A 72,089-nucleotide genomic window follows, 5' to 3' on the forward strand; every position below is an offset into this window, starting at 1 on the left:
TTTTTTCAAACTATGAAAACTGCATTAAATTCAAGGGCGAGATCATTAAGCATTTAGAGGAGGGTCTTAGAAGTGGGGCTCTTGAATATGTTGGCAGAGTGGGGGAGGTCAAGCCACCACATTTGGTTATGCCTCTCCTCATGATCGAGGGATCAAGGAAAAATCGTCTGTGCCATGATGAGCGCTTTCTAAATTTGTTCATGAAACACATGCCATTCACCCTGGAGGGTCTGTCGCTTTTACCAACCTTGTTGGAGGAGGGCGATTACATGGCCTCCTCGGACGAGAAGTCTGCTTATCAGGGGGTGCGTTTATCAGAGAACTCGAAGAAGTATTTTGGGGTCCAGTTTGGCGGTTTTTACTTCCAATACACGGTGTTACCATTCGGCTGGAGTATCAGCCCTTTCGTGTACCAAACCGTAGGGATGCAGGTTACCACTTTGCTAAGAAGCAAGGGAATGATAACCACTCAGTATTTGGACGACCGGTTTCTAGGCCCTTTAGTGGGGGTGGAGAGGCCAGCAGGGGTGAGCACGGGGTGGTCGATTTACTATAACGCTGTAGTCCTGTCGTGCCTGGGTTTTACAATAGAGTTTTTAAAGTCGGTGTGGTTTCCAGTATTGAAGATGATACACTTGGGTTTGATCGTCCATTCGGACTTGAGGGTGTTTGAGATTCCGCAAGAAAAAAAGGACTCTTTCAGGGTGTTGAGGGAATCTATTTTGGCAGACGACTTCGTCCATGTGAAGTCCCTTCAGAAGCTAATGGGCAAATGTAACTCGTTTTGTCTCTGCATCCCAGTAGCTAGGTTGTACATTCGGCAAATGGCGAGAAGCGTCAGTTGGGCGGAAAAGCACGGAGGGGTAATCCAGTTGTCTGGGGGACTCCGAGAGGAGATCCTTTTCTGGCGATTTCTAGACTCTCACGAGAGTTGGTCAAAATGGAGAGGGAATAGACACACAGACTTGACTCTAGCTACAGACGCTAGTGGTTTCGGTTGGGGGGCGCACATCTCGAACGTGTTGATAATTCGAGACCTTTGGGACAAGGGTGACACCAGGCCAATTCACCTCAAGGAAGCAGATGCTTTATGTAAGACCTTGCAGTCAATCCCGGACATGATCTCAGATAAGAGGCTTGACGTCCTTGTGGACAATCAGGCCTTGGTCAAGGTTTGGGAGAACCAGAGTGGAAAAGATCTAGCTCTGGTGAATATGCTTAAGGCTTTGGTAGTTTTCCTGTCCAACTTGAATTGTGACTTGAGGCTTCTGTACGTTCGATCTGCAGATAATCTAGCGGATGGGCCGTCACGTAAAATCTCAGAGGCCGATGCTAGACTGACCATGTCTTCTTGGGCAAAAGTAGAGGGTTGGTTTGGTCCTCACACCTTCGACCTAATGGCTTTAGACTCAAACAGCATGAAAGGCCCAGATGGCCGGCGGTTACCACATTTCACTCCTTGGCCCCTCCCAGACTCTTCGGGAGTTAACATATTCTCTCAACAGTTGTCGAAGGAGCAGAACTATTATGTGTTCCCTCCTTTCAATATGGTCGGAGCGGTTATGTCTTTCGTACTTCATGACTGCCCAACCCCATTATCGGTTTCCATGGTAATCCCCAAGCCGACCCCTATCCCGGCTTGGTGGCCTTTGCTTGTGCACAGGTCGGTACATTGCCACAAACTGGGCGAGCAGGGCAGACTGGGAATTGTAGAATGTCCGTCTCCCTCCGGTTTCGGGGCGTCGGAACTCAAATGGGATTTGTGGGTGGCAAGGCTGGTGCTGTAAGATTGCCTTATGTACAACCCGTTGGTTTTTTCAGAGGGACACAACGCCGTTCGGCCAGTTGCCTTTTTGGAGTTCAACGCATCCATGTAACGGTTGGACGGACCGCACCTGGGAATCCGACGGGGTTGTCATTCAGTGGGCATGTGACTTTTAAACTAACAGTCATTCTAACTCATTGGTAGGCGATTTATTTGTTTACCGGGGAGTCAGCAGTTGTGAGATCGTGTTTTTTGTTTTCACGACTACTCATTTGGTTTTTCAGAGAGACACAATACCTCTGGATTTATTCGGTCTTCGGACCAGGGTCGACGCTATGATGTATAACCATTCGTGCAAGGCATATGAGGCGGCCAAATCGAAATTGGGATACCAGTTGGAGAATTTTCTATTTGAAATGGGCAGCAGCATGATTTCGTGTTCGCCCTATGAAATATGCCTTTTTCTGGCGTGGTGTGACCAAAGCGGAAAAACTGCAGTGCATGTCCGGAGTTGTGCTCAAATTGGGGCAAGGAAACCGGTTTGCAATTGCCCGAAACGATTGGCGTTTGGTACGGTAAAGACGAAAGTAGCTCAGTTAAAGGTTTTGTTCGACAAGATTGGGCGTAGTGGGCAATGGGCGCGGGGCGAGGGTAATCCTGTCTGTTCGAGAGAGGTTGGTATTTATCGGGGGCAGGTGAGGGAGGAACAGAGCGTGGGTCATGTAGCACCAGTTCAGGCAGTGCCACTGTTCTTACCCAAGGTCAGATTGATTGCTCTTTACATTAACAGGAAGTTGGAGGAAGATCAGCAGAATTTAACTATGAAGTATATTTGGGCAAGAGACCAGGCTTGGTTAAAACTTATGGCCTTTGGAGGCGACCGAGCTCATGATGTAGGTTTGATGCTTTCTCAGGAGGTGAAGAGTTTGACGGATAACTCCGGTTTCGTTATTCGCCATACATGGGGGAAAAATCTCAGGGTGGATCGCCCTAATATTTTTACTATTTTGAGATGCCAAGATGAGATTATCTGCCCAGTGAAAGGCCTAGAAGATTACGTGAAAGTGGCAGGGTCTATGAGGGTCAGTTTGAAAGTAGGCTATTTCTTCAGGCCCACCTCCCATGGAAAGGTGGTGGACGCGCCTTTGAGCTATGACGCCATCTATGAAAGATTTGATTTCTATCTGACTTCGTTGGGTATTAAAGATGGGGAGACCCCCCATAGCCTGAGGAGTGGTTGTGCCATCGGTCTACAGGCAGCGGGGGTAGACAGGTTGGCCTCAATGCAACATGTCGGCTGGTCCACCGATGACTCAGCCACACATTACGCCAGGAGCTCTAGGGTCTGTCAGGCAAACATCATGCGGGGGGGTGGTAGCAGGCTCCTCAGCAGGGTACGACTCCGTCGACCATATTGACCACACCTGCCTCAGTAAATCATTCGGCTGAGTTCTTTGTTGTACAAATGTAAAAAAAAAAAAAAAAAAAAGGAAAAAAGAAGAAGTAATTTGACCGGTTTGTCCCGAGGAAACTACCTCCCTGAATGAAAAGGTATAATTTGTACGGTAACGTCGAGACATAAATAGTTGGTCATTTCATGTATAAGAGCTGTTCAAAAGAAAGCTTGTAGTTGGTATTGCGTGTACTTGTATAATCATTGGCATGGGATACATGCCATTAATTTGATATTAAAAACGAAAGTGCATTCTACGTACATATCATCGTTTCAGAGTTATTTCTTTGAAATTAACATGATTGGAGTAATTCAGACTACAGTGGAGCCTCGCTGTGACAGACACATGGGGGTCACTTTATTGGCAGGGTTTTTAGTCTGTCTCAGACGGAGAGCGTCCTCGTGTCTGCCTCAGTGAGGTCCTACTGTATCTGAAAAAAGACAGTTTTTGTTTTATCTATAAGTTTTGGGAGATTTGGAGAACATAACTGATAGATAAAACAATGGATATCGCACATGGAGAGGATAGACTGGAGGGTTTTCTTCCCCATATCTATCTCCGGCGCAGAACATCCTGTGACGACACTCCACCCGGGATACTTAGTTATTCCGAGTGGTGTGACGTCACCAAGCGTGTTCGAAGCGAGACCAACTTATTCATATGTTCTTTGGAATCGGCCGGACTGCAGTACTGAGGTTGCCGCACTCGGCAAAGACTGGAAGGGTCTTTAGGAACGTATTTATACTAGTAGGACCCCCTACGATGATAAGGAAACGGGGCCACTCGGACAGCTTTCGTCCCCTCCCACCCCTCCCCCGAAACTGTCGGTGGATGCCGTCCACGGGATCTTTCCTGTGCTGGAAGGTTTTCTTCCCCATATCTATCTCCGGCGCAGAACATCCTGTGACGACACTCCACCCGGGATACTTAGTAGTTTCGGGTAGTCTGTTTTCCCGACAGTTATCCTAAATGAACAGTATGCTGAATCTTGGTGTGATAAACGTTTAACAGCACGCACATTTATGTCCTGTTCTTTGACATATTCCTCGAGATCAGACTCAACTGTGCCTTTTCTCAATCGGTACACAAACACATCCCTGGCAGGCTCCGGACCTGCTATAAGTTTATCACTGCACTTAGCTTTCCCAACGATTGCGCGACGCCTATTCATTTCACGTTTCTTTTCTCGCTGCACTTCATATCTGCCCTTTTCGAAGACATCACTGTCACCGTCAGAGCTCCTGTACTGATTTTCTGATTTACTGCATCCCCTAAGACGCAGCACATTTTTGTGAATAGGTGCGGATACGCCGCCGGACCGGGAGTCCTGCGATAGACCTTGATTGTCGTCTTTCCCACGGAAAGACTCGGACGGCAAGGTTGATGCGGCCTTGGCGTACGACCTTCCTACAGGCAGCTCTTTTGTCTCCATCCTCGTTCCGGACGGATACATGATGTGAGGCCAGCCACGACTGCCTCCCCGACGACCACGGTGACCCCTGCTACCGATACTAGCTCGCGCATTAACCAATGACATACTGCACTGCGGTGGCATATAAGAACTGTATGCGCCATTTGCTTTGGGATTCTCAGTACACGTCTCCGTCTCGCTCGATTGTATTTCACTTTCGACACACACTGCCTCCCTATCGAAGTTTGCTTCCCGTTTCTGTTCTCTCGCTGTGATATCAAAGATTTCAATAGAGTTTTTGGTAGCGACTTTCTGCACCTCCGCGAGCCTGCATTCTAGTTTCGACAGGCGATCAACTAATGAAATGTTATTTAGCTCTTCGGGATGAGCACGTGGAATCTTCCCAAGATCCTCTGCGTCAATCACAAACTTCGGCAACATATCTGCAGAATCTAGCTTTTTAATAGCCTGAATAATGTCTACTGCGTTTGCTGCCTCCTCTGACCGATTTACAGAGGTCTTTCTCGTTTCTTTCTTACCCAATACACTGTTGTCACCTTTCTCCCATAACAGGTTTTTCGCACTAAGAATGTCATTCGGCGAGAAGAAACCAACCACAGCCTTTTTAATGGCATCAAATGGCCCCGAGTGGACACCATATACGATATATGCCAGAACCGGGTCACATATGGTCACTGGAGTCTGACAATCCCCAGTATGACCGTCATCTTGTTTACTAGTATTCACATCTGTCACATCATCCTTCTCGCGCTCATCATCAGCATCGCCCTCATTGCTGCCGTCACCAACCTTTGACATTTTGTGCTCGGGACTCACTTTCTTGCCATCTGGTGTCAACTTATTGAACGACCGCTTGTTGGTCGGCGTCCCAGACAACGACCAGACCGAATCGCAATCCTCTAAAGTCTTTTGAGTCGATGACGCAGCCATGCGTGACGAATGAACACATATACAGATTGTCCTTAAACGTATGTATGTTCATGTATGTGCACTGTAATGCACTATGGAATTTTTAGAACGACTTGGGACATTTACAGCTCCAAAAACTCACAATCCAGGAATGAAACCTGGCAAAAGTCTATCAGATATCAGTCAGTCTCACCTACACGCTTATATCAGTCCCTACGATCACGATAGGACTTCTTGATTACTGCGATAAATTCCGATTTTGTCAGAGAACAAATCAAATACTACCGCCATTTGGCAGCCATCTTAATATAAGCACCAGCGGTAGCTTTCCCGTATCTCCGTTCTGATTCAGAAAGCTTTTGTTTGGACAAGGGGGTAATGGGGAAAATCATGACAAAGGACGATTGTAGGCATGCTATCTTTAGCAGACAGTAGACAGGCTGTGTCGGCACAGATACCGACCTGATTTGCGCCGGTGGGAAAATCAACAAGGCAGGAACGGTGGGGAGAGGGACATTTAGAACTGAGTCACGTGAAATTATATTAGGTGCATCTGCTAGCTAGCTCCAGTCTTCAGACTTTAGTTTAAAAAGGATTAGGATAGAATAATTTTAGATTCCCTATGGAGCGCCTATTGTAGTGAAGTTATCATTGTTTGCATACGGAATTTGTCAAAATACCGTGTTTTAAATGAAAGCATAACCGATACAGTGCGAAGGTTAGTCTAAGAATAGAGTTCAGACTTCTCGTCCGAATACTTTATAATGCCGATCTCTTGACGCTCTTCCTCGTGGGCACCCTAAGGTGTCTGCAGAGAATGGCTCCTTTTTGAATTGCGCACTGGGGGTACTGGTATATTCTGTAAATGATCCAAGTGCACGTCACGAACATTCGCGAGTGCTCGACTTCGCCTTACTCGGGAATGTATACTTGATCGTCAGCTTTAAAACATTGTTGTATGACAGTATGTTCTGTTGAAGGCTAGTGTTTTTCAGATGACCAAAGGTACTTGCATTCTTGTCACCAACCTGTAACAGTGTTATCACAAATAGTAATTGTAATATATTTGATATGAACGGTTTAAATGTCGCGCCCTTCTTACTTGTGTAGCGCGCATGCGTATTGATGTTTTATGTAAATAAACCACGCTGTCGTATCTTATGAGCTAAACGATATCTTCACGTTCTTTCTTATCCGTAATACACTTCGAGATTTAACAGTGGCGACGAGTTTTGGCAGAAATCGGACCTCACGACGTGGTAGTATACAATCCGTAGCGTATTTTGGACAGCTCTACGGCCCGCAGTTAATTATTGAACTCTTGTAATCCTTGACTGATGATGGAAACTTTGATGAATTCAATTCGAGTCGGCCCCAACATGGCGGCCCGCATGGTGTGAGGGAAGACCGCATGGTATGTGCGCTATTTTCGGACAGCCGGTTTGTGTGTCTCAACCTGTTCCCAGTGGATTTCAAGTTGGACTAGATCCTGCAACTGCGTTACGAATCAATCGGTTGCATGTTGAGCAACTTTTGAGTGAAAAGAACAACGAAATAGAGACTTGAATTTCAACTGAATACATCTGTTCTTTGTGCGTCCGGTAATTCGGTAGTATGGCGACTGCATACATTGGTGGCGTTGGTCATTTTGACCACACAAAGGAGACTTTTAGCTCCTATACGGAGCGTTTGGACATGTTCTTTTTAGCAAACAACATTGTTGATGTGGTTGGTGCGGAACCAGCAGATCTCCTCCGTCAAGCGGGGGTGGTGGCGAGAAAAAAAGCGATTTTCCTTCGCGAAATTGGGGCGGAGGTTTACACCGTCCTGGTAAATCTCACGTCCCCAGATAAGCCCAGGGACAAAACCTTGGATGAACTCTTCACAGTACTAAAGGCGCATTTCAATCCAGCCCCATTGGAAATTTCTGAAAGCTTTCACTTTGGCAAACGTGACCAAAGGTCGGGGGAGAATGTGAGCGATTACATTCTGGCCCTCAAGAAACTGACCTTGCATTGTAATTTTGAGAACTATCTGAACCGAGCATTACGGGATAAGTTTGTTGGTGGCCTACTGGATTCGAAAATCCAAAATAAGCTGCTGAACATTGCTGACTTGACTTTCGAACATGCCTGCCGGATAGCGTCGGCAATGGAGATGGCCTCCAAGCAGGCCAAAGAAATGAGACCATCTGGAAATTCAAACGGAGTGGTTAACAAAGTAGGAGAGTCAGACTACTACAAGAAACAGACACCATCAGGTGGTCGAAAAAACCGAGGTACTGTCTCATGTTATCGCTGTGGTGCCAATCACTTGGCTCCAAATTGTCCTCATAAGGACGTGGTTTGCAGAAAGTGTGAGAAAACGGGACACTCTGCAAATCGATGCAAATCTAACATGACTGCATCAGGAAAGCCAACCGGAGACAGCCGCCACAAATCCTACAAATCAAAGAGTGGTGGTGTGAATCTAGTAGCGGAAACCGACGAGTTTGGAGCAGATGACGATGAACTTGGAATTTACAACGTGTACGCTGTGTCGTCTGAAAAGACTGGGTACTTTGTGACGCTAGACTGTAACAATACCCCTTGCGAGCTGCAAGTGGACACAGCAGCAGACTTTTCCATAATGTGCAAAACAGACTTCGATACTAAGTTTGCCTGTACCCAACTAGAGAGGTCGAACATTCGTCTGAAAACATATACAGGTGACCACATCAAAGTATGTGGCACCTTTGATTGTAATGTATTGTACAACAAGCAACAGGTCACCTTGCCGATGGTAGTTGTAGATCACGTAGATCGCCCCGCACTTCTGGGTCGAAACTGGTTGGCAAAGTTGAAACTTGACTGGGGTCAAATACTCAGTGTAAACACGGTTAAACGAACGGGGAATGCCAAGGCAAGGCTAGACCTTTTGCTTCGTAAACATAGTAGACTGTTTGAGGACAGTTATGATGGTATGAAGGGTCATGAAGCTCACATTAGGGTAAAACCCGATGCTGCACCTGTCTTCCATAAGCCGCGAAACTGTCCATACGCCATTCGCGATAGGGTTGAGTTGGAGCTGGATAAACTGGAAAAAAATGGCGTAATGAAGAAGATCGATAGATCTGATTGGGCAAGCCCAATCGTTGTAGTCCCAAAAGCGGACGGGTCCGTCCGAATCTGTGGGGATTACAAGGTCAGTGTAAATGGCGCAGTGGAAGACGAGCAAACCACCCTTCCTACCACCCAAGATTTGTACCAACAGTTGTCAGGCTCAAAGGTATTTTCAAAGCTGGAACTTTCGCATGCTTATGCGCAGCTTAATGTTGACCAACAGAGTAGGAAATATCTTACCATAAACACACACAAGGGTTTGTATGAATATCTGAAATTGCCATTATGGTATTAAGTCAGCTCCTAAGATTTTTCAGGCAAAGATGGACCAGATTCTACAGGGAATACCCAAAACTGTGTGTAAACAAGATGACATCTTGATGGGTGGCGATGATGACAATGAGAACCTGGATATCTTAGAACGGGTGTTAGACCGACTAAGTGAAAACAATGTTCATTTGAAATTACCCAAGTGTAAATTTCTTGAAACAAAAACTGTATATCTTGGTTTGGAATACAGTGGTGAGGGTCTCAGACCTGTAGAGTCATCGGTTGAAAGGCTCCTCTCCCTTAGAATGTTTCGCAGCTGAGGTCGTTTCTAGGTATGGTTCAATATTACCACCAGTTCTTACCTGATCTAGCCACAGTTTTGAGCCCGCTTCATGAACTATATTGAAGAAAGGAGTTCAGTGGCATTGGTCAGACAAGTGTCAGAAAGCATTTGACAAGTGCAAAAGCGCGTTGACAAGCGACACATTGCTGGTGCATCATGATGCAAAGAAAAAGTTGCGATTGGCTTGCGATGCTTCGTCCTATGGTCTGGGAGCGGTGCTCTCTCACGAATTTGACAAGAAAACAGACAAGCCCATTGGATATGCATCCAGGACCATGAGTCCGAGCGAAAGAAATTATGCTCAAATTGAGCGAGAGGCTTTGTCCATAATCTTTGGTGTGAAGAAATTTCACAATTTTCTGTATGGAAGGAAATTCACTTTGATTACGGATCACAAGCCTCTCTTAGCAATTTTGGGGCCAAAGTCTGGTATACCCACCATAGCTGCAGCACGTATGCAGCGGTGGGCCTTGATTCTTTCCGCGTATGACTACGATATTGAATATCGTGACTCCGCATCACATGCCAATTGCGACGCACTGTCCAGATTACCCTGTCCTGAGTCAAGTGACGAGGGCATGGAGAGTAAACTGTTTGCTGTCAGTATGATGAACGACAATTTCCCAGTGTTGGCTGAGGAAATAGCGAGGGCAACAAAGGTACATCCAGTCCTAAGCAAGGTTCACCAGTTCGTTCTGGCAGGTTGGCCAGCAAAATGTAATGGCCTGTCCGAGGCATTTAAGCCTCATTTCAATCGACGAGACCAACTTTCGGTCGAGCAAGGTTGTGTCCTGTGGGGCACTAGGGTGATCATTCCTCCGAAATTTCGCGAGAAAATTCTTGAGGAACTGCACTGGGAACACCCAGGCATTTGTAGCATGAAGGCACTTGCCCGTAGTTTTGTTTGGTGGCCCAAGTTAGATGAGGAAGTTGAGGCAAAGGTCAAAGCCTGTTCTACTTGCCAAAAGGTCAGACAAACTCCAGCCAAAGTGCCCTTGCATCCCTGGATATGGTGTAGCCGGCCCTTCCAAAGGGTCCATATTGATTTTTGTGAAGACAAGAAACAATTTTTCCTGATTTTGGTAGACAGTCATTCAAAATGGGTTGATGTGAAGGCAATGAATGTCACTACCGCAGACAGAACGATAGACGAGCTAAGGCTCATTTTTGCAGAGCATGGTTTGCCTGAACAACTGGTATCCGATAATGGTCCTCAATTTACCTCCATAGAATTTGCAACTTTCATGAAAAAGAACGGTATACGTCACACGCTTGTGGCACCATATCACCCTGCCTCCAATGGGGCGGCGGAAAGGGCGGTTAGGTTGGTAAAAGAGGCATTTACCAAGCAGGTAATCGACGGTAACAAAGGTTTAACCCTCAAGCACAGAATTGCCAATTTCTTGCTAAAGTACAGGACCACACCCCTAACACCACTGGTGTCAGTCCTGCTGAGCTAATGACAAAAAGGCAACTGCGAACCAGACTGACTCTGATCAAGCCCAATGCTGCCAGGATGGTTGAGAAAAGACAGGAAGCGCAGAAAGTGCAATTTGATCGGCACAGGAAACAAAATAGGGATTTTGAGGTTGGCGAGGTAGTGCGTGTGAAAAACACCAGGGCAACATCAAGGCTTGATAGATGGCTCCTTGGTTCAGTGGTTGAGGTCAAGGGACCTAGAAATTATGTTGATCATCAAGTAAGTTGGTTCATGCTGATCACATGATCACAGTGACCGATCAGGCCGCGGATCAGCAACAAACTGCTGATGAGTCCGCGGTACCAGATTTTCTAGATGACCCAATTCAGCTTGCACCAATTCCTGTAAGTGTTCATGTTGGGAACAACACAGTTCCTCCAGTCACGCCAGTGGGGCTGAGAGCTGATGTCACTTACACCCCTGTAAGACATGCTCAAGTATCTGCTGAAAAGTCCGCGCAGTTGCCTGCACCAAATAACCCTGGGCCTGAACTTAGAAGATCTACAAGGGACAGGAGACCAGTCCAGAAATTGAACCTGTAATGTTATGTCCTGTCACATAGCAATGATAACTAGGATAGGTTAGTTAGAATTTATTCTGTAGTTTATAAAATGCTCAGAGCATCCTTTTTCATCAGGGGGAAAGCAGTGTAATATATTTGATATGAAAGGTTTAAATGTCGCGCCCTTCTTACTTGTGTAGCGCGCATGCGTATTGATGTTTTATGTAAATAAACCACGCTGTCGTATCTTATGAGCTAAACGATATCTTCACGTTCTTTCTTATCCGTAATACACTTCGAGATTTAACAGTAATGTTACACAGCCCAAGGCACCCAGTATCACAGTTCACCGGCTTTATTTTACGACGTAAAGAGCACTTGGTTTATAGGTCTTCCCTAAGTTGCCAGAATGCTACACGCGGCAAGAAACGGAGCTACTAAACAGTACCGTACCTCACAGAACGCATGATCAAAGCTTCAAATCTCTGTTGCATGAAGAAAACCTTATTTGCATTAAGATATCCAACGCCAAGACAAAATTAAATGGTCAACATTTCTGCATGTGCGAGCATCAGAACTAGTTCAGCCTGTGGAGGTGATATTGTGCCGATATTTTACGGATTAAATCAACAACTCACGGGCGTTTTGTAAGGAATCATATACACATTGTGTCAACATTTTGGATACTTTATATTGTGTTCATATCGAGTATTACGTAAAGCAGAAAACAAACTGCGGAAAACCACTGTACATCACGTGGTGCGTTTCTGCCAATCAATTTCTTTGGCAAATACCAATCCGTCAGCATCATGTCGGCAATTTTCGTACAGCCAAGATGGCGTCCCGACCATTTCAGAGCATTAAATAAATTAGGACACGCGAAGGTTGCCGAATATACTTTACTCACCTCTGTTGGGATTGGGGAATGTTTTTGAAGAAATCAACCATATCCCGTGAGCTAACAGTCAGCATTGTGCCAGCGAGGTCTTTGCATTTCGTCTTGTAACTGGCAAAGGCAATCTTGTCGCTATCAGGCCCGATTTGGAAACACCGCTGGGTACTGCCCGTGCTGAAGGTCTTTGTATTTGTTGGGCAGCTACCCCCTTCTGCGACTTAAGAGAACGATATCAACATGCATAAAAGGCAGAGAGAACTGTGGTGACAGCGAAGATAGAGATAATAGTGCGATTCATAAGATTATTACAACAGTAACTAAAGAGAGAGAGACGTACGAATAAGTAACGCCCACGCTTTAATCCCCTACTAGAACAATCACTGACCCACAAAATCCTCGAAGGGATTCATGAGAACTACATACATGTAGATGAATTGCCTACGAGAACGCCCGCAAAGGATTCCGCCGCTGTGTGGGCACGGAATGAGGAATATAATGAGTGATAATCTGACAGTTTACAAGGAATTAAGTTGTGTTGAGACACTGTTTATTTTTCTGTGTGGATCAGTGAAAGTGCAATAAATGTGTGTGGTGCGTTGTTCATCAAAACAAGGAAGGGCTACCACACAAATCTGATAAGAGTTGGACATGGAAAAGGAGATATTGCCATTTTGTGTTTTCAATAAAAATGTCATATACATGTTCTTAGGCTATACTGTTAGTCAAAGCGTGCCCAAAAACATTCCAATCGCAGGTGTTGTTTCATAAGAGATCAAACAGGTGAAAGAGAAAGGCACTGTACTCCCTACTAGTATGGATAATGCGAGGGAATGGAAGCAACTTGTGAACTCTTTGCTGAGAAATTTAAACGGTTGTACAATTTTGTATCGTTTGATATAAATGAGATGAATGATGTGAAAAGAGACATCGATATGGGTATTACCGGGCATTGTACTGACAATGATTGCCAAAGTAATCATGTATTAAATGTGCAAGAGGTTGTAAAGGGAATACAGTGTCTGAAGCGGGGTAAGAAGGACAGTAATCTCAAAGTCATGTCAGATCATTTTATAAATGGGGATCATTTATTACATGTTTACATTTCTTTCTTAGTTAACTCAATGATGAGCCACGGATACTGTCCAACGGGGTTTGTTCGATCTAGAGTTGTTCCCATTCCTAAAAACAACAAGAACTCGCCGAATGCGTCTGATAGTTATAGAGGGATCTCACTGAGTAGTGTTATGGGAAAAATATTGGATATTATATTCCTAAAAAAGTATGAGAATGAGTTACGGACATCCGATGCCCAGTTCGGCTTCAAGTCTGGTCTGTCCACAGCGACGTGCAGTACGGCTATAAATGAAGTGATCAATTAATACAACAGTTGTAAAACTGCGGTTTATTGCGTAATGCTTGACGCAAGCAAAGCATTTGATTGTATTCATTTCGTCAAGTTATTTCGTGTCCTTCTTAGGAAAGGGCTGTGTCCATTAGCAGCTAGGCTCTTAGCCAATATTTATACCCAACAACGTGTACAGGTTCAGTGGGGGAAGAACATTTCTGGTGAGTTTACTCTTTCCAATGGCGTCAAGCAGGGCGGGGTGCTTTCTCCCATTCTTTTTGGAATTTATCTTGATGAGCTTATCAACAGTCTAAAACCTGACGGAATCGGCTGCCATGTTGGCAACATATTTTGTGGTGTATTTGCTTATGCCGATGATGTGATTCTGTTAGCACCATGGGTTAAAGAGGATGCTAAATATAGCTCATAATTTTTCTATTGAATTCAGGTCTTATAACGCATCAAAGAGCAGATATCTAGTTTTCGGGTCAGATGACCCACCAGGAGAGATTGTATTTGAGGGTCCAAGGGGTAAAATTTCTACTGAAGAAATTCATTTGGGCATTCTTATTGGCCATGATCTTCGTCGAAGAAGGGTTCATGGTTTAGTAAATGATCTTTACAAACGGACTAACATGTTAATTGCTCAGTTTAAGTTCGCCGACTTTGAAATAAGATATAGGTTGTTCAAAAGTTTTTGTATGTCTTTGTACGGTTATCAGCTATTAGATCTCTCGAAGCCTTACATGCAAGAGTTATATATTGCGTGGCGCAAATGTATTCGTCAGGTTTTGTGTTTGTCTTATCGCACTCATAACGATTCATTACCGGACATTATTAAAGACTGCAGTATTCAAACTCAGTTGGAGACGAGGTTAGTAAAATTCATCAATGGTTTGAGGAAGTCAGGAAATTCATTAGTGAAGGTTACTGTTGGGTTACTCTTTGCCGGGAGCACATCATCGGCAGGGAAAAGTATTACTGAGTTAGTACAAAGGTATAGCTGGAAGAGGGATGAACTACCAGGTGAATATGTCATGCTAAGGGAAATAAATCGGGGAGTTAGGGGATTTGAGCAAAATCTGGTTGCCACCCAAGTAAGGGAGTTGATTGAAATGAGGGAGACAGGGGTTCAGATTTTGACAATAGAGGAGATTAACATATTGGTAACGTTTTTGTGTACCGGGTGATCTTAGAGTACCGGTTGATATAACAGTACGGTATATGTTTAGTATGTTGGTGTTTACAGTCCGGGTTAACATTTATACTTTATATATACAAATTGTTGATGTATTTCTGCACTTGCACCCAACTCTGTATTCTCTTTAGCACAATCATTTGTAATTGTATAAACTGTACGTTTCAATTTGAAAGTACGAATAAACATATATATATATATTTAGCGTACGGGTTAAGCTGAACCTATACGCCGACCCATAACCGTCGCGTGCGACGCGCGATCAAACATTTGACGCCGATCTAAAGAACTAAGCTTGCGTTGGCGTCTGACACCCAATCATAAGCATTGGATGCCGAAATCCATTCAATAATAGCACGAAAACTGCCGGGCCCAATCAATCAGAAAGCGCGAATTTTGGTATATTGTAGCGCGTTATGGCGCGTTCCCAAATGCGTCATATATATTCTATCTGATTTTTTGGCTCAGCAATTTGGCACACACCCAATTGCACACACCCAAGTGCGCACACCCTCGAAACGTGCTCCAAAATCTTCAAGGGCTCCCCTGTCAAAACAAAGCAAGGGATAAACAACCTCAGTTACAATGGCAACCCATAACATCAAGGACAAAAGGGTCACTTACCTAACAATGGGCAGACACTCCACGAAAACAGCAGCGCAGAAAGGATAAAGTCGGCTGCCATTTTCATTCCGGCGAATTTGAAACAAGGGGAAAAGTTCTCAAAGATATCCTTGTGACACAACTCGTTTGGTAGAAAACATAAACACGCATAAAATATGCTAATTTTCCTAATTAAATCCTTCTTGTATATCTAGAACCGATTTTCTCTCTGCTTGTTATCCGATCGCCGTTCTACGCCCTATTTTCCACAGTGATTATATCCCTCCAATACTGGTATGATTAAGAGGGTCTCGTCTCTATTGTTTTGTAAAGATAAACCAATACCTAACATAGGGAGTATAATGTTCAACAAGAAAGCCGTCTGTGAATGGTTTGTTTGTCAGGTGACATCCAAATTTTCACAGCAGCAAAAAATAAATAGCAAAAGTCCACGTAACAGCCTTTAGTAACGATACAGCAAGAGACAATGGACCAAGTCACCAACCGGCTGGTATTGTCTCAATGAAAATCAAAAACACTTGAGGTAACCTTTTTGGAACACGAACGTGTTGAAAGTCAATTTAACCTTTTATTAGCGAGTTTTCGTCCACCGATATGCAATAATATGCATTAGTTTTGTCAATCACAGCCAAGAGTTGTATCATCGATTCGACTGAAAGGTTCTGAAATGTTCCCGTTTTCTGTTGACTGGTAAATTGGGACCGGGAAAAATGGCACGGAATTGAATTATCTACATTTTTTAAGCAACAGTTTTCAAACCAGTAATTCTGGTAATAGCGAGAACATGGTTCCTCAACACTAAAGCACACAAAAGAAATCACGTTTTCTTCCCGCTTTTTCTCGCGTTTATGACTCAACCTTATAAACTTTCACTTTCACTTACTAGTATAAGAAATATTTGCGAGTCATCAAATTGTGATTTGATGCAAATTTTTAACTGCACCATGACGAAAATCCAGCGAAGGTAGTGGTAAGATTCTGGGTTAAGATCTTACTTTTTTATTCACTTCCTTCAATATTCCTGTAACTTTCGTCTTAAAAAGATATCACAAGTTTTTCACAAAACTAGTAAATAGTTTATTAAACAGAATTGTTGGGAAGTCCTCCGAAAAGGAATTTGGGTGATATATATTGTCATAAAAACCTTGATTTTCTTCAAGCAGTGTTGACTAAAGCATGAGTTTGACTCCGAACGCATCTAGGAATATCCCAGGGACCACGAAGGTTTAGACGGGCAGGAGAGGTATCAAATGTAGCTTTTAACCCAATGAACGCGTTGCTCCATGTGTCCCAAATGCTGCCTACTATCCATTTTGGTGTACGCATACTCATATATACATTTTATATGCATTTGACTTTGTACAAACTTCGTATTTCTGAATCGAACCAACAGGATGAACGTATTGACTTTTAGAACCGGTGTAATGTTTTTGAGTGTTTCTGTTTTTGAGTGTTTCCCTTCATTGTTTGGGAACGCTCAAAAATAGATTGACAAGTTTTTCTGTGTATCCCCCTATTGAAAAGTCGTGGTCTCTCTAGCTGCCTATTGTTTGGAAACACTGACACATGGGGAACAACCACAGATGTTACACCGGCGCAGTATTATTGACTTCAATATTGCTAGGTGTCTTTTTGGGGCGTCCTCCGGAGACAAAAGAGAGGGTGGCATAATGGACTTCGCCATCGACCGTGACTGATGGAAAAAAAAGGAAGAGCCGTTTGTTGTGATGTTGACAGTCACTCACAAAATTGTATTTGATTTCGCCTCAAAGGGACAACTTGTTGGGCGTTTGATTTTGGACGCCAGGAGTAAAATACCCCTGCTTGTCCCCCCCCCCCCCCCCGTGCATCGCCGTGTGTAGTACCACACTATACAATACGTAAAACCATAGAAATAATATGGATGGCATACAACATTCATCAAAGGAACAAGTTTTAGTAAGAATTGTAAGTTTTATCAAAAGTTTTCAAGTGCATGTACCATCGGGCACGACGGAAGTAGATGCATGTGTGGTCATTCGTTATACCATTGGATTGGGACTTTAATTACTTCTCTGCGCCGGGGTCTTAATGTGTGCTCTCAGCTGCATGATTTTGCCAACCAGGACTCCGATATGATCGCTCGAGCCGTCAGTATTTGCTATGTCTATTTGCATGCGCCTTACGATTTCCACACGTTGAATGCATATTCCATTACTGGGGTTGCTGATGTGTCGAGTAGTCACAACACCTGATCAAAATTGGGCTTGGATGACATATTTCATGCGGCCTGATAACATGTTTTGAGGTGTGTACACTGGGGTGTGAGCCAATTCACTGAGCCCTGAAATAAGGTGGAACATTTCTGACGCGTTTGGGAACTATTAGCAGCTAAACACATCTGCCTAAATTCTTAGACCGTTTTCATCAAGATAATTTATATTGTATGTATTTGTAACCCGATAAATCAATGTGTACCTCATGTGCAGAGTAAATATTTTTCATTGAATTTCGGTCGTTCCATCATTGTTTTGCACCTCAGCTCACTTTGTGGCTGAATTAAAAAGGGCTTCATCATATGGCTTCCACTTTTGCCGAGAGAGCTGTGGGATCAAAGGAAACTTGCCGTGACCTGACTCTTTATTTCAAAGACTCTGGTTCGACCAAGGAAGTTTTATGGAATTTCCTTGGTTTGACCTCGGCACACTTTCGTTACTCAATCGTAGATGACTACGTTACTGGCGAAGTACTCTGTATTGTCGACGAATTACTTAGCTAGCTTAATGTAGCGTTCATAAAAATGTTTAATAAATATATGTATCATTGTAATTAAAAAGTATGTTTATATATGGAAGTATTACATATAGTATCATGGTCTATGGAAGTATTAGTATTTTGAAATCGCTGCACTACCAAGTCGCTCGGCATACAAAAAGCCCATGACACAAAACAGATTATAAAACATAACGCAATTTCATACCTCAAGTAAGATTCCGTGAATGTGATTGGCTGATCCACGTAACGTGACCGTGTGGTATTCGCAATGTTGCCCACTCCAGCCGGTCGACATTTTGCCATGTCTCCCGGCGTGACGACATTCGGCATGTTACACTCCGTGGCGGGAAATATTTATATAATATGCCAAGAGTGTGTCGTTTCTCGTGGCAAAATTGACAATCATACGATACTGCCAAATACACACTATTGTTGATGGGGATCTCCTATTTGAAGCGTATCATGGTCAATAGACGACATATCAATAAAACTACGCCCGACTTGGTGGTCTGATATTTATCTCTGGCGTACAGTTTAGTTCTAGGTGATTATATAAAAGGTATTAGTGTTTGTCTGGTATTATTAACTTAGGTTCATCCTTTAATTTGCTAATGGACACTCAGCCACAACGCTGTTTGTGACAGATGATTTGACCGAATATCGCGCCAAACGAGATAAGGATCACGTAAATTATTGCATTTGATCGACTGTTTATCTGTTTTTATGTTGACACAATAGAACAACACGATCATATGCAACATGTCACATTGTGTGTAAATCAACACACTTGGTCGTTTGCATTTAACTTGAAAACTGGAAATAATTCCGCTAGGGTGAATCAGTTGTCATAGACAAGCCATAGGTATTAAACGTGCAATTCGCCATGTTCAAAACCTAAAAAACTTTGACTAGCCGCTTTGGAAATCCGTATTTTACGAAGGATTACTATAAACTGAGTGAGGCAACCATCACACTTTAACATCGTGATTTACGAGAATACAAGCAAGAGAATGATCGAATTCAAAATGGAAATCCAACGTTCATTTAATACCATTGCCACTGCATGGTCGGCACAGAATGAGAAAGTAGCCGAATGGCGCAAACGGCTTATGAGTGCGATCAAAGCTAGACATACCGAAGATGTAACACTCCTTATTATAGACTACCCACCGGGCGAGCTGTGTGTTCTATTAAACCAGCCGCTTGCTAGGAAACAGACAGTACCAGTGACACGTTATAGTGGAAATGATCGAAGTTTTGGATCGCAATGTTACAGATTCTCCTTGCCGTTTATTTTAGCCGCACTCCAAGGTGATGAAGAGCTGATTCACCTTCTTCATGACAGAGGAGCCAATGAGATAGCTACTGACGTTGAAGGAGATAACGTGGTCCATGCTTTAATTTGGTCAGCAGCGGTGAATCCCAAAAAGGAGGAAAATCTCTGTAAAATGTATGATGTCATTCTGGCCATGACGCCAATCGATAAGAGAAAGACGCTTCTGTCGTTTGAAGATATCGACGGACTTCGACCACTGGAGTTGGCTGCAAGACTGGGAACGTTCAGTCTGTTCGGGAAAATCATTGAGACAGAAGGTGCCTATAAATTCATCATCGAAGAGTCTCCAATCGCAAGGCGTGTGTATTATGACCTGACGGAATATGAATGTTCAGGTTCGAATAATCGACGCAAGGTGACACCACTAATTTGTCTTCGCAGCATACTCTTCAGTGACCTTGAGAAGAAGGAGCTAAAAGATCTTGTGCAGACACCTGTGATGCAAAAATGGGTGGCATATAAGATGAAGGGAGTCCACAGGCATTTGATAGTGCCATTCGTGAACACCGTTCTCCTGATCATTGGTTTCACGGTAGCAAGTGACAAAGGTATCGGCGAGATGTGCAACTCCTATCCGAATGTTACATTTGTCGACGATTATAACCGAAGACCTGCCAATGCAAGATGGTTATATTTCTACTCGGCCACGGGAGTCGATCTCCTTTACACAATCGGCATGGCTATCGCCTTGGCCAAGAATCATTGGGAAGCCCATCGGTCACATCGCGCAGGCGTCAACCGGCGAAAGCGACCAGTGTTCTTGAACCATGGCAAACAAGTTATTAACAACGGGATCTGCTACGCGTTCCAAGCATTTAGGAACATATCCCTCTACGTTTATGTAATCGTTCCTCTTCTGGTTCCAACATGGAATCGGGGGTTACTTGGGGAAGCCCTACTCTGGATGCGAATCACCTCCCACATATTCTACTGGTGGGATCTGCTGTTACATGTCCAGGTTTTCCCAGGCATGACAGACGTCGGGCACATCGTTGCAGGAGTATTCCGCTGCATTGGCATCTTCAGCGCATTTCTCTCCATCTTCTCACTGTTCTTCATATCGCTCTCGGAGGGTCTCCGCTCCGTTGCAAATTATTACTGCCTTTCACAACTTGGCTACTCTACAGACAGCCTCTATTCCACATTCTTGATTATGCTAAACATGCTAAACCCGAAGGACGTGGTGCAAAGTTGTTCAACTGTCCCAAGAATGCTGATATTTATGCATTTGTTTGTCGTGTCCTTTCTTGTGATTTTGCTGTTAAATTACCTCATCGCCCTGCTATCGGACACAGTCGGGAAAATAGAGAATCAAAAGGAGATCTTATCGGCAATTACCAAGATGCACGTTAGCATTGATTTCGTTGAGACACAAGCAACACTTTTGGGCTTTTTGCCGAATTTCAGGAAGAAAAAAATGGAAGGCTGTTTCACTATTGAATGTGAAGAGTATACTATAATATAAGTTTTTGAGACTTGGGGAATAAAAATCTCCATTGGTAATCGAATTGTGTGGGGAAAGCATTGGCGTTGAGGGATGAGTTCAATACATTATTAGGCCTTTTTCGGAGATGATATTAAGACGATTTATACTTAGAAGGAAACTGGTGACTCCAGATGAAACATGCCGTCACAAACGTTTATTTGAAAATGACAAGGATACTGATTCAGGATACTTCAAGGATACTTTCAGTCACGCAATAAACCCAGCAGACATAGTTCAATCAACGCCATTTTATGCTGTTTTTCCATCTATTGTTTATGCCTTGTGTTCCTACGAGGGAGGATCAATACGCCTTGTCACGTTTTGCTGCTGAGGCAAAACCGGAAGTTGCATTATGCTGAACGTTTAGCAAATTGTTGATAAAACTCTTTTGCAGCTTTCAAAAGAACGTCGGGGTTTTGTCATTATTCGTTGACCCTTTGGGTGGCAATTGAACTATGACCAACAACATGTTGCGAATTTCTGTCAGCATTTGTTATATTCGACAATATACTCGTTATACAAATTTCCATAATTCTGTGTTAATTGATATCCCGGAGCACACTTCTTCTGAAAATTATAAACATATTGTAATATTCTAAAGTGGTTTGATTATTGTTTAAACAAGGTTAAGCTGGTTTGGCAAGCCTCCCGTTTGTGGCCAAATACTTTTTAGCAGAAGTTCATCAAATATACCACTAGAATGAAAGAGAAGGGTTTAAATAGCCATTTTGTAAAACAACATTTAAGTTACAGGCGCATATCCGGGTACGTGGGGGGGGGGGGGGGGGGGGGCTCGGTGCAGATAATGTATCGATAGGCAATTTAAAAAAAAACCTCAATTAAAATGGTTGATTATTTACTAGAGAATAACCAGCAGTTGTTAAAGAACAATTGATGACAACACAGTAGAAAAAAGTATGTCATTCGAATACAGTGTCATGTACGGCATCATTGCCAAGATCTTGGCATCTACAGTCTTGTCTGGCACGATCGATGCCATCAATTAGTAGGATATTCTGTACCTTTCCGGCCATTTCAGTTCGAAACAAAAAACATGGACCATCCCCTTTGCACCATTGTTGCATGAAGCGGTTGTTGTTGCGAAAAGTGGCTGACTCAGAAGTGTGACGTCATTTGCCGCCCTATAGGGAAGTGATTGAGTGGCCAGATCGCCCCATCTACAGTCTATGGTATTTTACCATCACCAGATTAAAAGAAAATTACATTGGGAAAGAGAAAACGGCGGAATGATCAGGTTTTTCAATTGTTCATTCCGAGTGAGGCCTTCGGATGTGACAATAATACGCAAACTCCATTGAGAACGATTAATTAGTAAACAATGGGATAACATCATAGGTTGCAGGACTGGCATTTATCAATACATGTTCATGCATGTGAAATTATGATGATGTTGCAAATTATTTGAACGTTTCAAGTCTCTTTCTGAATTACTTTACAATCGAAATGATTGTAGTTTTGGCGGGCAATCATCACTTCATACATCAAACATCGGTTTTGCACAAATATTCCGATCAGTTCTTGTAGTTCTCCACTCACCAAAGCTACAGCATCTAGTGAGAGACAAGCGGGAGGGGTTTACTGAAGGTGGCCTCTTGGTCCAACACGGGATGTTTTCAAGTTGTCATTGGTTCAATATGCGTGGGCAATTCTTATTAGTACCTTTCACACACTAAGGCACGAATGTAGGTAAAAAAGGTACGGTAAAAAAGGTACCAGTTAAAAAGGTATCGGTAAAAAAGGTATCGGTAAAAAGGTATCGGCAAAAAAGGTACAGGTAAAAAGGTACTAGGTAAAAAAGGCATAAGTATAGTGTCTTTATTGTCAATGCTATAAATTAGCGACGGGTTAGCAGTTTTGTCGGGGGTTACTTTCGTCGAGGCACCGGCACATACGCCAGGCTGTTCCAACTTCCAACCCCCTCAGCAAATCGCGTCAAAATTGACTTGGTACACTATCATGGACCATCATAAACTCTATGATGGAAGATACGGGTAAACTTGGCCAATTTATTTTTATTTTCCATAAGTTTGAATAATGCCACTCTAACGTGTTTATGCTTTTGATACATCGTTTCTTGCCTATTTTGAGGGTCTCACTTTCAGTTAGCAAAATCGAGTGGGTATTATAGCAAAACCTTATATACAATCAGTAAGTAACCATTTTTCTGCAATTTATTATGAGAGATGAGAGTTAAGTCACCGAAATTCTACTAGAAATGGAAGATTTTCCTCCAAACCAAGCCAGTACATTGTATTCAACTCTTGTGTAGCAAGAAATGGGGATTCCCAAAACATCAGTGTGTCACTGGTAGGGATGAAACACCCTTCTCTGGGCCAATGGTCACGATCGTTTTCTTTTTTCACTGGTAGTGGAAACAACCTTCCGTGGGATCCTAGCCTCAATTGTCTTTCTCCCTGGTATGATAGTGGAAACAACCTCCCGTGGCCCTGGTGTCTTTTTCTCTACCAGTATTATAAGTGGTAGAACACTCGAAGTACAACGCGTAATATTCACAACACTTTGTCAAAATATGAAAAAAAAATAATTTTGAACCTAACTTACCACTCTGGAACGAATTCCGAGAGTTTGCCATTGCTTATTCATCTTTTATGAAACTCTTTTGCTATAAATCTTCGCGACTAAAGGTATATGCTGGCCCCTATTCCCCCTTGGTCAGCTGACGAATTCACCAGCTTTGGTTGGAAGGATAGCATATGACGTGTCATGTTTGGCGGTGAAGGACATCAGCAACCTCATTTGGCCACTCCCGCTACTAATTAATTTTTTCTTAGTTTTAACGTGATCATTGTCTACGTGAACGATTTCGTACACACTTAGAAACTTTCCATGCAAATCCTGTCTTTTATCAAATATTTGGATGCTATTGTCAGCTTTAACTATAAGGTATTTGTTCCCAAATAGATAGGCTTCGTTATAGTTATACATGAGCCATAAGTCATTGAAGACCTCCATCTTTGTTTTGTCATCAATGAGAGTTTTGCATCGAATTGTAAAAGGTCTGAAGGTAAACGAATAAATACATTCTCTATCACACTGGATATTTTTGAGTTGAACACTCCTTTCGTACAACTCTGCCTTTTGACGCTGTCCTGCTGAACCCAAGTTCTTTACATGTTTAAGCTTGAAGAAAAGTCCACAGTCTTTTATCTTGAACCAGTGTAGAAATGACAGTGAGACAGCGATGGGTCCGTTCGTCTTGCTGTTGCCATATCTTCGTTTCGTCGCATAAGTTAGCTCTAAGAAAACATTTTCTCCGCATGTCGCCACTCTAAACCACCGAAAACGTTTACGCCCACTCACAAGACGCGTCTTAAATTCATTATAAGGGATTTTTAGTTTCCGTGTGTTATCTTTTAGGTCAAATATGGTGATTTTGACAGTCGTCCGTTCCGACACAAACCAGTCAGCTTTTGTATTACTTGTTCCTACAAAACTATTCCCATACTCACCAGATATGAGGATTAGCTCTTTTACAGTGAAATGCCTAATCAGTATATAAGAAGACATTGTCTTGTTCAGGCGATAGACATACACATTTCGAGGCGTTGAGAAGATCATATCGACAGGAACGGCCATCGCGACTACCTGGAGTCCCTGGTGGTAATAAACTCTAGCACTATGCGTTGGAAACTCTCCTTTAATTGTGATATCTTGCTTCAAGTGATATAGATGCTGAATCACAGAGAACAAAATCTTTAGTGAGAGCTGCAACCGATATGTTTAGCCGAGTCGTTCGTTTGCTGCCCAAACATTATTTGCCTGCCGGTGCCACTCGGATATTGACGCAAACCTCAATTTATCTTGGTATTGCCTCAACCATCAAAGACAGAGAAAAATCAGTGACCCATTGTTCGGAACAAACCCAACTCCCGAGCCATTGCTCGTTAAGATTCGGAAAATAAGTCATTGATTCTCCGGGGAAGTCAGCTTAGCATCACAAATTCTGAGAGAGCATCCTCGGTAGCCTATGTTTAAATGGTATTCTGTACGGTCTTCCGAAAGGTACTACCCCAGCGCATTCGAAATTGGGCTGCCAGGACAGTTTGCCGCCGGCGGAAATTTGAGCACATAAAACCTGTGCTGCTGCCGGTAAAATGCAGGATCTAACACAAGGCGTTTCTCTTGGCATACAAGATTTTAAACGGACCTCCACCAAAGTATTTCGATGGGATACTTCGACCAGAGAACAATCCACAGCATACACGATCTTCAAACATTGTCCAACTTTCTGCTGCCGCGCAACGGTCTCCCCAACATGTGAAACTCTCTCCAAACAATTTCAGGACGACTTTGGTAGGGTAGCGGCTTTATCAGGTTTTGGAAAGGCGAAAAATAAATATTACTTTATTATTACTATCATCGAAGAAGGGCGAAATAGGGGAAAAGGGGGAGGAAAAATGATTTTATGACTTTCCTGAGTCATTTCAACTATGTCTAGATGTGTTTCGAGGCCACTAAAGCCAAGTTGCTCTTTCAAGTGCTTATCCATAAATAACCTATTTTCGGACAAGGTTGTCTCATCTTTTTATTTAAGAGGGTGATATATTCTGATGTTCGTATCTCAGCCGATCATCAAGAGATCCCCATGTATCAGACATCATTTTAAAGAATAAGCCTGTACCAATAGCTCAATTTCAGGAGTTTCTCCCTACAGCCTCAATTTGGCAGAGTGTGTCACATATCTCAATATCATAGTGACACAGAGACAAAATAAGGACCTTCGATCCATCAATTTAACCATCACCCGCGTATGAGGCATAAATTTAGGCGGTAAGAACTGGTCTACTAAATGACTTTCAATTTAAAAAAAGGGTTGATTCTGGGTCCTCAATATCTGAATTTTTAATGGAAAAAATTTGGAGTGGTTCCATCTAAACTACATAATGACCCCCCTTAGCGGACACCTCTCTATTAAGGACACTAGTTTTGGTCCCAAAGTGGTTGTTTCCATTCAATTTAACCTCTATAATCAGGACACCTCTCTATTAAAGACAGCACTTGCCAGTCCCGAGGGTGTCCTTAATAGAGAGGTTCTACTGTACTTCAATGTGTCAAAATTAGAATTCAGTGTAAGAGGTTGCCACATGCACTTAACTCATTTTTGACCAAATTTTCGCTTCGGCGACTCATGGTTCTCACCGCCTCAATTGCTGATGCTTTCGTGTTGTTCCTTAAGTAAAGTTCAATCGGGTTTGATCGACTTCCCAGGATTGTAGCTGACACGAAGTCGAGTTACAGTTTGTAACCGCCGCCGTATACGTACAGACGCACACAGCTACGACCAGCAACAGCACAATATGGCTTCGGATCTAGTAGACTGCAAGCCATACATGCCATAATCACATTGAAACCTTAGACAGAAGCTCAGTACGAGTATTTGCTATGGAAATGTGCTAACTCTATGTGTTAGTGTTAAAGCAATGTCATGCAAGTTAATTCGGAGTGAACACTAGAATAAAAAAACTGTTAATTTTGAATTAACCTTTGGTTGTCCCAGAACTTTGCAAAGTGATCTAATCTCATGGTTAACAGCGGGCTTATTCTTGTTAATAGTGTTAACCCAGAGTTTACCGAAAGATTTAACGTGGTCATTGATAGGACACAAACTAACAGTTAATCTTTAACCTTTTTGCCCGGAGTAAGCGTTTGAATGTTGTCACGATTCGATGTTGCGCCCAGATTGACGCTGCGACCAGTGATGACACAACCGACGGGTTACTGCACTTCATGTTTGATATAGGAACGAAAATAGAATGAACAGGAAACATACTAAGTAACTGGTAGAAATTTAACAACTATGAACAAGTAAACACACCCAGCGGCAAGCATGCAATTAGCTTAACTAAATTACTAATTAATTAATTACCCGGATGGAGCTCCATACACCACACAGTACTTTGACCCGCCCATACATTTACAATACCAGACGGTCATACCGGACAACACCCTGTCCTCCCACATGTAAATTACCACTGTACACTTCCACAGGCCTATTACACAAAGATCTATACAAAGCTTGCTATCTACAACCAAACTAATACAAACTGGCTATCACACCAAACTAATACAAACTGGCTTATCACACCAAACTAATACAAACTGGCTATCACACCAAACTAACTAAACAACCCAACTGAATACGTGTAACTACTTTGAAACTGGTTTCACTGAACCTAGCGATATCCACCAAGTGTACATTGTATATTAAAAAAAGGTTTGGCACACTTACCCCAAGCAAATTCACACCTCACTCCTTCTCCTCATTCACACCAGACAGGAAGTGCTCAGAAACCCACTGGGCAACTTCCTACAACACACCCATTCAAACCAAACATTAACCCCTTCACACCAACACTCATACTGACACACTGACAACCATAGTTAGAAATGACGCGTTTTGTGACAAATGTTTAGAAGTAGAAAGTGCCCACCTTGAAAAGGTTTCCGGCCCTGTTGTATCCTGACGAATTGTGTAATATGTTATGGTGGCCTCAACCGTCAACAGCTGAGAGAATAAAGCGTATAATCAAATCATTATTCCCCGAACATTCTATCCAAGGACATTTCAACTTTCTACACCCTATTCAAACAAACGTATCCCACACAGCAACCAAATTATATGCACGGGTGAAGCCTAATTCTGTTAGAAGCTACACAGAGCAATGTTTTGAAGTCTCATTTAGCGAACTATGTTGTGAGTCAAAGCGCAGAACTAATGTAATTCCGAAAGTGGTGATTCTCTTGACCTGGGAAATATCTTTTTTTGGTGTACAAAACGATTTCGTTTGATTTCTGCCGGTGTGGTATACCACAAGCAAACCGCTCGACCCACAGCCTAAAGGTTTTCCAAGCCAATGACCACTACTCGGGTGTGGTCTGATATATATCTCTTGAAATTGATCCCGTGCGGTTTTGTGTATGAAACCTCCGAAAATCAGAAATCAAACCATGTAAACCATGATAACCGAGTGAGCCCATAAAAAATCATACAGATTCAAGACCAAATTTCCAGCTATTTTTAAAAAAGGACCGACTGAATCTGGATAGTGAGTTCTTGCCTGATACCGTAATAAGATCCAGCCCCACCAATCATCAGTCTGGAAAGTGCAGATATATCTCTGGGCTACTACTCGAGAACCTCCTTGGACATGGAGGACCAGAAAAACAGAATACCTCTCGATCAATAATCTACCACGTATACCATTGGGAGAAACCAATGGTGTTTTACACTGTCACTTGGTTGCACAAAAAGCTACACGTACCTTCTTCTGGTATACCCGTGAACCCATTTGACGACACGCCACCACCCTCTCCATACACGTGGCCTTCTTTTCACTCAGATGACAGTGAAACCGTGCATCAACGTGTAGCGCGGCTACTGTTAAACAGTCCGGATTGATACACAATAGAGCACACGCTAAAAGAGAAATAGCATCGTATGTGCCTCCATCTGGCTGGCCGATGCCGATGTTAAAGACAACTATAGTGAACTCTGCACTGTGTGCAAGCGCCGCCATGTCTACCAAAGCCACCGAACATTAAAAAACTCATAAATCCAGCGATCACCTAGGACTGTATAAAGGTAACGCTGTTAAACGTCCTAATTGATCTGTTTGTCCGCAGCAAGATGTCTTAACATGCCGTATTCAATATTTTGCGACAACTGCGCTGATGATTCAGGGTTATCTAAGGCACATCGGATCGGATCTTCGCAGTCCAGGTGTGATGAATCCCATGTTTTGTTTTATTTCTTCCCTATATTAATTGGCGAGTTTATTGTGAGTCAATTGAGCTATTTAATCTAAGATCAGAATCATGTAACCATAACCATGGTCATAATGTTATCCAAGATCATAGTGATGTAATATGGAATCAGTTAGAATCAGGAATGAACATTCATGTAGGACTGGACAATAGTGCAGATCAATGACTTTACAATGACTTAACAATGACTTGACAATGGCGAGTGGTTGGGTGATCTATGGTTGTTGGTGTGTGCTTTTGGCGAGGACTCAGAAAGACTCCAAGGAAAGCAGTTGGTTATGCTTGCCTTGTGATTTGAATTGATTGGAGCTCCAGAATCCCTTTTCGGGGAAGCTGTTTATCGAATCCGGACTTTTCGGTTCGGGAATTATGATCGCCTGGCGTTGGTGCCGAATGTGTCGAATTGGAGCTCCAGAATCCCTTTTCGGGGAAGCTGTTTATCGAATCTGGACTTTTCGGTTCGGGAATTATGATCGCCTGGCGTTGGTGCCGAATGTGTCGAATTGGAGCTCCAGAATCCCTTTTCGGGGAAGCTGTTTATCGAATCTGGACTTTTCGGTTCGGGAATTATGATCGCCTGGCGTTGGTGCCGAATGTGTCGAATTGGAGCTCCAGAATCCCTTTTCGGGGAAGCTGTTTATCGAATCTGGACTTTTCAGTTCGGGAATTATGATCGCCTGGCGTTGGTGCCGAATGTGTCGAATTGGAGCTCCAGAATCCCTTTTCGGGGAAGCTGTTTATCGAATCTGGACTTTTCGGTTCGGGAATTATGATCGCCTGGCGTTGGTGCCGAATGTGTCGAATTGGAGCTCCAGAATCCCTTTTCGGGGAAGCTGTTTATCGAATCTGGACTTTTCGGTTCGGGAATTATGATCGTCTGGCGTTGGTGCCGAATGTGTCGAATTGGAGCTCCAGAATCCCTTTTCGGGGAAGCTGTTTATCGAATCCGGACTTTTCGGTTCGGGAATTATGATCGCCTGGCGTTGGTGCCGAATGGAGTCTTCGCTGCAGCTGTGAAACGCACACATATACGTATTCGAATCGGAACGCCTAAATTCCGTATTCTTATTGGGAACGGATAGCCTAAGTCCGTATTCTCATAATTGCCTCTTAACCCTTTATACCTCTGTGTCGCCATATCTGGGCCCTTAAACGGAACTGGACATTTTCTCAGTTATACTTGGAATTCATCTTTGGAACTGGACCTTTTTCTCAGTTACCCTGTGAACTTTGCCCTTGTGAACTGAAGGGACTGAACTGAACATTGCTACACTTTGTACACGAACTCTCATGACTAATATTTATATGCTTTATTTCAGCAGATGGCTATAAAAAATTTTTACATAATTTTCTCTTATAATAAACTCTTTGTTATTTTGATATAGGTGTTCAGCTGTTTTAACAGAGAGGTACCAGTGCCTTAAAAGCCGCTACGTCACACCAGGCTATTGTTCATATTATCAATATAGATTAATCTACACTGGATATTATATGTATGCACCACAATCATGGAGAGTCTGGCTGAAATTAAAAAAAGAGCGTTCCGCCTGACAAAAATATGTGTTAACTGTAACAAAACGATATCTCAAGTCATTTATCATCCTCACACATCAAACGAATTCAGTGATTTTGATATAATGGTACGTTTGACATCAGGACAGTTGTGTCTTACATTTCAAATGACAACTTCACAAAACTGCATCGAATATAGACATCAAGACCCCTACCTGGCTGACGGTGGTTGCAAAGCAGAAGCAGTGTAAGGTTAGTCACAAGAGGTACTAAGAGCTGGACAACATCATCCTGCAGGACCGTGCTGAAAGCAACTGACAAAGAAGCTCTCTTCGGAGAATTTGCTGGAATGATCAAGTTCCAAATGACAGAGCACACAGGACCTATCGCCAATACTTCACCGTCATCGCTCGCTCACGGGGTAGAATGATAATGATGAGGAACCGACGATGATATTTACTTTTTTAGCTCTCACTCCCATGAAATACAGAATTGGTTTCGAACTGAAACAGTAGCACAATACAATCTAAGGAACAATAACAGTTGTCAAACGGCGTGATCCTGACCGTTATGGATAGCATGGGTAAGATCGATTCTTATGACTGATGATAGCTGCTGGCTTAATGATTTTATTTATTGTTCTCCGTTACAAAACCAAACCTTAAAGGAACTCTATAGGCAGTAGCTAGGTCGGCAAGATAAAATCACAAGAAATCGCCAATAGGAGTCTCTCACATCTCACAGTACGTCAAAACTATTCGTGCTTGTGGGAGGCATATATTTAGTGGTGAATCTAACATGACCCAGAGCCCTTACCTGCTTACCGTGTATATAGTCATCTGAAGAGAGTCAATTTGACCCGCCTGCTCCTGCCTATAGTCCCCCTTTAAGCAAAACGTATATAAGTGACAACACAAACACATTAGATGAATAGTTCATCGTATGGTTGGTTTGAGACGAAAAAAACATGATATGTAATATTAAGTAAGTGTGCTGAGGGGGGCAAATTTGTTAGTTATCAACTAGTAGTATTAATACAGAGAACAGTATCCCAGTAAACTCGGAAAATTAGTTATGCCGAGAACGACAGAGGGTTCCAAAAATTTGAAAGGTGTCCAAAATATGTAATATGTCAGTGGTGGTGTTGGTGGAACCACTCTCCCTCGAGCCATTAAAGAGGTTGAATAGCGCCTCCAGAAGCAAGCAACAGCGCCACCCGTAGCAGAAATAAGAACTGTTTAGTGACGTCATGGTTTCCATATACGGCATCTCATTTGCATATTTTTACAACCTTATTTACTACGAGTTATAAATATGCCAGTAGCACGTGGATCATGCCGGGCGGCGCTGTCAGGTGTTTCCACTATGGGTTACATAATCGGCTACAAAGAGGCCAGTGTTCTAGTAAATGAAGTTAGCAATGATAGCGAAAGAATGTTAGTGTATGTTACGCAGTCAATAGCGATAGTAGTGAGTTGGAGAGAGGAGAAAATGGAAAATGGAGAGAATTGCTAGCAGAAAGTCAAGTTTTGAATTACAGTAGTTAGTAACCATAAACTGATGATCCCACGCCATGCAAACATTTCAAATCATGCTAGGTGTTCAGTGGTAGGCCTCATTATCAAGGACAACAATCACAACCAATCAGAATAACAACTCGTTTAACACTCTTTGTAAAACATGGCAATGATAAGGCCATGATGATCTTTCTGTTACCACCACAGCCACGGTGACCGAAGGCCTGATCCAAGACTATCTATTGACTGAAGTCATTCTAAATACTAATTGACGGAACATGTGTACTGCATAGTCACTAGTGTTTTAAATATGATTCACCTTTCACCATGTACTTTCTCTTTCAAGGATAAAATAACATCGCTGCTGAATACGCACGGCTTAGATTCTACAGATCCGCACATTATCCAGGCGTGCTACAGTCACAAGAAACATAGGTTTACTCAGTACGGGAGTGACCTGAAGAGAAAGGTAATTCCTCTAATTTGTATGCATCTGACTGGGTTCATCCAGAATACAGTTACCTTGTCTTTCGGCCAAGCTATAGCAATCGAAATCAATAAACGAAATTCACACAGTATGGAACATACACATGATTAACATTGAATGTTCACCCCGGGGTATTCACTAAACGATCTTAAGTTATTAATTAACGGCCCCAAAACTTATGAGAATCAATTATTAGAGTCCCAGGGTAACTTACATATAGGTCGCTATTAGCCTATTAGCAGCAGTGTATTAAGTGCTTAAGTCGTTTGACCAGTCTTATGTAACCTGGTACAATCACATGCACCTCAACATCAACATTTCCACTCAACTGACAATATACTGCTCATCGTGATTATGTTGAATAGGATTGTCTGATGAGTGCTATATGCGTTGTTGGGCTGGAGTTTTGATATTATTCACCCTGCTCATTAACATAAATCTAAACTTATCCGATATAAACATATCTGATCTAGATTGATCTGACCTGTTCTGCTTGATAGATTTACTGTAAGTGTATATTTCTATTCAACAGCTAAATGGAAACCCCAAGGGAGTACATCCCATGGCCATGCCGGTCGGTACATGATACATGGTTCATCCAACAGTGTGATATGTGCTTGTCATGGACCTGCCATAGAGTTACGATATATGTTTCATTACATGTATTCAGTTAGCAGCAAACATGTATCTGCAGATTGCAAGTGCACCCCTCATGTACATGGAGATGGCCAAAATTAGACTATTCATCACTACTTTATTTTGACCAGACAAACAGCCATACCCTGTGATATTGCATTCTTATTAATCGTTCGCCATTTGCATTGCAGCGCTCATTTGCCTACAGCGTCAAGCTGTTCCGTCGAGATGAGGGCCCAGCAGAGCCAGAGGAGAAAGACTTTTGGCGTGGCTATACAAATTACAGGTGCCTAGCTGTGGATAGCCCCGACAGCTGGGCCAAGCTGTTGGAGATAGACGACAAGCGGGTGGGTAAAGCCATTGATTGTAACATGTAATTATGGGGGTTAATTGAACAGAAGGGATTAATTGTAAATAATTGTAAAGCGGGTGTGGAAGTCGTTGATTGTAACATGTTAATATGGGGGTTAATTGTATAGAAGGGATTAATTGTAAGTAATTGTGAAGTAAAATGATTGTAAATAAGGGGCAAATAAGATTTTAATTCAAATGTAAATAAAGTGATTGTAATTAAAGGGGTAAATTTAATTGTAATTGTAATTAACGCGTGTAAATGAAATGATTGTAAATAATATGAAAACATTATTGTGAAGTATGGTGTAAAGTGCACATTAAGTTTAATATAATAAATATGGGTTAAAAAGATTTTATTTCTTGTTCTTTCTGTACAACTCTCACAGCTAATTCTAGCCCGTTAAGCGTGTAGTTTTTAAAACGTTAACTACCCCCTATTGTGTAATTAATTTGACAAAAAACGTCATTTTTGGACCTTTTTATTCCTGATTGGATAGCACTGTTGTTATTGCTCCTATACATGTTCTGTTGCATTTTGTATGTCAAATATATGTTCTTCCTTTGTTCTAAGTGTGAAATAATGAAATAAATAGTGACATTTATTTTTATATATTGTATTTTGAGTCCCTTTTTACACATTTTTGACGAATTTTTGAAAATTTGATGAATTGTTGAAAACTATAATTCAATTTTACAATTTGTCTCCTTTTTGGGACAGAAGAGTGTACATACTACTTTCTTCTACATCTCTTTGTGCAATAAATTTTACTGGGGGGTGAGAGACATGATCCAGGGGGATGGGAGGAACTATATCAGTCCTGCACAACTCGGCACAACTTAGCGAGGTTAGGTAGATTTCAAAGCATGGAGTAATGCACAAAGCCTTGTCACACTTGTTACACATGTAACGTGTGTCTCTCCTGGTGCCTTTTGATAAGCAGACATGACATTTCCTTTGAGGGTACTCCTCCTTGGGTGTTGGGGGGGTGCGGGTAAGGAAGTGACGCTCAGTGAGGCGCAACGGAGTGTCACTATGGGACGGACGCCCCGCCCTCTTCTCTCTCTGTTGTACCTTGTACTTCCCAACTAACCTATCCACCAGTGAAAGAATGAAGCTTAGTCTTGGACTGGTTCCTCCCATCTTCTTGAACAAGATATGGGCATTCAGTACAGCCATATCCAGGATATGACGGAACTGCTTGATATAATACTTTTTCAACCTTTTCCTGGAACTTGGGTAGGCAGAAAAGAAGGCGTCACTCAGGTCAACACCACCCATGGTATCATTGTAATCGCAGCACACTTGTGGTTTCATTACTGGTGGCTTATTTGGATCTGCTCTTGCTACTTGCCTGGTTCTGGCATCATGGATGGTGCTGAGCATGTGGACGTCCTTCTTATCTCTCCACTTCAGAAGCATCAGCTTCTCACTATACGCAGCTTTGATCTCTCCCTTACGAAGTTTCTGCTTCAGAAAGTCTTTGGGTAGACCTTTGTGGTTAGGCCTGATGGTTCCAACAGCATCAGTGCTTCTTGCACAAAGTTCATCATAAAGACCAGGTGAGCTAAAAAAGTTGTCCATATTGATACAGTAACCTTTGTTGAAGAACTGCCGACCAAGTGTCAGGATTACTTTTGAACCCATTGGTAGGTCCTCATCAAGCCTTGGATCATACACCGTACCCTCCCCTATGTAAACAAAGAAGTCCAAGATGTAGGCTGAGCTGGACTTGCATATCTCGAACGACTTTATCCCAAAGCGTGCACGTTTGGAAGGGATGTACTGTTCCCACCCCAGTCTTCGCTTCCACAGCATAAGGGACTCGTCGATAGCTACGTCCCTCTCTGGCTGATAAACATCTGGGAATCTTCTCTTCATGTGCTGGAGTATTGGCCACAATTTGTACAGCTTACGGGGAATTGTATCATCGTCTCCTGCTTTGGTGTTGTCTGCGAAATGCAAAAACTTGTTCAAGAGGACGAACCGGTCATAGTCCATTACATCACGGAAGAAGGGTGTATCCAGGGAAGCCATCTTCGAAAAATACTGCTGATACTCAGCCCTTCTTCTTCTCCAGGGGGTTGTATACAAGCCTAAGTAAACCCTCATCTCATCACCAGTAGTATCTTCCCATTGTTAAGCCCGAGAGCGACGTTTCAGTCCAGGTCTCTTGTCATTCATGAACTGTTGGGCAAATAGATTGGTCTGAGTTACGATCAGATCAATCAACTCATCATTGAAAAAGAGTTAAAAAAACTCCAGAGGATCCTCTGGGTCGTCAATGTTCACCTTCAAGCCAGGATTGCTAGTGAAAGGGAACCTGTCCCTTGCTTGCCCATGTGGACTCCAATCTCGATCTGGCACACGTGATCCTCTTGCACGTGGTCGACCACGTGGTCCTCTTGCACGAGCCACCACATGGCGGGGCGCGGGCCCATCTCCAGCAGCCCCATCATTATCACTACTACTGGCACTAAGATCACCAGGATCATCACCCTCAGGCTCAGATTGAGTGTCTAAGTCACTGGCGTTTATCAAATACGCCTCATTCCCGATCGTCAGTTTCATATTCCGAATCAACGTAAGACAACAAATCATCATCCGACTCCAGAATACTGTTCAAAACCTCTTCTTCAGAGAGCTTGCGCTTGCTGGACGATGCCATTATTGTCCACGTGCGTAGTCAAACTCAAAGCTGAACACGAAGTTACTCAGAACGAGATTTTGTTAGTCAGAACGAGGTTGTTTCGTCTTGCAAATGTTCAGGCAAAGATTTCCTCGACCACGTTTCCAAGACGTAATATAACGTCCTACGCACTCAGGAGAGCCGTTATACACATGCTGCGATTGTGGGGGAATTCCCAAGGGATTCCCCCAAGTGACGAACTATGTTCTAAGAATAGGTTGGAGAAAATACCTCCTAGGCGTTATATTACGCCCTACACACAGTGAGTGGCAGTTGTCCAGGACGTTATATAACGCCCTACGCACTTAACGGGCTAGACTGATTAATCAAAATAAAATCAGTTGTAAAACGATGCCATTCACTAAGTATGTCTTAGGTGGTAATGAAATACACAGGACAAGGACAAAGTATACTTATAAGGGATGTTTAAGTGATCACATTTCATCCAATCAGGAGGGAGCAAAAAGTGATACACTCTGACACTAGTGGAACTATGATGGAACTCACAGCATAGAATCTACCACGGAAGTCCCATGAACGTTCCATCCATGGAAGCCCAATGAACGTTCCACCCATGGCCCATCAGTGGATAGCTGATGGGAGACCAGTAACTGTTGTTAAACGTTGTTTGCGATAATCATGAACTATCCATCCATGGGCTCCATGGATGGAACGTTCATGGGCCATCAGCTATCCATGATAGTTGACGGGGATTAATCATGAACGTTCCGTCCATGGGCCATCCATGGATAGTTGGTAGAATCCGTTATAGAATCTATGATGGGCCATCATAGATTCTATGATGGAATATACGGGTAAACTTAGCCAATTTATTTTTATATTCCATAAGTTTGAATAATGCCACTCTAACGTGTTTATGCTTTTGATACATCGTTTCTTGCCTATTTTGAGGGTCTCACTTTTAGTTAGCAAAATCGAGTGGGTATTATAGCAAAACCTTATATACTATCAGTAAGCAACCATTTTTCTGCAATTTATTATGAGAGATGAGTGTTAAGCCACCGAAGTTCTACTAGAAATGGAAGATTTTCCTCCAAACAAAGCCAGTACATTGTATTCAACTCTTGTGTAGCAAGAAATGGGGATTCCCAAAACACCAGAGTGTCACTGGTAGAGATGAAACACCCTTCCCTGGGCCAATGGTCACGATCGTTTTCTTTTTTCACTGGTAGTGGAAACAACCTTTCGTGGGATCCTAGCCTCAATTGTCTTTCTCCCTGGTATGATAGTGGAAACAACCTCCAGTGGCCCTGGCGTCTTTTTCTCTACCAGTATTACAAGTTGTAGAACACTCGAAGTACAACGCGTAATATTCACAACACTTTGTCAAAATATGAAGAAAACAAATTTTTGAACCTAACTTACCACTCTGGAACGAATTCCGAGAGTTTTCCATTGCTTATTCACCTTTTATTAAACTCTTTTGCTATAGATCTTCGCGACTAAAGGTATATGCTGGCCCCTATTCCCCCTTGGCCAGCTAACGAATTCACCAGCTTTGGTTGGAAGGATAGCATATGACCTGTCATGTTTGGCGGTGAAGGACATCAGCCACCTCATTTGGCCACTCCCGCTACTAATTAATTTTTTCTTAGTTTTAACGTGATCATTGTCTACGTGAACGATTTCGTACACACTTTCCATGCAAATCCTGTCTTTTATCAAATAGTTCGATGCTATTGTCAGATTTAACTATAAGGTATTTGTTTCCAAGTAGATAGGCTTCGTTATATTCATACATGAGCCATAAGTCATTGAAGACTTCCATCTTTGTTTTGTCATCAATGAGAGTTTTGCATCGGATTGTAAAAGGTCTGAAGGTAAACGAATAAATGCATTCTCTATCACACTGGATATTTTTGAGTTCAACACTCCTTTCGTACAACTCTGCCTTTCGAGGCTGTCCTGCTGAACCCAAGTTCTTTACATGTTTAAGCTTGAAGAAAAGTCCACAGTCTTGTATCTTGAACCAGTGTAGAAATGACAGTGACACAGCGATGGGTCCGTTCGTCTTGCTGTTGCCATATGTTCGTTTCATCGCATAAGTTAGCTCTAAGAAAACATTTTCTCCGCATGTCGCCACTCTTAACCACCGAAAACGTTTACGCCCACTCACAAGACGCGTCTTAAATTCATTATAAGGGATTTTTAGTTTCCGTATGTTACCTTCAAGTTCAAATATGGTGATTTTAACAGTCCTCCGTTCCGACACAAGCCAGGTAACTCCTGTATTACTTATTCCTACAAAACTATTCCTATACTCACCACATATAAGGATTAGCTCTTTTACAGTGAAATGCCTAATCAGTATATAAGAAGACATTGTCTTGTTCAGGCGATAGACATACACATTTCGAGGCGTTGAGAAGATCATATCGACAGGAGCGGCCATCGCGACTACCTGGAGTCCCTGGTGGTAATAAACTCTAGCACTATGCGCTGGAAACTCTCCTTTAATTGTGATATCTTGCTTCAAGTGATATAGATGCTGAATCACAGAGAACAACATCTTTAGTGAGAGCTGCAGCCGATATGTTTAGCCGAGTCGTTCGTTTGCTGCCCAAACATTATTTGCCGTCGGTGCCACTCGGATATTGACGCAAACCTCAATTTATCTTGGTATTGCCTCAACCATCAAAGACAGAGAAAAATCAGTGACCCAATGTTCGGAACAAACCCAACTCCCGAGCCATTGCTCGTTAAGATTCGGAAAATCAGTCATTGATTCTTCGGGGGAGTCAGCTGAACAACACAAATTCTGAAAGAGCATCCTCGGTAGCCTTTGTTTAAATGGTATTCTGTACGGTCTTCCGAAAAGTACTATTTCACTTAATAAGCGCATTCGAAATTGGGCTGCCAGGAGAGTTTGCCGCCGGCGGAAATTTGAGCACATAAAACATGTGCTCAAAGAGTTACACCTGCTGCCGGTAAAATGCAGGATCTCACACAAGGCGTTTCTTTTGGCATACAAGGTTTTGAACGGACCTCCACCAAAGTATTTCGATGGGATACTATGACCAGAGAACAATCCACAGCACACACGATCTTCAAACATTGTCCAACTTTCTGCTGCCGCGCAACGGTCTCCCCAACATATGAAACTCTCTCCAAACAATTTCAGGACGACTTTGGTAGGGTACCGGCTTTATCAGGGTTTGGAAAGGCGAAAAATAAATATTACTTTATTATTACTATCATCGAAGAAGGGAGAAATAGGGGAAAAGGGGGAGGAAAATGATTTTATGACTTTCCTGAGTCATTTCAACTATGTCTAGATGTGTTTCGAGGCCACTAAAGCCAAGTTGCTCTTTCAAGTGCTTATCCATAAATAACCTATTTTCGGACAAGGTTGTCTCATCTTTTTATTTAAGAGGGTGATATATTATGATGTTCGTATCTCAGCCCATCATCAAGAGATCCCCATGTATCAGACATCATTTTAAAGAATAAACCAGTACCAATAGCTCAATTTCAGGAATTTCTCCCTACAGCCTCAATTTGGCAGAGTGGGTCACATATCTCAATATCATAGTGACACAGAGACAAAATAAGGACCTTCTATCCGTTAATTTAACCATAACCCGCGTATGAGGCATACATTTAGGCGGTAAGAACTGGTCTACTAAATGACTTTCAATTTAAAAAAAGGCTTGGTTCTGGGTCCTCAATATCTGAATTGTTTGTAACGGGAAAGCCATTCTGAGCGGTCAAGGTGTCACTAGAGACAGGGACAAAAGCACAATCAGGAAGACATTTCTGAATTCCTCAGGCAGGGACTTTCAAAAGGGATCAGGGCCATGGAGAATCGGAGGATATGACTCAGGAAGATGAAGACTCTACTGTTCCACAAAGGACAGACACTTATATGTGATTATATATTTTAATGTCAACACTTGACTTCAACTATTTACAACTATTTACAACTACACAATTACAGTGACACAACATGGAACTCTTTAAACACAGCAATCAGCTCTTGGTCTGATTAAAACACTCCCAAAACAACTCAGCAGTCAGCTCTTGGTCTGATTAAAACACTCTCCAAACAATCTCATATTTACAGTAAATGGTTGATAGAAGGATATCGACTCATGTTGATATCTTCGCCGTCTATAAGACGGACCATGAGTTCAATTAACTCGTCCAAAAACTCAACTAGATCTTCTAGTTCTATAAAAGTGCCAATGATGATGATATCATCTGGATATATGTGCTCATTGTTTATCTCCCCAGAAATACCAATAGATTAGATAGGATTGCTCAAATATAACCCTCTGGGTTCAGGAGCTGACTCAAGTCAATTTGGAGTTGGTACACCAAAAAGATCAAAGCTACTGCCTTTGCTTTGCCTATAGATTAATCAAAGTACATTCATCCTCATGGATAACCAGTGCTGCTATTAGCAAGCTACACAATGCATAAACATGTGCGTGAGGAATCTGACAGAATGTAAGACAGTACTAACCTGACTTAAATGATAATTCTCAGTGTACTAGTAAGAGTTCTACTAGGAGAACCGCTAGTTGGCTAATTGGGCCTGGTGTGCAGGCAATCTCATTGTTTTGGGGCTTACATGAGCTTTTATACCCCCCTACGGGGTCCTCCCACGGGCTATCCCGTCCCCAGATAAATTACGATTCTTGAAAGATGCTCAATGTTTTGAAAGATGCACCAACTTTAGGCACAATTTGTAACCACACTTCAAAATCCAGAGCTTTGAAATCGACATCCCCAGATGCTATAAACATAGTTTTACCACATGAAACATTTCAAAACACTTTTATGCTCAAAATATCCTGCTTTTGAACCACTTTAAAACTTACAACACGCGGAAAACAAGGGTCCAGCTTCCAAACAAATTGATGAGAATGACGTCATCAAACATGGCGGACAAGTTTACAAAAGTCCGAAATTGCACCCGTAAAAACACTTATTACAAATACACAGTTACTTATAAACTTACCAGGAAGCTCTAGATAAATTGGTCCTAAGGAGACAAAGGTCCCTCCAAAGTTTGATGATCTAACACCACACAGTTTTGTGTAAAATTGTCTTCAAACACGAAAATCTGCTCCGGTAAAAATCTTCTAGGTACACATAAACTGCTCACCCGGAGAACGAGTACTGACGGCACAGCGGTTGTATGTACAATGCGGACTCAAACCGGTTCCAAGATGAACGAAGCAGCTAAAGGTTAATTTGTTACATTTTAATGGAAAAAAATTGGAGTGGTTCCATCTAAACTACCTCAATATGTCAAAATTAGAATTCAGCGTAAGAGGTTGCTACATGCACTTAACTCACTTTTGACCAAATTTTCGATTCGGCGACTCATGGTTCTCACCGCCTCAATTGCTGATGCTTTCGTGTTGTTCCTAAAGTAAAGTTCAATCGGGGTTAATCGACTTCCCAGGATTGTAGCTGACACAAGGTCGAGTTACAGTTTGTAACCGCCGCCGTATACGTACAGACGCACACAGCCACGACGAGTAACAGCACAATATGGCTTAGGATCTAATAGACTGCAAGCCATACATGCCATAATCACATTGAAACCTTAGACATTAGATATTACGAGTATTTGCTATGGAAATGTGCTAACTCTATGTGTTAGTGTTAAAGCAATGTCATGCAAGTTAATTCGGAGTGAACACTAGAATAAAAAAACTGTTAATTTTGAATTAACCTTTGGTTGTCCCAGAACTTTGCAAAGTGATCTAATCTCATGGTTAACAGCGGGCTTATTCTTGTTAATAGTGTTAACCCAGAGTTTACCGAAAGATTTAACGTGGTCATTGATAGGACACAAACTAACAGTTAATCTTTAACCTTTTTGCCCGGAGAAAGCGTTTGAAAGTTGCAACAGATTCGATGTTGCGCCCAGATTGACGCTGCGACCAGTGATGACACAACCAACGGGTTTCTGCACTTCACGTTTAATATAGGAACTAAAATAGAATAAACAGGAAACATACTAAGTAACTGGTAGAAATTTAACAACTATGAACAAGTAAACACACCCAGCGGCAAGCATGCAATTAGCTTAACTAAATTACTAATTAATTAATTACCCGGATGGAGCTCCATACACCACACAGTACTTTGACCCGCCCATACATTTACAATACCAGACGGTCATACCGGACAACACCCTGTCCTCCCACATGTAAATTACCACTGTACACTTCCACAGGCCTATTACACAAAGATCTATACAAAGCTGGCTATCTACAACCAAACTAATACAAACTGGCTTATCACACCAAACTAATACAAACTGGCTAATCACACCAAACTAACTAAACAACCCAACTGAATACGTGTAACTACTTTGAAACTGGTTTCACTGAACCTAGCGATATCCACCAAGTGTACATTGTATATTACGAAAGGTTTGGCACACTTACCCTAAGCAAATTCACACCTCATTCCTTCTCCTCATTCACACCAGACAGGAAGTGTTCAGAAAGCCACTGGGCAACATCCTACAACACAACCATGTAAATGTAATTCCACACTGATATAATTCGATTTCGTTTGATTTCGTTTGATTTCTGCCGGTGTGGTATACCACAAGCAAACCGCTCGACCCGCAGCCTAAAGGTTTTCCAAGCCAATGACCACTACTCGGGTGTGGTCTGATATATATCTCTTGAAATCAATCCCGTGCGGTTTTGTGTATGAAACCTCCGAAAATCAGAAATCAAACCATGTAAACCATGGTAACCGAGTGAGCCCATTAAAAATCATACAGATTCCAGACCAAATTTCCCGCTATTTTTAAAAAAGGACCGACTGAATCTGGATAGTGAGTTCTTGCCTGATGCCGTAATAAGATCCAGCCCCACCAATCATCAGTCTGGAAAGTGCAGATATATCTCTGGGCTACTACTCGAGAACCTCCTTGGACATGGAGGACCAGAAAAATGGAATACCTCTCGATCAATAATCTACCACGTATACCATTGGGAGAAACCAATGGTGTTTTACACTGTCACTTGGTTGCTCAAAAAGCTACACGAACCTTCTTCTGGTATACCCGTGAACCCATTTGACGACACGCCACCACCCTCTCCATACACGTGGCCTTCTTTTCACTCAGATGACAGTGAAACCGTGCATCAACGTGTAGCGCGGCTACTGTTAAACAGTCCGGATTGATACACAATAGAGCACACGCTAAAAGAGAAATAGCATCGTATGTGCCTCCATCTGGCTGGGCGATGCCGATGCCAGAGACAACTATAGTGAACTCTGCACTGTGTGCAAGCGCCGCCATGTCTACCAAAGCCACCGAACATTAAAAAAACTAATAAATCCAGCGATCACCTAGCACTGTAAGGTAACGCTGTTAAACGTCATAATTGATCTGTTTGTCTGCAGCAAGATGTCTTAACATGCCATATTCAATATTTTGAGACCACTGCGCTGATGATTCAGGGTTATCTAAGGCACATCGGATCGGATCTTCGCAGTCCAGGTGTGATGAATCCCATTTATTGTGAGTCAATTGAGCAATTTAATCTAAGATCAGAATCATGTAACCATAACCATGGTCATAATGTTATCCAAGATCATAGTGATGTAATATGGAATCAGTTAGAATCAGGAATGAACATTCATGTAGGACTGGACAATAGTGCAGATCAATGACTTTACAATGACTTAACAATGACTTGACAATGGCGAGTGGTTGGGTGATCTATGGTTGTTGGTGTGTGCTTTTGGCGAGGACTCAGAAAGACTCCAAGGAAAGCAGTTGGTTATGCTTGCCTTGTGATTTGAATTGATTGGAGCTCCAGAATCCCTTTTCGGGGAAGCTGTTTATCGAATCCGGACTTTTCGGTTCGGGAATTATGATCGCCTGGCGTTGGTGCTGAATGTGTCGAATTGGAGCTCCAGAATCCCTTTTCGGGGAAGCTGTTTATCGAATCCGGACTTTTCGGTTCGGGAATTATGATCGCCTGGCGTTGGTGCCGAATGTGTCGAATTGGAGCTCCAGAATCCCTTTTCGGGGAAGCTGTTTATCGAATCTGGACTTTTCGGTTCGGGAATTATGATCGCCTGGCGTTGGTGCTGAATGTGTCGAATTGGAGCTCCAGAATCCCTTTTCGGGGAAGCTGTTTATCGAATCCGGACTTTTCGGTTCGGGAATTATGATCGCCTGGCGTTAGTGCCGAATGTGTCGAATTGGAGCTCCAGAATCCCTTTTCGGGGAAGCTGTTTATCGAATCCGGACTTTTCGGTTCGGGAATTATGATCGCCTGGCGTCGGTGCTGAATGGAGTCTTCGCTGCAGCTGTGAAACGCACACATATACGTATTCGAATCGGAACGCCTAAATTCCGTATTCTTATTGGGAACGGATAGCCTAAGTCCGTATTCTCATAATTGCCTTTTAACCCTTTACACCTCTGTGTCGCCATATCTGGGCCCTTACTCGGAACTGGACATTTTCTCAGTTATACTTGGAATTCATCTTTGGAACTGGACCTTTTTCTCAGTTACCCTGTGAACATTGCCGTGTGAACTTTGCCCTTGTGAACTGAAGGGACTGAACTGAACATTGCTACACTTTGTACACGAACTCTCATGACTAATATTTATATGCTTTATTTCAGCAGATGGCTATAAAAAATTTTTACATAATTTTCTCTTATAATAAACTCTTTGTTATTTTGATATAGGTGTTCAGCTGTTTTAACAGAGAGGTACCAGTGCCTTAAAAGCCGCTACGTCACACCAGGCTATTGTTCATATTATCAATATAGATTAATCTACACTGGATATTATATGTATGCACCACAATCATGGAGAGTCTGGCTGAAATTAAAAAAAGAGCGTTCCGCCTGACAAAAATATGTGTTTACTGTAACAAAACGATATCTCAAGTCATTTATCATCCTCACACATCAAACGAATTCAGTGATTTTGATATAATGGTACGTTTGACATCAGGACAGTTGTGTCTTACATTTCAAATGACAACTTCACAAAACTGCATCGAATATAGACATCAAGACCCCTACCTGGCTGACGGTGGTTGCAAAGCAGAAGCAGTGTAAGGTTAGTCACAAGAGGTACTAAGAGCTGGACAGCATCATCCTGCAGGACCGTGCTGAAAGCAACCGACAAAGAAGCTCTCTTCGGAGAATTTGCTGGAATGATCAAGTTCCAAGAGCACACAGGACCTATCGCCAATACTTCACCGTCATCGCTCGCTCACGGGGTAGAATGATAATGATGAGGAACCGACGATATTTACTTTTTTAGCTCTCACTCTCATGAAATACAGAATTGGTTTCGAACTGAAACAGTAGCACAATACAATCTAAGGAACAATAACAGTTGTCAAACGGCGTGATCCTGACCGTTATGGATAGCATGGGTAAGATCGATTCTTATGACTGATGATAGCTGCTGGCTTAATGATTTTATTTATTGTTCTCCGTTACAAAACCAAACCTTAAAGGAACTCTATAGGCAGTAGCTAGGTCGGCAAGATAAAATCACAAGAAATCGCCAATAGGAGTCTCTCACATCTCACAGTACGTCAAAACTATTCGTGCTTGTAGGAGGCATATATTTAGTGGTGAATCTAACATGACCCAGAGCCCTTACCTGCTTACCGTGTATATAGTCACCTGAAGAGAGTCAATTTGACCCGCCTGCTCCTGCCTATAGTCCCCCTTTAAGCAAAACGTATATAAGTGACAACACAAACACATTAGATGAATAGTTCATCGTATGGTTGGTTTGAGACGAAAAAAACATGATATGTAATATTAAGTAAGTGTGCTGAGGGGGGCAAATTTGTTAGTTATCAACTAGTAGTATTAATACAGAGAACAGTATCCCAGTTAACTCGGAAAATTAGTTATGCCGAGAACGACAGAGGGTCCCAAAAATTTGAAAGGTGTCCAAAATATGTAATATGTCAGTGGTGGTGTTGGTGGAACCACTCTCCCTCGAGCCATTAAAGAGGTTGAATAGCGCCTCCAGAAGCAAGCAACAGCGCCACCCGTAGCAGAAATAAGAACTGCTTAGTGACGTAATGGTTTCCATATACGGCATCTCATTTGCATATTTTTACAACCTTATTTACTACGAGTTATAAATATGCCAGTAGCACGTGGATCATGCCGGGCGGCGCTGTCAGGTGTTTCCACTATGGGTTACATAATCGGCTACAAAGAGGCCAGTGTTCTAGTAAATGAAGTTAGCAATGATAGCGAAAGAATGTTAGTGTATGTTACGCAGTCAATAGCGATAGTAGTGAGTTGGAGAGAGGAGAAAATGGAAAATGGAGAGAATTGCTAGCAGAAAGTCAAGTTTTGAATTACAGTAGTTAGTAACCATAAACTGATGATCCCACGCCATGCAAACATTTCAAATCATGCTAGGTGTTCAGTGGTAGGCCTCATAATCAAGGACAACAATCACAACCAATCAGAATAACAACTCGTTTAACCCTCTTTGTAAAACATGGCAATTATAAGGCCATGATGATCTTTCTGTTACCACCACAGCCACGGTGACCGAAGGCCTGATCCAAGACTATCTATTGACTGAAGTCATTCTAAATACTAGTTGACGGAACATGTGTACTGCATAGTCACTAGTGTTTTAAATATGATTCACCTTTCACCATGTCCTTTCTCTTTCAAGGATAAAATAACATCGCTGCTGAATACGCACGGCTTAGATTCTACAGATCCGCACATTATCCAGGCGTGCTACATTCACAAGAAACATAGGTTTACTCAGTACGGGAGTGACCTGAAGAGAAAGGTAATTCCTCTAATTTGTATGCATCTGCCTGGGTTCATCCAGAATACAGTTACCTTGTCTTTCGGCCAAGCTATAGCAATCGAAATCAATAAACGAAATTCACACAGTATGGAACATACACATGATTAACATTGAGTGTTCACCCCGGGGTGTTCACTAAACGATCTTAAGTTATTAATTAACGGCCCCAAAACTTATGAGAATCAATTATTAGAGTCCCAGGGTAACTTACATATAGGTCGCTATTAGCCTATTAGCAGAGGTGTATTAAGTGCTTAAGTCGCTTGACCAGTCTTATGTAACCTGGTACAATCACATGCACCTCAACATCAACAGTTTCCACTCAACTGACAATATACTGCTCATCGTGATTATGTTGAATAGGATTGTCTGATGAGTGCTGTCTGCGTTGTTGGGCTGGAGTTTCGATATTATTCACCCTGCCCATTAACATAAATCTAAACTTATCCGATATAAACATATCTGATCTAGATTGATCTGTTCTGCTTGATATATTTACTGTAAGTGTATATTTCTATTCAACAGCTAAATGGAAAGCCCAAGGGAGTACATCCCATGGCCATGCCGGTCGGTACATGATACATGGTTCATCCAACAGTGTGATATGTGCTTGTCATGGACCTGCCATAGAGTTACGATATATGTTTCATTACATGTATTCAGTTAGCAGCAAACATGTATCTGCAGATTGCAAGTGCACCCCTCATGTACATGGAGATGGCCAAAATTAGACTATTCATCACTACTTTATTTTGACCAGACAAACAGCCATACCCTGTGATATTGCATTCTTATTAATCGCTCGCCATTTGCATTGCAGCGCTCATTTGCCTACAGCGTCAAGCTGTTCCGTCGAGATGAGGGCCCAGCAGAGCCAGAGGAGAAAGACTTTTGGCGTGGCTATACAAATTACAGGTGCCTAGCTGTGGGTAGCCCCGACAGCTGGGCCAAGCTGTAGGAGATAGACGATAAGCGGATGGGGAAAGTCATTGATTGTAACATGTAATTATGGGGGTTAATTGAACAGAAGGGATTAATTGTAAATATAGCGGGAGTTTTTGACGTGATAGGCATCGCCGCTCCAGTCATCTTGACTGCAAAGATCTGGTTACAAGAGTTGTGGAAGGAGAAATATCAATGGGATGAAGACCTCCCTGAGCCTGTAAAACAAAAATGGGCAACGTGGTTTAAAGACTTGCAGAGGCTGAAAGCATACAAAATCGAACGATGCCTAACCCCACCCGAGTCTGAAGGTCAACCAATATTAGTCATCTTCGGTGATGCGTCTGAAAACGGATTCGGCTGCGTCGCGTACGTAAGATGGAAAACTTCCGACAGCTATGAAACTCGGTTCGTGATGGCAAAATCTAGGGTCGCGCCGCTAAAACCGCTCACAATACCGCGATTAGAATTACAAGCAGCAGTCTTGGCCAGCCATTTGAAAGAAACCATTATTGCGGAAATGCGATTTTGATGTAGAAAATACTGTTCTGTTTTCTGATTCTATGATAGTTTTAGCATGGATAAAGAGTGAAGCCAGAACCTTTAACACATTCGTATCCAACCGCATTGGCGAAATCCAGATGAAGACGGATGTGAAAGGTTGGCGGCACTGTCCTAGCGAACTGAACATTGCCGATGACGTCAGCAGAGGGTGCTCCGTGGAAAACTTGGCTGAATCTTGGAAGTACGGGCCACCTTTTTTGAAATTGCCCATAAGTGAGTGGCCTACCGTGGAAGACACAGACTGTCAGGATGAAAGTGAGTTAAAATCCGCTCGCATGATCATGAATGTATCCGTAGCCGCGCCGATACTTGCAAACATGAATAAATTCTCATCTCAGTCACGCGCAATCAGAGTTACAGCGCACATAATGCAGTTCATACAAAACTTCTGCACAAAGTGGAAATTCAAATGTCAGCCGCGTTCAGGACCATTGTCAGTAGAAGAAGTTGAAAATGCGGAGAAAAAACTTCTCATTCATGCACAATCTTCGCTTCATCTGTTGCTTGGAAAACATGAGCTGGCCAGCCTTTCACCATTTGTGGACAGTGAAGGAATCATTAGGGTAGGCGGACGAGTAGGAAAGGCTATGGTTAGCTATGATACACAACATCCTGCTCTCTTGCCAAACAATCACTGGTATTCAAATCTCATTGTTCACAGGGCACATCAATATGGACATTCTGGTGTAGCAGCGACTGCGGCGAAAGTAAGGAGAAAGTACTGGATTATTGGGGTGACTAGGCTGGCGAAGACGGTCAAGTATCGATGTGTCTTCTGTCGCAAGATGACAGCCGAGTCAGAAATGCAGATCATGGCAGAACTTCCAGTGGAGCGCTTACAGCCAATGACACCTCCATTCAAGAATACCGCATTGGATCTCTTCGGCCCATTCAAGATTAGGATAACCAGAAACAAACATGACAAGGCATACGGAGTATTATTCACCTGTCTAAATGTGCGAGCAGTCTACTTGGATATAACCGTTGACTACTCAACCATGGAGTTCCTTCAGGTCCTACGGCGCTTCTTCTCAATCCGAGGTACCCCTCAGACCATCCTCAGCGATCGTGGTCCCCAACTGGTAGGTTCCGCTCCACAAGTGAAAGAATGGTGCTGCGAGCGAGGGACAAGATGGCAGTTCCTGACCCCCACAGCTGCGCATCATAACGGGTGTGCCGAAGCTCTCGTCAAATCCTGTAAAACCGCGCTCAAACACGCAATTGGAGATCAGGTTTTGACAGCATTTGAGCTACAGACCGTACTATTTGAGGTAGCTAACCTTGTAAATGAACGACCAATCGGGCGTTGCTCAACGGATCCGGACGACGGTGCGTATATCTGCCCAAATGATACGTTATTAGGACGAGCCTCAGCCACTGTACCCCAAGGGCCATTCCAGGAGACGAACAATCCAAGACATCGTGTTGAGTTTTGCCAACAGATAGTGAAGTCCTTCTGGAATCGTTGGTATAGAGACGTCTTTCCGTCATTGATGCCTCGCAGAAAATGGCAAACTACAAGAAGGGACGTGTGTGAATGGGACTTCGTTCTCATCAAGGAAACAAATCCAATCCGCGGTACATGGAAAACCGGGCGCGTTGTGAAAGTTTATAAGGGATCGGATGGGCGCGTGCGAAACTTAACAGTAAAAACTGCGTCCAGTGTATATGACCGCCCAATCACGAAAATCGTGGTTTTGTATCCTGCAGAGGGTTGGGGGAGATGAATAGATTATGTCATCGCCGGGGGAGAGTGTTTCGCTGTAAAAGTCGAAACGGAAATGGACTATATTATTTAAACAGTATTTGAAAAGCCCGCGTTAAAAGTTAGGTCTTTAGGCGCGAATTACGCATTGGACAAAGGGTCGCGTGATCCGAGCGCATGACCTGTAATTTTGCACCGTCACGGGATTAGCCCATTCAAGAGACATTTTAACTTAAGGCGTAAAAGTGGACGGATCGCGAACAAGTCCGGGGCAAACATTTTATCTTATCAAAAAACAGGAAAAACAAACTATATGTGGATTCGTAAGTTTCAATTTTATCCTATTTAGACACTCATTAAATCACTTGTTAATTGGTGTAGGTTTTCGGTGATACAGACATTTATTTCACTTATTAGGTTTCATGGCCAGGCTAGGTTGCCAAAATATAATGCTAGATAAGTTGGATTCAGTCAGTTATTTCTATCACCAGCGTCATGTAAATAGGCATTGAAACCAGGTGCGTCAAAATCATCAGGATTATACCTTTAGTTTTGTTCGTTAAAATTCTGTGATAATTTGCAATGTTTTATGTTTATGGAAATGGTTTATTCACTGGTTTTAAATGGCAATTTTTCTGTGTACTAAAATGTATAATTTATTCCAGGTTTCGAATAAAATCTTTATATCGAAGAACCACATATTCCTTCTCCGTCCTTCAGTGTCCTGGCCGGACACGTCACCAAGTACCTCTGCAAGAAACAACATGTCTCATTAGACTCATAGTCATACATACCATTCCTCTCTCCAAAAGCCTTGGAAATGATGCCAAAATATCCTTCGCTTTCAACTCTTTGTTCTCACAGATCTCACGGTGACGATTTGTTGCGGTTTTAGCCATCAGGTCCGAAACTTTGGATGCCGGTTCAATGTTGTGTTTCAGCCATGCTGTCATTTCCTTATACTCTTTTTCGGGTAGAATCTGCCATTCTGATGAAGATAAACAGAGACTTGAATAAAAAAACACAAATATAATTGTTTGAGAAAAATTTGTTCTGGTGTAGTGGCTAGCAGATATCACCCTGGATGAAACTATGGCCTAACTGCACTTTTACCAGCAATGTTAACCACTGATTGTGAGGCTCCTAATCACCCCATATTGACTTGATTAAATCAGGACATGTATCCCTCATGTACACCTTAGGTACATGTAGATCTCAGTGACTAGCACCACCAACCGAACGAGGTGTGATGGTGATCTAAAACAACTTTTCTACATTAACCCACAAACACGTCTCAAATATCAAAGCCTTGGACAATATTATTGTGATTACCTGCAACAGACAACACCTCTTCAGCAGGGACTGTTTCAGGTAATTGGACCCTTTTCTTAACCATCTTCAGTTTTGCCTCCTCTTTGTGAACATTGTATATACGGTCATTGATAAAGCCCTTTGCAGGTCGACCACCTCGAGCCCTTTGGTAAAATTCTTCCTGAAAGATGACGAAGAAAAAAAATGGCTTCATGCTGATGCTTCTGCGGACACATTTTTTCTCCTCCCCAGGCGCTCCTCGGCTGTGATATCAAGAACCGCTGGCGCTGCGAAGAAAACTAGCAAACTTAGTTTTACATAGAAACAATGACACCTTGTGATCAAGGAATTGTTTGGTTGTGCCTCTCCGTCATACTTACAAAGCCCTGTCCCTTCGGATTCCTCAGACACGGTATGACTGTGATAATCACAATGGCAAGTTCCTCCGTGTCCTCTGTTTTGGGACTGGAAATTAAGCACACGAATTTCACTCCTTACATGTAAATGCAATACACCAACACACTACTTATACTTATTAGTAAGGAGATGATTCACACTGATACACTAAAAAATAAATGTAGTATCAAGGATGTATACATCCTTGGTAGTATGTTCTCTAAAATCACTTTAAGAACCCCCCCCCCCCCTAATATCAGTTTTCGAAATAACAAAGTTTCGAAATAACAAGTGCTGCGGCTGCTGGCCTAGCCAAATCAAGCAAACACATACACATACACATTTTTTGAAGGATACTTACAATTTTCCGCATTTTTCAAATAAAAAACCAGTTGCTATTTTCACAAGTCTTTTCCTCAACACTGTTGGGGCGAACCCAAGCTTCTGTACATCCGCTAACAAAGATCTACCACCATTCTGGCTGCATAGGAAAGTCTTAAAATCATGAAACTGCAATAAAGATGGCAAAGCTCTTCTTAATTGAAAATATACATCTTATAATGATGATGAAATTTGTCTGTAATAAATACATAAGTCATAGCAAAACTGACATAATTTGTTGATTGGACAGTTGGAAATGCTGACCTGTTCAATTTGTAATGTTACCCATACGCAACTTCTCATGGCAAATTATGTGTATCAATTGAAGAATGAACCTTGAAGCAGTACATTGAATCATGGAGGTATTATACCTCCATGATTGAATTGAAATAAAAATATTCACCTTAGTTGATACTGGATGTGCACATATTTTACTGCCACTGGGAACTGAACTTGGTGAGAGATTTAAAAGCGTAGAATGCTGGACTGGACTACAATCTGATTCTGAATGAAAAGTTGAGCTAGATTCTATTGGGACGTGTATGTTATCATTTTCTGTGTCATCGCTGGTGCCAGTCATATCGGTTGGTGGAGATGCATCCTGAAAATAAATTTAAAGGTACAATAACATACAATAACTTCAGAAAACTTTGCATTTCACTTCAATACTTCACACCTTCAATGTGATAAATTGTTCTTGTATTTTCGAATTTTTTTTCTCGCAAGTACACACTAATGACTAAAATCTCTGAACATACCAACTTATCTATGCCTCGGAACAATGTAACGCAAACTGTCATGTTCATCAAACGACTTGATGAGGTGAAAGGGGTGATGGTCAAGCAATTCATTGACTGTGATGCACAGAAATTCGTCTCCTTCCCGAACAGCATAGGCATGATATCTGTCTTCAAACCACAGGGTTTCCCAGACTTGAATCAACAAATATACTAGAGTCTGGTCATCAATGAATACCTGCTCTATTTTTCAATAGAGAGGATTTCCTGATTCCTTATCACAGTCCACAGAAACCATCTCGTTGGCTCTGTACTCTATGCCATGGTACCAAGCGAATTTAGCAGAAAAGACTTCAGAGTCAACAGGACAGCCAATTGCCTCTGCTATTAGACTGTGATGGGGCTCAAAGTGATCCAGGGGCTGGAGCAAACCCTTCCCACTTTCCAATGGCTTGAACTCGAAAAGCTCCTTCCTCATGAGGGCATCAGACAACGTCATCTGATGGCGTCTGGCCATGGTTTTACAAATATTTTTAAAGTTGCAGGTAACTTGGGCAACTTGCTTGAAGAATGCATGTTTTCCCTCAAATCGCATTGATGAAAAGTGTTTAAGAGGTCCAATGGCTCGGATTACTGCAGGGTAATGTAACATATGATGGTGCTTTGGAAGGAGGTGATTGTCTGGGAAGGTTGTGAAGAAATGGTCATGGTGTTCTTGAATTAGTCGCTGGAGGTAGTAGGTCTCTTCTTCACTCACTTTTGGGGCAAAGATGATGTCCATGCAGGAAAGCAGGAGACGTATGACTTGCAGGTGATCATTACATGTATCTTCAGGAACAAGGTCGCCAATGAGAATCAGGAGATGCCTGATTAGAAAATAGGCCTGCTCTGCTTTTTGACCAGTTGCAGAAGTTGAACGATTCAGGCTTTGCTCAGTTATCACAGAGGGTTTGTTTGACGACTCAGGAAATCCATAATCAAATGACACTATTCGGTCGTTGATCACATCGAGAGTGAGCACACCTTCAGTGATGATCGCCTTCAAGACCAGTTTTACCTCTATTAGGCCAACCCCCTCAAGAATGTCATGCATAATGTCAAAGACATGGTTATCAGTGACATGATATCCTACTAAGTCATTCAGCGGACACATCCTCTTTACTCCGGTTCTACTAACATCATCAACGGCTATGTCTCTATCATATGTCTCAACTGTCCTAATCAGGGAGTCGTCTTCAGCAGTTGCAGTGTGAGCATCATCTCTCGGCATCGAACATCTGCGGCAAGGAAAGTTAGCTGTAAATCCCTCAGCAAAACCTAGCATGCCATGCAGCCCCAAGTTATCACCTGTTGTCTGGCCTAAAACCACACGCACTTTTGTTCCATCATCACACAACAAACCCTCGGATTCTAGCACTTTCAGATCATCTACAATTGGATTCAATATTGCATTAAAACCATAATGCTTTATGTCTTTTGAGAGGGCAACAGCAAGCAAGAACATATTCTTTAAACTGGACTGGTGTACTGAGTGAACATATTTCAGGGTGAAGTAGAACAAACCCAGTTTATGGGTGCCAGCTTTGGGAGAAAAAGGGTTTGTAGTTTCTAACTCATCAAAATACAGTAAAATATTTATGGTCTCAGGATCGCACAGGGCTGGGTTGGATTTGTAGTAACTGCCATCTTTAAAATCTTCAAGAATCCCAGGCGCATGTTCCCTGGTCTTGTACTGTGGGATAGCATCCAGCAAATCAGCATCAAGGACTTCTAGCAACAGGTCTCCGATAGGCACATACTCAAATGTGTCACGCTTTTGGCGTTGGAGGACAACACCAGAATGAGGGTCTGGCTGGGGATTAAAGGCAACTCCAAGCGGAACAGAAACTGGAGGAATGAAAGTGCCGAGGTTTAAAAAATATTTGTTTTGAAGCCATCCAGTTTCTAAACCGGTAAAAGGTATCCGACTCTCTTCAAAATCATTCATTAGGTCTGCCAAATCATCATCATTCCTCATCCCATTCCCGAGGTCTTCCACTACCTTCTTCGTTTTCTCTTTCAATGCTTCAATAATTTCAGAAAACATTTCGGAAGTGCATTCAATGACAGTGTTCAAAGTAGAGAGAGGCAGGTTTGCCTTGGCCTTCAGTTTACTAATGAACGATGAAGCTATTGACATAACATCAAGCTCAGCATGACGACTTTGTCCTGAAAATCATTTACACCATCAATTTCAACATCATCTCCAGAATGCATCATGTCTTCATTTTCACTATTATAATCAAACACCTCTCCGGGCACATCATTTATAAATGTATCATTGTTGCTGTCTTGTTCAAGAACATGTTTCATCAAATGCCTTTTGTAAGGCCAAACAGACTGAAAGGTCCGTTGGCATCCATTCTGTGCACAAACAAAATAATTTCCAGCATAGGTTATTGCATGAATGGTTCTCAAATGAAAGAACAAGGAGTGGAAGTCCCCTTTAATGTTTTTGGAACAAACAAAACACATGAACTGCCTGGACTGCTCAATTACTACTGAATTATCCTTGACCTTTCCTTTAAACTCTTGCAGAATTAAGATGAATCTCACATCTTACCGATACAGCATTCCTGTTCAATGACAGCTTCTGTTTGAATCGAAGTTGTGTTCCAATCCTTGGAATTAACTCCTTCAAAGTATCCTCGTCCAAGAGATGAAAACATTCCTCGTCAATGCCATGTTCTGAAGGAAAAAAAGGAGCAGAGAAGCTTTTACTGATTGTGTCTAGAAAAATATTTTATTATACATGTATATTACAAAAACACTGATACGCCTATGTAAAAACACCTTTCATTAGACTTAGCGTGACAGCTCATCTCGAAAATAGTCATCCAGCACCCATTATACCAACATGTGACCATATGGTGAAATCTTTATTTTTTGGATACTTTTTTAGGTCTAAATTTTTTTTCAAAACAATTAAAAAAAAGGAAGTGACTATTTGGCAAGCCCGGCTTACCAAACAGCGCCTTTTTTCTGCCCTAGATGGAGAGCCGAACTCATGCATATTCAACCATCCAGGAGCTCATTATCATTCGTGGCAACACGGTCAGCAACACTGGAGTTACAGTGAAACGCCTTTAGAAATGCACACTAATGCATTTAACATGCTTATCAGTTAAATCACGTTTATGACTTTTTTTGTAAATCCATACAGTCATGTACATGTACATGCTTCTTCATGGATTATTGACCAAAACCCGAGTTTAGTAACAGAAATTGAATCGAGAGCGGGAAGTCGGCCATTGTTAAAATATGCGCATATAAATTCGAATATGACGTCACTGCTCTCTGATTGGTCAACATGTTGTAACCTCTCCGGCTCGCCAAACAGGGTAGTATTTTTGCCCTGTTTGGCAAGCCCGGCTTGCCGAACAGAGTTGATTTTTAGTGCTGTTTGGCAAGCGGCTCTCCAAGCAGGGCAAAAAAACATGCCTGTTCGGCGAGCCGCTTGCCAAATAGACCCGGCCTAAAAAAAAAACCAATGGCTCTTTAGTACATGTAGTACATGGATGCCTGCGGGTATAATTCATTACCATTCACTTACCTGCACATGTCTGGAGAATGGAAAAACACAATTTAAAAAAAAAGTCAATAGTGTGAGTTGTACACTCAATTCAAAGATAAAGTTGATTTTGGCAGGGCAGGGCAAGAAAATAGGACAATCACTCGAGTACAGTTACAGTAGCATTATTCATATGTCGTGAATGTAGGAAGGACAGGCAGCAACAAGTCAAAGGTTCACTGTGACACTGACAGTTCTACAGACTGTCATGACTGTTGCAGTCAAATCCCAATTTTACACCACATTTTATTTTGATTGCAGAGCTAACAAAATTGGCCCTTTTAACATTTATCATTATTTCAAATCCAATTGTAAATCACTTATGGTCTGAGCGGCTTGAGAAATCTACTGGTACTGGTATTTAGATGCTCTAAAAAGTGAGCATATCTTCATTTCTAAAAGACAAGATTCTCTTTGTTTGAGTGCCTAAAGTACAAAAAAACGTTACCGGTATACATGCTTCAAGTTTCATAACTATTCAGCAAGTCAGCTGATTGTCATGCATGTAGTTACATTCAAATTCCTGTTGCCAGGCCTAAAAAAACAGGCCAAGGACCTTCTGTTCAGTGAACAATTACATTACCAGCCAAGCCTTTATCTACATGATTGACATCGAATCGAAATACATGAATACCACCTCAGTCGTCATTAATAAAACATGAAATATTTATCTGCTTTCCTTGATAGTCAACATAAAGTCACTAGTTTTCTAGCAAGGTCACGAAATTAGTTGCCACTGATGGTGCTGCAGACCAACTTCAACAAATCATACAACAAGACATGTATGACTGCAAAAATGACCTCTTTAGACTATAAAAAACATGCTGGAACATTTACATTGCTGTCGAGCACAAACCCAATGAACGACAAGAGTTGGGTTTTATGCTTCGTACACGCAATGTACACATTTCTCATAGTGACCAGACACCGACAGCCACATGTAGACCAAAGAGACATACTAGTATCATGTGTATGACAATCAATCACTGATCAGCAGAATGAGAATGATCAATCTCCAATGACAATGTCATTGATATTGATAATCGAATACATGCAAATATACACGCATTCGTCGGATTCGAATGCGGTCATCCAGTTTCAACCAAGGAGTCAGTCAAAAAGGAAACTTTCTAGTGCTTCATAGCACCGTAGACTGAGTAATGTTCTTAATCCACTTTTATGCAGTAGAGATGTGGAAAAACAGCAGCAGTGACTTAGTCAGGAAGCAAAATCGGTTCACTCGTTGAGCCAGATGATGGCAGTCGCCATGATGGATCAACAAAATCAATAACGAACGATGCGCCACCTTTGTATAATTTTCAAGTAACATGGCGCGAATATTCAAAATAAGAAGATAAACTGGCATGCACGTGGACTAAATGTGCGCCTTCTACCCAGTCGTATGAAACACAGCTTCAGGCCTACGCTTTGATGCAACATGTTTCGCAGTCATTCCATGCAAAAAAACCCCCAGCAACTAAGTTATCTTCCCCCCGAAAAAACGGACACAGATTATAGCTGCGTCTGCGGAAAAACTGAGAGAAAGCGCAACTTCGAACAGAATTATAAACGTCGGCCTAGCCTATATTTCATGTATTTGAGGCCGAAAGTGATATAATTCAATAGCCTAATGCATTGCGGACTAAAGATTTATATTAGTTTCACTCTAAGAATGTGCATAGGCCTACATATCTTGATGAGAAAAAAGTGTACGTGATTCGGACGGCCTGTGGCTGTGGCATGTGTGGTGCGCGGCGCGGACGGCGGGCGTTCAGAGTGCGCCTACCAGAAAACGGCCTAAAATAACATTTTAAACTACGAAACGTAAAAAAATGGTAATCTAGTGGTGCTATGTGACTTACCGTTGAAGACTGATATTAATTCCTCCATACCCCACTCCTTCAGAATCACCTCGGTGAAGTTTTCCATTTTGCCCGGAATCAAGCTTCTAATTGAAGCGAGGATAAAATGGCCGCTGATCACTTTAACGTCTGCCAAATTACGCGGTCCTGATTGGTGGACGGTTTTACTAATTAAATAGTTATTTCTAGATTGCGCACATCTGATTGGTAAGGCTTGTTAACTTATTATTTCAACTAACTTTATTTACTACTTTTCCCTCAGTACAACTAATTAATAGTTATGTTCACTACTTAAATGGTTATTTTGGCTTTACTAATCAAATTAGTTAAAAATTTACCACTTAATTTTAAGAGTGAAACATGTACGGTCATTGCAGAAATCGGTCAAAATCACGAAAAAAATTAAGAAAAGAGCAGAATTGCGAATAAAATACCACGAAACACATACACAGAGGTTGACTCCACAGCTTTGAAAGGAAACTGACGGCCTACCGTCAACTAGACAGCGATGACATGGTACCCTACTAAACTTGTTAAAAATTTCAGGAGCAATGTTTCTTCAGAACTTTTGTGAGAAAACGTCGATGAAAATGAACGGTCTCGTCGAGCAGTATCTCATACACCATCCCGGAGAGTGCACTTTATGCTTGTAGGTCTTGTCGCACATCGCACACTTGTAAAGGTTCTCACCAGTACTATCTTTGACGTGTCTTGTGCTGATTGAGCGTCCATTTCGTCGCACACCAGTGCTTCGCACCTTACGAGCTTATTACTGACGAACCGTTGCTCGGAGAACCACTTGTTTGTTGAAAGTAAAAAACAAAATTCTATCAGTCAAATTGTTGTTTGCTTATACCTTTTTGTTCTGTTTTATATGAACATTGATGATTATTGATAGAATGTTCATGGAGACGAGAAGAACTGGGATCACCATGCCGGTACCGTGTCATGCAACGTACTCTCTACTATACCACAGTAGAGCATTTCACTGTTGTCGATATCGCATTAAACAGTGAACATTCTACTGTGTGTTTGCTTTTGCGCACATAATCTGCGCAACGAAGAATACCATTGAATATTATATAAATATTGCATGTCAAGTCATAGAATAGTCAAAATTATTTGTCAGGTCAAAAATTATTTCACGAGGCTTTAAACCAAACCTTGAAGAAATCGGCCCAGCAGGTTTTGCACAGCGACCCAAACCACTGTCAAAGTGATTTTTAATCGGCGGATACGCAAATCATGTATGGAGCCAAGACGTGTATATTATGTACTGTAGACAGTGTGTGTTTACATTAGCAGACGATGTTTGTTTGAAGCGAGTCCAGGCCCAACTTGAATGCCTTGTACTTTCTGTTCGTGGATGTAACAGTCCCACCCAATGCAACCTACCTACTTTGTGGGTGTAATTCAAGACCCTGACAGTATCACTGTGCAACTTCCTGGCTTAAAACGCCGTAAATATGCTGTTTTTTATCGCCGATTTCGTCGAAACCTTAATGGCCGCCATTTGCAATATCGCGTCATCGATGACGTCAGCCGTGGAATAATGCCGTGGAAGAGTCAAAATTATCGCATGGCACGTGGTCGTGAATGACGCGACGTGATTGGCTCACATACTAATGAGGTATGATAATATTGTTGAATGACCACGTGTTTTTAATTTGTGCTATATATATAGTTTTTGACTGTAGCCGAATAGATGATAAATCAATAAATCAATTTGAATTTGAAATTTTGACTCTTTTATTTCATTTTAGCAGTGAGGATGGGCGGCTACAGGCGGTATCATTTCCAACAACATGTCACAATAAGAGACCTTTTTCCCCTATGTGCCAGGAGTATGAGGGGTTGAGGTGGTTAGGTCCTCTCATTCCCAGCTGCCAGTCACAGTCTGGTAAATGTTTGTCTCAAGTATGAATTTTGGCAATGATCATGGGTCGGGGTCCTATCATTCCCAGCCGTAAGTCACAATCAGGTAACTTTTTGTCTCACATATAAAGTTTGGCAGTGATCAGGGGTCGGGGTCCTATCATTCCCAGCCACGAGTCACAATCTGGTAACTTTTTGTCTCACGTATGAAGTTTGGCAGTGATCATGGGTCGGGGTCCTATCATTCACAGCCACGAGTCACAATCTGGTAACTTTTTGTCTCACATATAAAGTTTGGCAGTGGTCATGGGTCGGGGTCCCATCATTCCAAGCCGTAAGTCACAATCAGGAATTTTTTTGTCTCACATATAAAGTTTGGCAGTGATCAGGGGTCGGGGTCCTATCATTCACAGCCACGAGTCACAATCTGGTAACTTTTTGTCTCACGTATGGGCCCACTCATTGTTAATTCAAGAAGCGGATAATAGACGGCGAAAGCATCTGGCCAACTGTGAACTGTCTACTGTGTAAGTGAAAATGGAGACAGTGAAGAGTTCACTGTTTTGTGCGGAGCATGCTCTGTGTCATGGAAGGCAGCGGTATACGTCAGAAACTGAATTTCGACGTACAGGTTGCCTTTGTTAAACTGTACAAGGTGAAGTTAATGAACCACTCGAGGGTTCGCTAAATGTGTATGAGCATTGCAGATATCGGTCAAATAACGAAAAAAAATAAGAAAAGGGCAGAAATTCGAATGAAACACCACGAAACACATCCCCAGAGGTTGATTCCATATAGCTTTAGAGGGAACCTGACAGCCTACCGTTAACTAGACAGCGATGACATGGTACCCTACTAAACTATTTAAAAATTGTAATCAATTAGCCCTATAAACGACGAAAACCATCGCGTTATGATCTGAAGGATAGTATCTAGCAAAAGCCCAGGCCGCTACATCGCAAAAATGTATCCAAATCTTCCATATTTTACTATACTGATGTTCAACTCACGTCATCTGCTAGAGTGAATAAGCGGCTGTTCCTTGAACCGTCTGTCACAACAAAGGGCTGCGGCGACTCAACGAAGGCTTTTTTCCTCTACTGCGTTTTATTATGAAACCTAAAAAAGCATATACAAACATAAGTTAACGTAAACATATCACAAAATACGAACCAAAGGCAAAATACGAACTAAAACGAAAACTTACGGCTGTTCTTGCTCTGCTCTTGCATGTCCAATTACTATGCGGCCAAAAGACCAGGGTACAGCAGCGATGTATGTGAATGGTCAAGTTGTCCATAGGCAACATGTCATGAGAAGTAACCTGGACAGTGTTGACAACAAGCATGAGCGGTATCAGCTCGGATGGAAGGGGGATGAGCACGGTGGAATGGGTGTGTTTATCGCATCCTGATTTATCTGACAAAAGTCCGACAAAGTCCGACTTTTCCCTAAGAGGTCGGATTTTTTAAAAACATGTGATATAAAGTGTGAAACACACACCCAGAGTGACCCAAAGTGTGAATACCAATTAGCTTGACCCTCTCTGAGAAAACCCGCCTAAAGTCGCCAGGACTTATTCTGAGTAATGCACTGAAACAGCTGACCTGTTGAAAAAATGATAAAATTAGGCCACTTGTTTTTATAGTCCCAAGTGACAGATATTCATCTTAACTATCATGTACATCAACCATTTCAATCAACAGAAATCCTTAATTGCTAGAAAAAGTAGATTTTATAAGGGTCATCTTTTCAAAAAAGGAGCAAAAAGGGCTTCAAAGGCCCCAAAAAGGTTGCCTCCCTGGTTTACTTTTACCTCGGCTGAACCCCACAGGTGTCATTCGGTTCGTGGACTACTTCTCTCTACCATACAAATGCATTGAATGTTATTGTATCACTACACAACAGTGAGTAGGCTGAGTTTTGAAGAGGACTCCTCAGTATGCGACTTTAGGCTGGTGCAAATTTATCGACAAAATTCTCCGGACTGTGAACTATTCTCAACATATTGTCTTTTTTACCTGATATATGAACATCTAATGACAAGAAACTGATAGGTTTTAAGTGTGTTTATTGCCTCTACGAACTGTGATAAATGAAAAGTTTGGTGCAGTGTTTGTCTGTCCCATCACTGATTTTGAAATCCAACATGGCGGCCCCCAGCAAAGATGATTCCGAGACAAGACCACTAATGAATATTCATAGGTTGGAGGGTCGAGGCCTATCAATTAGACGAGTGCATGTTTTTTACTCTCAAGTACATATTTGGAGAGGTATTGAAAAAATATTTGCTGTGGCAAGTCTACAGATATAAAGAAATTATTTGATGAAAAAATTAATTTCGAATTTTGCTAATTGGGTAATAGGGGGCGTGTTTTGAGTTTTTTCTGCCAGTTGGCTGAAAACAGTGGAAATATCAAAGTCTGTCTAATTTGTCGATTATAAAAAAATTTCCGTGGTCAATCACCAATTTCCATCGCACCAGTTACTCGCAAGACTAACCCGTATATCATATCCGAATTTCAGTTTCACTACTTGACGCGTTTGTTGATGCGTCGCGGTCAAACATTGACAATTTAACTGCTAAAAGGCTTAAAAAATCAATTGTGGTCTTGTCTCTATTTACACTACATTTTGGGTCAATATAGTGAAAAATTTGAATGTGCTCAAATCACTCTAATTCATTTAGAATATTGTATTGCTGATGATTTAAGGTCAAAACAAGCTAAAATAATGAGAAAAAAACTTAATTTGACCCAAATAAGAGTCAACCTGACCCCGGTCTAAGTTCGGTTTCATTTTTACAAGTCTTGTTGTGTTGCCATTCATTTTGTAATTTCTTTGAAACTACTTAGGCCTTGATCATGAAAGTTGTGCCCTAAGCAGCAAATATATTCCTAAATCACATCCTAAATTTTCAGCTCCATAGCTTGCTTATTCTGGCCAGGGCAGGTCTTTGAATTTGGTGCTGTTGGCTGCAAAATCATGACTTTTTGTCGATTTTGTCCTCTTTCGTCGCTTTGGCACAGTTGTACCACTCTTTGAAATGTCTCTCATTTCTCCAAAAATGTCCAGATATGACTTTCCTTTGTTGGAGAGTTGTGGGATGTCATGTACATTAGTTTGAAAAAAATCTCAAAATGTTAACCCCTGAAATGTACCTTCATTGAGACAAGACCACTAATGAATATTCATAGGTTGGAGGGTCGAGGCCTATCAATTAGACGAGTGCATGTTTTTTACTCTCAAGTACATATTTGGAGAGGTATTGAAAAAATATTTGCTGTGGCAAGTCTACAGATATAAAGAAATTATTTGATGAAAAAATTAATTTCGAATTTTGCTAATTGGGTAATAGGGGGCGTGTTTTGAGTTTTTTCTGCCAGTTGGCTGAAAACAGTGGAAATATCAAAGTCTGTCTAATTTGTCGATTATAAAAAAATTTCCGTGGTCAATCACCAATTTCCATCGCACCAGTTACTCGCAAGACTAACCCGTATATCATATCCGAATTTCAGTTTCACTACTTGACGCGTTTGTTGATGCGTCGCGGTCAAACATTGACAATTTAACTGCTAAAAGGCTTAAAAAATCAATTGTGGTCTTGTCTCTATTTACACTACATTTTGGGTCAATATAGTGAAAAATTTGAATGTGCTCAAATCACTCTAATTCATTTAGAATATTGTATTGCTGATGATTTAAGGTCAAAACAAGCTAAAATAATGAGAAAAAAACTTAATTTGACCCAAATAAGAGTCAACCTGACCCCGGTCTAAGTTCGGTTTCATTTTTACAAGTCTTGTTGTGTTGCCATTCATTTTGTAATTTCTTTGAAACTACTTAGGCCTTGATCATGAAAGTTGTGCCCTAAGCAGCAAATATATTCCTAAATCACATCCTAAATTTTCAGCTCCATAGCTTGCTTATTCTGGCCAGGGCAGGTCTTTGAATTTGGTGCTGTTGGCTGCAAAATCATGACTTTTTGTCGATTTTGTCCTCTTTCGTCGCTTTGGCACAGTTGTACCACTCTTTGAAATGTCTCTCATTTCTCCAAAAATGTCCAGATATGACTTTCCTTTGTTGGAGAGTTGTGGGATGTCATGTACATTAGTTTGAAAAAAATCTCAAAATGTTAACCCCTGAAATGTACCTTCATTGAGACAAGACCACTAATGAATATTCATAGGTTGGAGGGTCGAGGCCTATCAATTAGACGAGTGCATGTTTTTTACTCTCAAGTACATATTTGGAGAGGTATTGAAAAAATATTTGCTGTGGCAAGTCTACAGATATAAAGAAATTATTTGATGAAAAAATTAATTTCGAATTTTGCTAATTGGGTAATAGGGGGCGTGTTTTGAGTTTTTTCTGCCAGTTGGCTGAAAACAGTGGAAATATCAAAGTCTGTCTAATTTGTCGATTATAAAAAAATTTCCGTGGTCAATCACCAATTTCCATCGCACCAGTTACTCGCAAGACTAACCCGTATATCATATCCGAATTTCAGTTTCACTACTTGACGCGTTTGTTGATGCGTCGCGGTCAAACATTGACAATTTAACTGCTAAAAGGCTTAAAAAATCAATTGTGGTCTTGTCTCTTCCTGAGACAAGACCACTAATGAATATTCATAGGTTGGAGGGTCCAGGCCTATCTATCTATCTATTAGACGAGTGCATGTTTTTTACTCTCAAGTACATATTTGGAGAGGTATTGAAAAAATATTTGCTGTGGCAAGTCTACAGATATAAATAAATTGTTTGGTAAAAAAATAATTTTGAATTTTGACAACCTGGCCATAGGGGGGTGGTTCAAATTTGGAGTGAAAATGGCCGAAATGGGTAAAAATGTCCACTTGTGTCAAACTTGTCAATTTTTAAAAAAATTTCCGTGGTCAATCACCAATTTCCATCGCACCAGTTACTCGCAAGACTAACCCGTATATCATATCCGAATTTCAGTTTCACTACCTGACGCATTCTTTGATGGCGGGCATTTTAAATAACTGGAAATGGCTTGGAAAATCAATTGTGGTCTTGTCTCTATTTAGAGGGTTTTGGGTTACAGGTCAAAAATAGTAAATGAGCTCTGAAATCCACAAAAACCGTTTGAATTGGCTGAAATGTGTTGAGAATGTGTGGACATATCATTGAAATTGGAAAATGTGGAAAAAAAGAAAATTCTCAAATTTAACCCCCCCCCCCTGTCCTACAGGGCTTTTAAGTGAAAATGCAAAAAATTGAAATTTTCAAAAAATTTCAAATAATTTCAAATTTTTCTACTTTTTTGGGCTAGATATGTTTCATAACAATCATCAATTGTGAATAGTAATGAAAGTGTTGATTGTTTTGCATGTTATTTTCATTTTGGGAGGTGTCGGGCACAGAGCACGCTGGGTGGCAGGGTACCAAGCTTTCACTAATTTTTTTATTTCAGCAGGTGAATTCAAGAGAAAAGTATCTGAATTACGAGCGAGAATATTAGCAAAGACAAAAAGTAATGGCTTTTGTTTGAAGAGGGGGGGTAACATACGGGTTTGTTAAAGTAAGTTTTTTGGATAAGCCGGTCACAATGACGGCACACCGGGCAATGTTTTTGTGTGACCATGATGAATTGAAATTCAAAACTGGCGCAGGTTATCATATAAGTCATCTTTGTCATAATCCTCTGTGCGTGAAAGTCGAGCACTTGACAATAGAAAGAGGAAGGGTCAATCAAAGTAGAAAAAGGTGCAATGCCAAGAAAGTCTGTGCAGGCCATGGCAACCGCCCTAAATGCATTTTTCCTGGTAAGCTATATGTTGAAGTTGAAAGAAAATATCATTATATTGAATTGACATTTGAAAGTTTTCTTACCGCGATGGCAACCTCTTGGATGTCTTGGTGGCTGGTTGGATCTTGAAGGATCGCCGAAAGTAGGAGTGGTCGTAGTTTCTGCTGTTTGGGTCGAGACATTTCCACTCTGGTACAGGCGGTCTGTCTCGTCGTGCAACAGCCTTCTTGACAGCCTTCCTTCGCAAGTCCGGCATTGTTATCATCACATGTTTCTTGTAGTCACCACCCCTGGTTTTGTTTTTCTTTTTCGTGAAGTAATCTGTTGCCCTGATGTTTTTCAAAACACCAGCTAACTTCTGGTGTCTAGCACTCCGTTGGTACCTGACTGTGTACTGCCTGTTCATTGCAATTCTGTCCAGCGCTTTCATTGGGCGGCAACAAGTATCGACTTCGATGTTGAACCACTTTAGTTTCCGTCGCCCGCTCTCGGCTATGTTATGGTTCATTCTGTGGGCTGCTGAATGGATACGAGGGGTTGAGTTCCTGCTCCTGGTCACAATCTTAGGATCGCTGGCCGACAGACCTCGATTCTTGGACTCAACCCCCTGGGTTGTCACGCCAAGACTCAGCTGTCGCAACGCTCCTTTACTAAGGCATACCTCCAAAACGAGATGTACCAAGTTCTTGTCAATCACTGTCATTTTAAACTTGGGAATCTCACCGTAAGATGACCATCGTGTTGATTTGTGCCACCAAGAACCAGTTGTGCCTGAGCACAGTGAGAATTCGTTCTGTGGACAACCAGTGCAGTCACCACCATAACAGTTCACAACACAGGCAACAGTGTCATACAGGTATCCCATGATCCTGTCGAGATCACCGTTGCAGCGCTTGAATAGAGATTGCAAAATCTTGGATGACCTTACCCTAAGATCATTCAGAAACGTTGTTTTTAACAGTGTTCTCTCCTCAGCAGTACGTCCCGGGAACATACCTTTACTGAATTCAGCTCTATGTCCTGCACGCGTCTGGGCTTGATGCAAATGTATAGAGTCAAGTTGATGCTTCACCGTGAACAAGCCGCCGAAGAGCTTTTTTGTTGCATCAGTTAACCCTTTGAATGAACTGGAATCACCATCTGTAGTCAAATGTTCTACATGTAGGCCCTGTTTCTCAAAAGTCTCGGCAAATGCAACCCCAAGATCATATTCTCTGAATGCATCTGCTTCAGGAAAGTTAGCCGTGCACTTCGAGTGTCGTTCGTCAACGTTTGTGCCAGTGGCACCACATTTAACTTCAAAACCTTTCGCCCGCATTGCAGCCCCTATCCAGCAGAGTTTTGTTTTAACCTCAATGTCAATGATTTTGTGTTCATCTGTCACATTTTCAACACATAATCCAGTCATTGTGCTCGCACAACGGCCCATCTTGTTCCTCGAAGTGAGGTGTAAACTATTATAGCGTCCATCAGCTTGGACATTGATTCCTGTGTCGTCCTGATTTCTTAGGCGCAGTATCCTTTTCAAGTTCTCGCGTATGTCTGCCATATCGGCCACATTCATTTTAACTGTTTCATCACCAACCTTATTTGCCTGCTTTTGCATGATACTCCTACAGGGGGGCGGGATTCCCATCATGCTCAGTATGTAACTCATACTCTCGTTGCCAATCATTGTGTCCTGCAACGCAATCTGTAATGCAACATTTGGAAGAGCGGCTTTTCGTCCGCGCTTGCCAGTGTCTATGTCCTCAAAAAGTTTATACAATTTCGAATAAAAACCACAGTTTTTACACACCACAGTGACTGAACAACACACCCCCTGCTTACGTACCTCTCCATATTTGAATATCGGCTGACAGTTCACGTGATATTCGCTATGGGCCCTGTTAACGTCGTTGAGCACATCCATCAGTTTGGTTGTCTGAACAACGAAACTCTCGTGATCATGCTCCATGGTCTCATCTGGTATCTCCATCTCATCATCAGTGTCTTCTTTCATGTTCAGCCGTAGTAAGTTGACATTCTTGGCAGTACGGTTATTAATATCCGGTATGTGTCTTTTGCCGTCGTGTCCCATCGTTGTGACCTGTCCGTACTCCTGGGGCGTGAGTCGTCTCCATGCGGGTTGTAGGCCTACTTCTCGTTCGTCGTCGCTCACCACCTCGACACCTCCACTCCGCACGTGTCCGCTCTTGAACATTGTTCTCATTGCTGCATTCGATGCCCTAGGGCACCTCGGACCCCGTTTTCCTATCAATCTCCTCGCCTTTGTCCTCATCTTGTCTTGTCTTTTCGTAACTTGTCTCTCTTTGCTTAAAATCGTACTCCTAGGAGATGTCTATTTCGGGATGCTTCCTTCAACAGACTGAAAATACACAAGAAAGGACAAGAGATTACAAAAGGGTGGATGTTGATAGGACAATAGCAATGACAATGGTTGCTGTTGTGGAAGTGTCAGACTTGGATGTGACAGACAAGGAGATAACATATGGGTTAATCTTTTTCTCATTTCACACCTTACTAACAAGCTTTCCATGCTTATAATGCATCATATATTTGTTGTTTTTCAAATTTCAGACAAAGTTAATATTGTTCGATTTGAAATTTTGACATTTTCAGCATGATACCACTGTCACAACCTTGGAACATCCTTTAAAAAGACAACTTTTTTCCAAAAAATTGAAATTTTTGAATATTTGTCATGAATTAAAATTGTTTCAAATTCCTATTTCAGATTGACTGTAGACCACTGGTGATTTGTCGAAGATTCGGTACCATTCGATTAAGAATTCTACGAGTTAATGAGCTTAACTTGAAGACAGTCTGTAAACAATTTGAAGACGAAATATAAGGTAGGTTGTCCGTATCGGACAAAATTTTAAAACGTTAATAGCTCGCTCAAATCAAGTTCATTTTTGATGAAACTTGGTTATGTTAGTCAAGACATCTCAAATGTTTGGGAAAAGGCATATTTCATTGATATCTCAAGATTATCCCTCTTCATTGAGACAAGACCACTAATGAATATTCATAGGTTGGAGGGTCCAGGCCTATCTATTAGACGAGTGCATTTTTTTTTACTCTCAAGTACATATTTGGAGAGGTATTGAAAAAATATTTGCTGTGGCAAGTCTACAGATATAAATAAATTGTTTGGTAAAAAAAATAATATTGAATTTTGACAACCTGGCCATAGGGGGGTGGTTCAAATTTGGAGTGAAAATGGCCGAAATGGGTAAAAATGTCCACTTGTGTCAAACTTGTCAATTTTAAAAAAAATTTCCGTGGTCAATCACCAATTTCCATCGCACCAGTTACTCGCAAGACTAACCCGTATATCATATCCGAATTTCAGTTTCACTACCTGACGCATTCTTTGATGGCGGGCATTTTAAATAACTGGAAATGGCTTGGAAAATCAATTGTGGTCTTGTCTCTCCTCGAATATTGCCAGGTGTTTAAACGAACGTTGTGCCATAAATCTTGGTGGTATCACTTCAAATGAGGAGTTTGCTGGACTGATAGAAGACTATTTTGGGGATGAGGATCCAGGAAGTGACTTTGAATCGGAGGAGAATGTGTTATAAGGTTAGTTTGTTGTGTTCCATATCTCGCTGTACATTAATGTACACAACTGTACACCAATGTACACAAAATATACAGCAATGTTTTCAAACAGCATTGGGAGTGTCTAAACCTGTTTAAAAATGTGCTAGTAAGCCAACAATTGCACTATTGTGTACAAATCTTACTAGTAGGGCCTACACAAGGTAAATTGCCTCAACTAATGATGTTCATTTTTATTTCAGCAGAGTCCGTAGTGGTCGAAGATGATGGTGATGAACCCCTTGTTGTCGTGGAACCCCAGGCAGAAAGCATAGCAAAAGTACGTCGTGATTTTGCAACACGTGGAGGTCAAGACTTCCATTCATCTGCTGGTAATTGTGACGCCAAACTGCATGCTCCCTTCTCGTGTAAATGCAAGTTTTCCGCCGGAGAACCATGCTCCCGGTCCTTCGACACCGATGAACTTTCATTGCTACGGATGCAACATCTTGAGCTTGATAACAAAGAACTTGACTTTATTCTGCTGGGCCAAATCCGAAGTAACCTTCATCGTTCCGATGAAACAGTCAAATCGAAAAAGAAGGAGCAGAAAGCGCGTGTGTTGTACAGATTGGACTACTTCTACGAGCATCGCAAGATCTGCAAGGAGACATTCATGTTCATTCATGGGATAAACAAAGACAGACTTTCTAATGTGATGCACCATTATGTGAACAATGGTGTGGTTGAACGCATCCACAAGAACAAGGGAAAACAAGTGAAGCATGCATTGACTGTCCCATATATTGAACGTGTAGTAACATTCATAAACAATTTTGCCGAAGAAAATGCAGTACTCTTGCCGGGTCGAATCCCGGGTTACAAGAGGGATGATCTCAGACTTTTACCTTCATCGGTCAGCAAGGCGGGCGTGTACCGTCTTTATTCAAGATCCGTTGTCGCACAGGGAGATAAGGCTGTGGGTGACAAGACATTCTATCGGCTGTGGAAAGAATACGTTCCATACATTCTTCCAATGAAGCCGCTGACTGATCTTTGTTGGACGTGCCAGCAGAACAGCAAGCTGCTGTTGAAGTCTGTCAATCGGACAACTACAGAAAAGTCTGACGCCCTAAAAACAGCAGAGCAACATCTCTTGGATGCCACTACAGAAAGAAGCCTGTACAATGCCAAGGTGAAAGACTGCAAAGATGCCCTTGACCAGCACAGCATCACTGACCTGAACCGTCCTGGGAACAACATACCAGATTCATCAGTTGAGGCTGAGGTGAGTACATGTACCTGACAGAAACATTGGCTTAAAATAACATTATCGTTAGATTGCATTACTCATGTTCATATCAACATCAAACATAAAAGTCTGTTCAATCTTTTTCAGGTTCATTACAGCTTTGACTTCGCCCAGCAGATCCATTATCCACACGACCCGATGCAGCCAGGACCCATTTTCTTCAAGACGCCGAGAAAATGTGGTGTATTTGGGATGATGACAGAAGGCATACCCAAGATGGTGATCTTCTTGCTGGATGAAGCCACCAACGTCGGCAAGGGTGCGAACTGTGTAATCTCTCTGTTGGATTTCTTCTTTGACAATTACGGTTTGAAGGAAACAGTGGCCCATCTTCATGCAGACAACTGTTCTGGTCAAAACAAAAACAATGCGATGGTGCAGTACCTGTCTTGGCGAGTGCTGACTGGCCGACACTCTGGGGTCAAGTTGTCGTTTATGTTGGCAGGGCACACCAAGTTTGCCCCAGATTCTATGTTTGGTCTGTTCAAACGAAAGTTTCGATCAACGAAGGTGGACTGCCTGGCTGACATAGAACAAGTTGCCGTTGATGCTTCCCCACGCGAAGTTCTCCTCACACAGCTCTGTGGCAATGAAGCTGGAGATGTCATTGTCCCTGTCAGGCAATGGGACACTTACCTGAGCCAGTTCTATCGAAAGCTGCCAGAGATCAAGCCGCTCCACCACATCGAGTTCCTCCAGGATGGCTCTGTCAATCGCTACATGAGTGAATCTAACACTGTCAGTCAGAACATTCTCAAATGTGATCGTGCTGATGTTGGGCAGGGGAAACCTGAGGTCATTGTTCCGAAAGGTTTAAATGAGCAACGTGTTGCGTACCTGTACAACGATATCCGAGAGTTTGTGTCGGACGAGTGCAAGGATCTCGTGTGCCCAAAACCAGCTGCTGCAATGGATGTTGATCAACAACGTGATGGTCCTCCTGAGGATGTACTTCCAGTTCCGGTGCCACAAGTCGCTACTCCAACTCCTGGTCGAGGCCGAGCTGCTCCAAATCGTGGACGGGGTCGTCCTAAGAAGACACCAAGAGGCCGTGCTGCAAAGAGGCCTAGGACAGAATAGACTGTTTCCGCTATTTGTAGACTTTAGGCGTGGCTTACACTGTTGCCATGGTAATCATTGAAATTGACACTGGTACTATCTTCTCTTGAATTCTAGGCCACATCTTTTATCAGAAATGGAAGTTATAAGCCTGTATTGTGTACTGTTAGATTGAAAAATTGTGATCGCCTTTACATGTAGGCGTGGCGTGGTGTACACTGTTGCTATGGTAACCATTGAAATTGACAGTACTAAAATTATCACCTCTTAATGCTGAGCCACATGG

General features: G+C 42.0%; 4 protein-coding genes across 8 annotated transcripts in view; 2 read left to right on the forward strand and 2 right to left on the reverse strand.

Annotated features, from left to right (window-relative positions):
- The first annotated feature begins 7,174 nt into the window (after positions 1-7,174).
- Positions 7,175-9,251, forward strand: LOC135497671 (uncharacterized protein K02A2.6-like). The gene is made up of 2 exons (XM_064787502.1): positions 7,175-8,827; positions 8,979-9,251. The coding sequence occupies exons 1-2, from the start codon at positions 7,175-7,177 to the stop codon at positions 9,249-9,251; spliced, it is 1,926 nt and encodes a 641-aa protein (XP_064643572.1).
- Positions 9,252-33,897: 24,646 nt separating this feature from the next.
- On the reverse strand, positions 33,898-35,241 carry LOC135497672 (piggyBac transposable element-derived protein 4-like). Its single transcript, XM_064787503.1, has one exon. It carries the CDS (start codon positions 35,239-35,241, stop codon positions 33,898-33,900), a length of 1,344 nt encoding a protein of 447 aa, XP_064643573.1.
- Positions 35,242-39,830: 4,589 nt separating this feature from the next.
- Positions 39,831-58,334, reverse strand: LOC135498188 (uncharacterized). Its single transcript, XM_064788395.1, has 9 exons — positions 58,234-58,334; positions 55,364-55,488; positions 52,428-52,625; positions 52,005-52,153; positions 51,628-51,712; positions 51,269-51,428; positions 50,731-50,924; positions 42,322-42,399; positions 39,831-41,862 (listed from the first exon to the last, which is right to left on the reverse strand). Exons 1-8 carry the CDS (start codon positions 58,298-58,300, stop codon positions 42,340-42,342), a joined length of 1,038 nt encoding a protein of 345 aa, XP_064644465.1. The 5' UTR covers positions 58,301-58,334; the 3' UTR covers positions 39,831-41,862; positions 42,322-42,339.
- A 3,708-nt stretch (positions 58,335-62,042) lies between these two features.
- LOC135498186 (uncharacterized) overlaps positions 62,043-72,089 on the forward strand; it is a 10,222-nt gene continuing 175 nt past the window's right edge. The window contains exons 1-5 of one of the 5 annotated variants that reach the window (XM_064788390.1): positions 62,043-62,172; positions 68,621-68,738; positions 69,242-69,474; positions 69,696-70,720; positions 70,832-72,089. The exon at positions 70,832-72,089 is cut by the window's right edge and continues 175 nt beyond it. In XM_064788390.1, the coding sequence (XP_064644460.1) occupies positions 69,932-70,720; positions 70,832-71,824 (1,782 nt within the window). In that variant the 5' untranslated portion in view covers positions 62,043-62,172; positions 68,621-68,738; positions 69,242-69,474; positions 69,696-69,931 and the 3' untranslated portion in view covers positions 71,825-72,089. Of the gene's footprint in view, positions 62,173-62,204; positions 62,382-64,800; positions 64,822-65,544; positions 68,739-69,241; positions 69,475-69,695; positions 70,721-70,831 lie in introns of those variants that run through there. The other 4 variants (XM_064788392.1, XM_064788391.1, XM_064788389.1 and 1 more) reach the window with 4 other exon arrangements.

This window comes from Lineus longissimus, chromosome 13 (genome assembly GCF_910592395.1).
Source record: "Lineus longissimus chromosome 13, tnLinLong1.2, whole genome shotgun sequence".
NCBI lineage: Eukaryota > Metazoa > Nemertea > Pilidiophora > Heteronemertea > Lineidae > Lineus > Lineus longissimus.

Bases quoted from the DNA above. Each gene is read 5' to 3' on its own strand.
- LOC135497671 (XM_064787502.1), top strand. From the start codon at position 7,175: ATGGCGACTGCATACATTGGTGGCGTTGGTCATTTTGACCACACAAAG. The intron at 8,828-8,978 runs GTATTTTCAAAG...AAGATTTTTCAG, and splicing joins AACAGTTGTCAGGCTCAAAG to GCAAAGATGGACCAGATTCT.
- LOC135498188 (XM_064788395.1), bottom strand. From the start codon at position 58,300: ATGGAAAACTTCACCGAGGTGATTCTGAAGGAGTGGGGTATGGAGGAA. The intron at 52,154-52,427 runs GTGAATATTTTT...TCTTTATTGCAG, and splicing joins CACATCCAGTATCAACTAAG to TTTCATGATTTTAAGACTTT. The intron at 51,429-51,627 runs GTAAGTATGACG...GTCATCTTTCAG, and splicing joins ATCCGAAGGGACAGGGCTTT to GAAGAATTTTACCAAAGGGC.
- LOC135497672 (XM_064787503.1), bottom strand. From the start codon at position 35,241: ATGGCTTCCCTGGATACACCCTTCTTCCGTGATGTAATGGACTATGAC.